This window comes from Alnus glutinosa, chromosome 11 (genome assembly GCF_958979055.1).
Source record: "Alnus glutinosa chromosome 11, dhAlnGlut1.1, whole genome shotgun sequence".
Classification (NCBI taxonomy): domain Eukaryota; kingdom Viridiplantae; phylum Streptophyta; class Magnoliopsida; order Fagales; family Betulaceae; genus Alnus; species Alnus glutinosa.
In genome coordinates, this window is record NC_084896.1 from 25,035,914 (window position 1) to 25,108,002 (window position 72,089).

The window sequence follows — 72,089 nt, forward strand, 5'->3', positions numbered from 1 at the left end:
TAAAATATTTCACATCTCTCTCATCTTTTTGCCGTGTTCATTGGAGACTGTGTTGAGATTTTGTAAAAAATGTAAGGATAGGTAAGAAAACTTGTATTTTGTAAAAAAAAAAAATATATATATATATATATATATATATATATATATATATATATATATATATATATATATATATATATATATTAATGTTTTAGGAAAAAATAATGGAAGCTATTGTAGAGTATGTTTGGATAGCGAAATAAAAGGTAGTTTTATTTTCTAAATTAAGAGAAAATGAAACAAAAGCTTACGTGAGTACTCCTAGAAATTTTTGACAAATCTAATGTGTTCAAGGTGTTGAATGGGTGAAGTTCAAACATGCTGAATTTGTTCTCAATTTCAATTAATGCATGTACTTATTATATTCTGTAATAAGATTCTTCATTAGAAATAAATTATGTTTATTAAAGTGTTTTTTATTTGAAAATATGTTTTTGATGCGATATAAATGTGAAAATATTTTTAAAAATTTTGTGTTTTGAGTTTATTGATAAAGTATTGTTTTGAAAATTGAAAAAAAAAAAGATAAAAAGAAAAATGGGTAATTACATTTTCTCCCGTGAATTACAAAAAAATGCGCGATGTCCTCATGAACTACCAACTCGACCAAAATAGAGCATTCAACTACCAAAGACAACATTTTTCCCCCCTTCCGTTAGTCAAAGGAGTTAAAACAAACGGTCAACGGGTTACGTGACCGTCACACGCCGTTTTACCCTCATTTTCTTTCCCTTTTCTCCTATGAACTACCACCATCTTCTTCTTTTCCCCCATGAACTACCACCATCTTCCAACATGCTCCAATGTAAAACGACACATGATTCGTTGACTGTTTCTTTTAACCCTTTTAATTGACGGAATGGAAAAAAATGGTTGTTTTTGATAGTTGAATGCTTTATTTTGATCGAGTTGGTAGTTCATGGGGGCATCGCGCATTTTTTGGTAGTTCATAAAGGGAAAATGTAATTACCCCAAAGAAAAAGGAAGAGAATAGTTTAACAAACAAAGCATTTTAACTTGAAATTCTGGCTATCAAGCCATCTTATTACCCTTTCTATCTTGTTGTTTACACTGTTAATTCATTTTTTTTGGTCAATATAAAGTATTTGGAAACAATAGTGTTGGTTTTACCTAACATTGTATTCACTTTTAAATTGGTATTAGGTAAAAATTTTATTGTTCCTAGACCCTAGTACTCGATCCCTCCCAAATCTGTAATAATGATATTGAGCAAATTTGAATATGGTAATATTCCAAAATGGCGGAAACCTTAAAAAAGGCCTGTGCATTTATGCAATTTGATCATCATCAACGTCAAGACCAACAACTCACATAGAATTCTTTAGGAAAAAAAAACTCACATAGAATTTGTCAATAATTGTCATGACATGTAACATTAAATACCTTTTAAATGGTTGATTGAAAGAAAAAAAAAATGGAGAAAAATAAAGGGGGTGTTTGGCAACAAATAACCCATACCTTTTCTTTCTTTCTTTCTTTCTTCTTCTTCTTTTTTTTTTTTTTTTTTTTTTTTTTTTTTTTTCACTTTTCCCAAAAACAATCAACTTCAAAACATTTTAACATTTTTCACTTTTTATATCACATCAATAATTTTTTATTACTATTCAAATAAATAAATTTACAACAATATAAATTTTTTTCACTTTGATACTTAAATTCTTTCTACTTTATATTACATTAATTACTTCTTACTACTACTAAAAAAAAAAAAAAAACTCAACAATTTTTACCAAACACATGTGAAATAATTTGGTTAATTCTCTTCACATTTTGGATCATGATCAATAAATCAACATCAAGACCAACAACTCACATAAAATATGTAAATAATTGTCATGACATGACATGTAACATTAAATACCTTTTAAATGGTTGATATTTTTTAAAAAGAAAAAAAATGGAGAAAAGGAAAATGTGAAATACTTTCGTTCATTCTCTTGTCAAATTCATATGGACTTACAAATTCAATAATAATTTTAAAAAGTAAGAGAATGGAAAAAGAACGAAGAAAAGATGTATATATAGCACATCTTGTTTCTATTGGGGACAAAACTTAGAATAATTAATTATGATTTTCAAACGTTGGCAATATGCTTCACACGCTTTGAAAGTCTTGTTTGGGAATAGAGAAGAATTTTGATTCTTCTCTATTTTTTTCAAAAATAAATCATATTTTATTCAATCTTTTCAAATTTTTTCAAATTTTATCTCACAAAGTCAAATCTTGAAATTCGCGCAATAAATTAAAATTAAATTCTAATTCTAAAAAATTCAATACCCAAATTCCAAACCATAAAAATTTGTCGACAAACTCTTGCCTTTTCACTTGCTCTTCGGTCTTTTATCATAGATTTAATCACGTACTATTTCATTATTTTTTTTCTTTGTTCTTCTAAATCCTTGTCACCATTGGTGCATTAGCAAAAGGTTAATCTAATCAAATCAAACTAATACCGATTATTCAGGAAGTATTACGCAACGTTTTTAAATTGAAAATTCTTGGTTTCCCTTTTAATTTACTTTAATTAGTAATATATATCAAAAGTGGGTAATACATATTTAGAAAAAAAAAATTATTATAATACATGATTACAAGCAGAGACGGAACTAGAGGGGCCGGAAGACCATGGCTCCCCTCAATTCCAAAAAAAAAAAAAAAAGGTAAAAAAAAATTATAAGATAAAGAAAAAAATTTAAGCTACTGATCCTACCAACAATTTTTTTTGGCACCTAACCCTTCCTATAAGAGCTTTTGGTTCTGTTTTACAAGCTTATAAGTGTCCATTTGATTTGGCGGTTTCAAAATGTGCGCATAGTTTGTAAAAAATATTTATTTCAAAATGTAATTAATAAAAATGTGATTTTTAAAAACGTTTTTAAACCTTCGATAAATTCAGGATTTAAACTTTAAAATGTTGCATTTTTTAAAACCAATTAATCTCCTTTTCTTACGGTTTGGAAAACGTGAATTTTCCCACGTTGCACCCCCAAAAGGAACAATTTCTGCCATTTTGTTTGGAAAATCGTGGGGCCATACAAATTCTAAGGATGTTAACCTCTTTTTGGTTTAATCATCCCTTCTTTTTTCCCAGTCTCTTTGTTAAGCAAAATTTCGAACATAAAACCAACTACTCGTATGCTGAAGCTGTGAGCTGTGAAGCCATGACTTCACACGAAACTAATCATGGAAGAATCTCTCTCAATCTAGCTAGGATTAATAGTCTTACCGAAGGTGGTACGTTTTTAGACAAAAACTCAAAAGTTGCTGCTACTGCATGCTAGTCTTCATGAAAACATCCCCATTGGTCGTTCTAAGATCATGACTTGATAATGAAGTGAAGTTTATTATTCATTCAGTATAAATAAGCTACATATAAGTATATCTATAAGAACACCAAATATTAATTTTCCATACAATGAAATATATATTCTGGCAATAAAAGACTCAAGAGTACTGTATTTCCATACAATGAAATCCAGCAATAAAAGAAAGTTGCTGACACAGGATCAAGCAACACAAACTTCGACTGAAACAAATAGAGTTCTAGATATATATGTAACGTCCATAGAAATTCAAACAGCAAAGTGATCCATTTGTCTGTTCCTGATCATAATTCAAGGGCTCTTGGTTGCAGGCGGTGGGGAGAGGAATGGGATGGAAGGAATTGTAGTTGGAATAGTTTGGAAGGAGGGAATGGTTGGAAGCGGTGGCAAGTTGAAATTTGGGATTGATGTTGGGATGGTGGGGAAGCTAGGAAATGAAGGCAGTGTCGGCTTAGGCAGCGATGGTTGAGTAGTGGGCAAAGTTGGCTGCGTTGGCTGTGGCAAGGTTGGTATTGCAGGCAAAGGCGGCAGCGTTGGCCTAGGCAAAGTTGGCACCACCGGCAAGGTTGGTGTGGAGGGTACGCTCGTTTGCAAAAGATGGCGAGCGGCTAAGCTGATGTTCATGCTGGAGAAGCTGAAGACAATGAAGAAAGCTAAGATGAAGCACTTGCGAGAGGGCGCCATCACTGAACGAAATTCACGATGAGGTAGAAAAGCTAGCAGAGAAGCTCTCTTGAGTTTTGATGGTGGAAATGAAGGCTATCATCATCGGGTTTATATAGGCAGATGGATGCCTGAGGGCTGAGGGGTCGTCCGCCATGCATGCATGGTTATGGTTGGGAAAAAAGCAGAAGACGGGCTTTTTGAGTTTTCCCATTGTTAGGTCACCTCCTCACCCATCTTTCATGGAAAAACTATATGAAAAAGTTGACGTACAAGTGTTGTTGTGGTTTATTAATTCAGTTAATTTAATGCAAGTAATCCACGTACAGTAGATTGGCTTTGGTTACCAAGTTTTTTTGTTTAAATGATTAATTTGTCATGAGTTTGGTTAGCTAATCTGATCAGTTCTAACGGCGGTTCTGAACCTAGCTACAACATGCATCTTAAACTCATCTACCGGAGTGCCAGAAAGAACTCCTTCTCCTGGTGATGAACAGTCCTCATAGATCCCATATGCTGGCCAGCGGAGACGAGAGAGAGAGAAAGAGAGAGAAGAAAGAAAAAAATGGAAGAAAGAAAAAAAGAAAGAAGGTAAAAATAAAAAAAAATATTATTTTAATGATATTGGGAAAGGTTTTAGGAAATTCATTATGGTGTGTATTTGGATAAAGAAAAAAAAGTAATTTGGTTCTCTAAATTTAAGAAAAATTGTTGGGTGTCTAGTGGAAATGCTCTGAAGCAATTTTTCTATTGCTTTTTTAAACATTGGTAATGTTATAGTGTGATTGGGTAGCACTTTGGCTTTCCTATCCATTATTTTAACATAAAATATTTTACATCTCTCTCATCTTTTTGCCTTTCATTGGAGACTATGTTGAGATTTTGTAGAAAATGTAAGGATAGATAAGAAACTTGTAGTTTGTAAAAAAAATAATATTTTAATGTTTTAGGAAAAGATAAGGGAAGTTATTGTGTAGTATACTTGGATAACGAAACAAAAAGTAATTTTATTTTCTAAATTTAGAGAAAATGAAAGAAAAGCTTATGAGTACTCTTAAAAATTTATGACAAACCTAATGTGTTCAAGGTTTTGAATGGGTGAAGTACTTCAAACATGCTGAATTTGTTCTCAACATCAATTAATGTATGTACTTATTATATTCTGTAATAACTCGTACATTAATTCTTTATTAAAAACAAATTATGTTTATTAATGTGTTTTTTATTTGAAAAAGTGTTTTGATATAATATAAATGTGAAAATATTTTTAAACATTTTGTGTTTTGAGTTTATTGATAAAAGTTTGTGTTTTGAAAATTGAAAACAAAAAGAAAAAAAAGGAGAATAGTTTAACAAACAAAGCATTTTAACTTAAAATTCTGGCTATCAAGCCATATATCTTGTTACCCTTTCTATCTTGTTGTTTACACTATGTTAATTCATTTTCTTTTTTGGTCAATATAAAGTATTTGGGAACAATAGTGTTGGTTTTACCTAACATTGTATTCAATTTTAAATTGGTATTAGGTAAAATTTTCATTGGTCCTAGTACTCCCTCCCAAATCTATAATGATGATATTGAGCAAATTTGAATATGGTAATCCAAAATGGCAGAAACCTTAAAAAAGGCCTGTGCATTTATGCAATTTGATCATCATCAACATCAAGACCAACAACTCACATAGAATTCTTTCGAAAAAACAAAAAAAACAAAAACAAAAACAAAACAACTCACATAGAATTTGTCAATAATTGTCATGACATGTAACATTAAATACCTTTTAAATGGTTGATTGAAAGAAAAAAAAAATGGAGAAAAATAAAGGGGGTGTTTGGCAACAAACAACCCATTCCTTTTTCTTTTCTTTTCTTTTTTTTAAACAATCAACTTCAAAACATTTTAACATTTTTCACTTTTTATATCATATCAATAATTTTTTATTACTATTCAAATAAATAAATTTACAACAATATAATTTTTTTTTTCACTTTTCTACTCAAATTCTTTCTACTTTATATCACATCAATCACTTCTTACTACTACTCAAAAAAAAAAAAAAAAAAAAAAACTCAACAATCTTTACCAAACACATGTGAAATAATTTCGTTCATTCTCTTGACATTTTGGATCATGATCAATAAATCAACATCAACATCAAGACCAACAACTCACATAGAATATGTAAATAATTGTCATGGCATGACATGTAACATTAAATACCTTTTAAATGGTTGATTTTTTTTTTTTTTAATTTTTAAAAATAAAGAAAAGGAAAATGTGAAATAGTTCCGTTCATCCTTTTGTCAGATTCATATGGACCCTACAGATTCGATAATAATTTTAAAAAGTGGGAGAATAGAAAAAGGATAAAGAAAAGATGTATATATAGCACAATTTGTTTCCATTGAGGACAAAACTTAGAATAATTAATTATGATTTTCAAACGTTGGCAATATGCTTCACACGCTTTGAAAGTCCCTAAAAGTTCCAAACCATAAAAATTTGTCGACAAACTCTTGCCTTTTCACTTGCTCTTTGGTCTTTTATCATAGATTTAATCACATATTATTTCATTTTTTTTTATTTGTTCTTCTAAATCCTTGTCACCATTGGTGCATTAGCAAAAGGTTAATCTAATCAAATCAAACTAATTCCGATTATTCAGTAAGTATTAAGCAAGTTTTTTAAATTGAAAATTCTTGGTTCCCCTTTTAATTTACTTTAATTAGTAATATATATCAAAAGTGGGTAATACATAATTAGAAAAAAAAAAAATTATATAATACATGACTACAAGCAGGGACGGAACTAGGGGCCAGTAGGGGCCATGGCTCCCTTCAATTCCAAAAAAAAAAAAAAAAAATTAGGTAAAAAAAATTATAAGGTCAAAAAAAAAAATTTAGCCTATTGACACTTACCAACAAATTTTTTTGGCTCCTGTTCATAAGAGCTTTTGGTTCCATTCTACAAGCTTTTAAGTGTCCCATTGGTTTGGCGGTTTCAAAATGTGTGCACAGTTTATAAAAAATATTTATTTTAAAATGTAGTTAATGAAAATGTGATTTTTAAAAACGATTTTAAGCCTTTGATAATTTCGCGATTCGGACTTTAAAATCATGCATTTTTAATAATGAATTAATCTCCTTATTTACGTTTTGGAAATGTGAATTTTCCCACGTTGCACCCCCAAAAGGAACAATTTTTGCCATTTTGTTTGGAAAATCGAGGGGCGAAACAAATTCTAAGGATGTTAACCTCTTTTTGGTTTAATCATCTCTTCTTCTTATTCTTCTTTTTTCCCCGTCTGTTTGTTAAGCAAAATTTCGACCATAAAACCAACCACTCATATGCTGAAGCTGTGAGCTGTGAAGCCATGACTTCACACGAAACTAGTCATGGAAGAACCTCTCTCAATCTAGGATTAACAGTCTTACCGAAGGTGGTACGTTTTTGGACAAAAACTCAAAAGTTGCTGCTACTGCATGCTAGTCTTCATGAAAACATCCCCATTGGTCGTTCTAAGATCATGCATGACTTGATAATGAAGTGAAGTTTATTATTCATTCAGTATAAATAAGCTACATATAAGTATATCTATAAGAACACCAGATATTAATTTTCCATACAATGAAATATATATTCTGGCAATAAAAGACTCGAGACTGTATTTCCATACAATGAAATCCAGCAATAAAAGAAAGTTGCTGACACAGGATCAAGCAACACAAACTTCGACTGAAACAAATAGAGTTCTAGATATATATGTAACGTCCATAGAAATTCAAACAGCAAAGTGGTCCATTTGTCTGTTCTTGATCATAATTCAAGGGCTTTTGGTTGCAGGCGGTGGGGAGAGGAGTGGGATGGAAGGAATTGTAGTTGGAATAGTTGGGAAGGAGGGAATGGTTAGAAGCGGTGGCAAGTTGAAATTTGGGATTGATGTTGGGATGGTGGGGAAGCTCGGAAATGGAGGCAGTGTCGGCTTAGGCAGCGATGGTTGAGTGGTGGGCAAAGTTGGCTGCGTTGGCTGTGGCAAGGTTGGTATTGCAGGCAAAGGCGGCAGCGTTGGCCTAGGCAAAGTTGGCACCACCGGCAAGGTTGGTATAGAGGGTACGGTCGTTTGCAAAAGATGGCGAGCGGCTAAGCTGATGTTCATGCTGGAGAAGCTGAAGACAATGAAGAAAGCTAAGATGAAGCACTTGCGAGAGGGCGCCATCACTGAACGAAATTCACGATGAGGTAGAAAAGCTAGCAGAGAAGCTCTCTTGAGTTTTGATGGTGGAAATGAAGGCTATCATCATCGGGTTTATATAGGCAGATGGATGCCTGAGGGCTGAGGGGTCGTCCGCCATGCATGGTTATGGTTGGGAAAAAAGCAGAAGACGGGCTTTTTGAGTTTTCCCGTTGTTAGGTCACCTCCTCACCCATCTTTCATGGAAAAACAATATGAAAAAGTTGACGTACAAGTGTTGTTGTGGTTTATTAATTCAGTTAATTTAATGCAAGTAATCCACGTACAGTAGATTGGCTTTGGTTACCAAGTTTTTTTGTTTAAATGATTAATTTGTCATGAGTTTGGTTAGCTAATCTGATCAGTTCTAACGGCGTTTCTAAACCTGCTAGCTACAACATGCATCTTAAGCTCGATCATCCCCATGAGGTATTTTTTTAAAGAATTGGATCGATATATGTCACCATATGATTTGCAGTTAATAATTAAGCGTTTATATTTATTTATTTTTTATAATGAAGCAAAATTGTCTAGACTGCTTGTAGACCTTGATATATTCCTCCCTTCAAAAAAGACCTTGATATATTCCTCCAAAATGTTATTGGGATTTATAAATTTATCAATAGATAAGCGGTTATTTGTGAATGTATGGTATTAAAAGAGATGACAACATGTTGAATAACTCGGAAGTTTAGCTCTATTTATTAATTTTTTTTTAGGTGATGCTAAAACATTTTTATGTGACATAAATATGAAAGTAACTTTGAGTATTTTGTGTTTTGAAAAGAAAAAAAAGAAAAAAAAAAAAGGTATTATCAAACAAAGCTTACAAACAAACTTCTAATAGTTAAGGATAATAAAAAATCACCTTTGTGTATTTCTAAACCGTCACCAAATCCCTTTGAGTCATCATATTTTTAGTCACCTTCTTCAGAGGCCCCAAAATATATATTTTTATGCCTATCATCCTACTTATATATATATATATATATATGAGAAATGGTAGAACATCTCCTAGTGTTCTCATGAAATGACATAGATGTAATTAAAAAAATTACATCTATGTCCTTTTGGATGGCACAAATGCAATTTTTTAATCAAAAAAATTACATCTATGTCATTTCAGGAGAACACAAGGAGATGCTCTAGCATTCCTCTTTATATATATATTGCACCAATTATATATCTCATGGGTGAGGGGTGACCGCACGCCACCCCCAGCCTATCTGGGGTGGCTTGCAGACCAACTTAAAGCAAAGGGTGGGCTTTGAGCCACCCCAATGGTGCGAGCCACCCTCCTCAAAGGGAGTGGCAGCCACCAGTAGCCACTCCTAAAAACCTTGTATTTTTTTTTTTTAAATAAAAATAAAATTGAAGTTTTTAAGTTTATAATATTTTTTTTTTATTAAACGTGACACTTGTCACATTTTTATTTTATTAGGACTGACGTGGCAACCTAACGATCTCTGTTAAGTTTGTGGGCAAAAACTGACTTCAGCGAGTAATTTGTAATTTTTACCTATCACAAGGATTTTAAAATTATTTTTTATACCACATGTAGTGATTTGTAATTTAGACCAACTACATAGACCAATGCTGCAATTTTTCGAAAAAAATAAATAAAAACTAAAATGTTGAGGGGAAAAAATGATGCTGAAAGAACCGGTCAGGCCGACGACGATGTAAACAAAAAATTGAGGTGGCCATCGCCGACCTCTTTAATCTTGAGGTCATTGAGGTTGTTGCCAACCTTAGAGGAGAGGGAAGGCACAACCTCTATGTACTCAATCAGGGACTTCTTGTCCAGCGGCCTAAACTCTGAGAAAGCCATTGTAAAAGGAAAGTGGGACTGGATAGGGACATTTGATCGCCACCATGCAGGAAAAGAAAAATCTCCGGCGGCAGTACATTGTACCTGGCATTGAGGACTCGACCAGATGGAGGAACATAAATTTGGTCTTTGGTTAAGGCGGGAAGAACCAGATTCTCCATTTAGAAAATGACTTCGGTTACCACCATTGCCTCGCAAAACTCAGAGTACACATCAAATTCGTTCGAAGGAGAATCAAACATAACAAAAGAAATAAGTGCCCAATAATAATAATGTTGCATGATTGCCTCGTCTTGAATATTTAAAAAGAACAATAAATCCTTGATTTAAAAAGAACTATAAACTTTAATTAATAGTTAACACCACTCAAGAAGGGCTTAAAAGCGCGGGCTCGCAATACGGTAGATTTGCAACTACACTTTTAAGACGAGTTGAGCCATAGTCTAACTTAAGCTCCACGGAAAGTTTTAGTTAAATCAAAGGCATTTTCTAGTGAGAGACGCTCCAACTTCTCTCTAGAAATTTCCCTTCTCGTTCGCTGCTGGTGCTCCCTCCATGGGAGGGAAGCTTTAAGCTTCCCTCTCCATCGTTTTCTGCCATCCTCTCCCCCTCCCCACAACCACCCCACAAGCCCACAACCCATACTCAAATAAGTTTGAGAGTTTTCTCTTAAACCCCCAAGCCGGCTTTGCCCCGATTCCTCCCCCGTAGAGCCGGCCTTGCATCGGATTTATCTTTCCCTTTTCCAGCTTTCGTCTTGCTTTCCTCCAACCAGCAGGCTTGTACTCGCCTCTTCATCCACCATGTTTATGGGTTCTTAAGGTTTGGAGTTTGGAATCGTTTTTTGGATTTTAGATCTACACACCTCCATCCTCTCTCTCAAGACATGCTCCTCAGCAATGGGTTCGCTGGAGTTCCTGGAGTCCGCCGGTGGTCTTCCCCTTCTCCTCTGTCGCCTGGAAGATGGCGCATGCTTTCCACGCGCTAGAAAGCTCATGGACTCAACCGGCGCGTGGAGCTTCCAACAGCACCCTCCTCCACTTTCCGCACCAATCCCGGGTGGTTCTGGCCTATTCCGCCGCTTCCCATTGCTGAGAGGCCTTCCCTAGGCGGCGCGTGGTTCTCACGCTCCTCCTGGGATGGCTCCCACACAGCCAGCTCCACCATCTTTGCTGCTGCTGTTTTTGTGTTTGTTTGTTTGTTTTTTTGGGCTTTTTTGTTGTACCCCTCTCCCCCTGTTTACCTCTGTTTTGGTGTTTGGGTCTTTGTGACTCAATGCACTTATGAAATCACCTTCAATGGTGACCCCGGCTTTGTGGCATCCGTGCCTCTAGCCAATGGGCCTGCATCTTCGGAAGCATTGCTCCCGGGTACTTTTATTCATAGTTTATATTTTGGGTTGCCCAAGCCCTTCTGTACTTGTGTTTGTTTATTTTTTGTTGTAATTGTTTCTGATGTATCTAAAAAAAGAAAAAGAAAAAAAAGAAAAAGAAAAAGAAACTTAAGCTCCACAAAAGAAGCCGCCGAACATGGATTAATGGGTATTGGGGGCTTTTTTGAGTTTGGGCCTGAGTTGTTTGATGGGTCAAGGGTCAAGCCTAACGGGATAACTATTCATTGATGTGTGGACGGTGCAGGAGTACAACATTTATAAGAAAATTGAAAATAATATAAACTCCTAAAATTAACCGCAACCAAATATGTAAAGCAATAAAGAGATAGACACAGATATTTGGTTACGAAGTAAAAACTCTTTGCACCAAAGAGAAAAACCACTCTGGGGCAGCCAAACCCAATAAATCAACTATTAGAAGAAATAGCTAGTTATAAGATATTCGTACTCACAATACCTTTGCAATAGTCATACTTTGAATTCTAACAAATACCTATACTTGAGCGTCTCTCTTCCAAACTCGTCTGGAGAGTTTCTTCAATTGATCTCTTAACTAGAGCTTATCTCTAGTTAGACTTCAAACGGTTGAACGGTTACTCTAAGAGAGATACATAAAACGTTTATGTTTAATAAACCTTCTCTTAACAAAATGGAATTCTACTCAGGAATTTTTAAAGAAATTAACAATGCCTAGAAGTCTTTTTAAATAGGCTTTAGAAATTCTAATTCTGCTTAAATTCGGATTTCTACTTGGCGGCGTCTAGACAGGACTTTGAGCGTCTGGACGAGTAACATTAAACCCAATGTTTTGCTGAAAGGCGTCCAGATGGCTTGACTTAACATCCGGACAATTGCAAGGAAAAGCTTCTCCGTTCGCAGTCTTCACTTTTGCATCCGGACATCCTTGCAAACGGGTGTTCTCGGTGGTTCGCGTCCGCTGGGCCGTCCTTACAGGTTGTGAACAGGAGCTCTCTGTGGTTCATGTCCGCTGGGCCGTCAGGACAGGTATCGAACATTGACTTTCTGTAACTTGCGTCCAGATGCTGCTTCTGGCCATCTAGATGGTCTATAAGGAAAACCAACTTATTTGAGATGTAAAATCTTCAGGATTTATTCTATCCTTCTTTGGAAGATGCATTGCCTTGTTCAACCATTTCCTTTCTTGATCAATTGCCTTGTTAATGCCCTTTTATTCTTGATTAAATATTCTGCAATATAATCTTCTGGAATTACGGTCTCCCTGATAAGACAGTATTTTTGTCGACAGAATGTAGCCAATAAAATAAACCAACAAAAATAAAGACCCTCCTAGCATTTAATCGATATCAGGAAGAATAATTAATACACTTTAATTGTTCATCAATGAGGAAAAGAATGAGAGGTTAAGGGAGAGAGGATGTGACCCACTAGTTGCAAAATATGAACAACTATTTCCCGGTGCAGAGGCCAGTGACTACCTCCCCTCTTTTTGGTATGGCAATCCTTTAGGTACTGCTTCAAATATTTTTGGTTAAACTATTCGAACAATTGTTTTATGTATTCTTTTTGAATGAGAATATTGGGCATGTGCTATTAATGAAGGTGATTCCTCATTTTGAAGAAAAAAGTCCATCTTCTATTGAAGTGGCCTTCCCTTATATACAAGGTTTCAGCCCGATGTTTCACAACAATTTTGTGGGATCGAATGATGTTACTTGCCAACCTAAGACATTGGCCTATGTAAGGGGTAGGTGGAGAAAAGACTCGGGCGCTGATCTTTCTTCCTAAAATGTATATCTTCGTCGACGGGTATTTGGACCCTATCCGAGCATTAATGGTTGAAAAAACTTGAGGGGGGAGATTAACCGTGTTTTAACTTGGGGATTAGTTTGATACTTAGTCATGCTCACTTTTGCCGTCAGTCATTGTATCAAGCCACACAGCATCACTCACCATGTACAATCCAGCAGTTGTCGATCACATCCTTACCTGCCTAAGCACAAGATCCATATTTCCTTTGTTGGGTAACACATGTGATATCATAAGAAACTGTCAATCTAATAATAGTTTAGCGAATCAGTGCCATGTTTTCCTTATTTTTATATCTATTTGAGTGTGAGGTTGTCACCCTGTCAATATTTTCATTGAAGCGCTTCTTATCTATTTAGGAAGGTAATCGTGTGATAACATTAAATGTTGAATGGGCTTTTGTAGCCTTTAGCTTTCGTGCTTCAACTTGCATGGACTTGCCCATTCTTGTCTTTCTACCTGCTAGGTCCTTTTTATGTGTCGGACCGGAATGGGTTTCCTTGATTTGTCAAGAGCTTGCCAAATTAGCCCATATTGTTGGGCTTCTTCCTTGTCAATTGGGAGGGGCATCCTTGGTCCCTTCATATTGGGTACGAACTCGATTCCTTTGTCTCCTTAAATTGACGTAGTTGTCTTTGGGCTCCCAAACTGGGCCACCTAACTTGCCCCTTGTTATGAGAAATCAAGGATCCGTTTTATCATTTGTCAAGTGACTACTCGCCCAGTGGTACATGTTTGTTTGCCCTGTTCCGGTTGTTTGCCATTTACTGTCGACTAGGGGTACATGGTTGTATACTGACCATTGCCCAATGCAGTCTAACCTATCTTGTGATACATGGTTCGTTTCTAATCTGGGGCACATAAGCAATTGCCCGGTGTGATTCAATCAGGTCAATTGATAAATATAATTTGGAGTTTATGGCCAATTACTCGATAAAGTTGGGTTACATAACAAGTTGCCCAATATAATTTGGGTTATATGACATGCAATTGTAATCTGGGGTGCATGACCGAATGCTAGTCAATTACTCAATCTAGCTAGAATGGGGCACGTGGCTGCATGCTTGATCAATTGACCGCTATAATTTTTTTTGGGGTACATGATCATACACTAATTAATTGCTTGATCAAAGTACAGTACCATATACTGATCAATTGTTTAGTCATTGTACATTTTTGGGGTATATGATCATGTACTGATCAATTGACCTATTGTCGTGAACTATCGCCGGTCTAGGCCCCCCGTGAACCCAATTCACGAGCTTCTAGTTACAATTTGACAGCTATGTTCATGGGTAATTGATGATTAATTGCACCTTAGTCAACTTCTCCGATTCAGTCCCTGTCTTTCATGGGACTACAACATTCAACGATTTTCTGGCTGTTCAACAATGTCCACATATATTGTGATTTGTTCAGCATTTACTGCGTAGCAATATCTTTTAATAATTCGCGTTATCGAGGGGTTGTTTTGATTTTTCCTTGGAGAAGATCGTATGCCATATATAGAAGGTTAACAGAGATCAGGCTAAATTTGACGTTAAGTGAGTTTTTGGCTGGGGAGATGACTGATCGAGGTGGTTGAATTAATGTAGCCTTCTAGATCTCATTTAATAGATTGGAATCCTGTGTATTAAATTGAAATAGGACAAAACACTAAAAACTAAATTTGATTTTTGCCTTGTTTTTAATACTTAATTAACATGTTTCTGCCCTAAGAAAAAAATTACAACTTGAATAATAAGAGAGAACGAAGTAAATTAAACTATATATATATAAAAGAACACCAAGTAACAATAAGAGATTGTATCTCCATACAATGAAATCCAGCAATAAAAGAAGTTGCTGACAGTACAGGTCAAGCAAACACTACTTCAACTAAAATAAATAAGGCTTAGATAAAATGTATAAAGTCCATAAGAAATTCAAACAGCAAAGTGATCCATTTATGCCATGCGTGCGGCAGACATAAATCAAGGGCTCTTGGTTGTGGGCGGTGGGGAGAGGAATGGGATGGAAGGAATTGTAGTTGGAATAGTTGCGAAGGAGGGAATGGTTGGAAGCGGTGGCAAGTTGAACTTTGGGATTGATGTTGGGATGGTGGGGAAGCTCAGAAATGGAGGCAGTGTCGGCCTAGGCAGCGATGGTTGAGTGGTCGGCAAAGTTGGTTGTGGCAACGTTGGTATTGAAGGCAAAGTTGGTTGCGTTGGCTGTGGCAACGTTGGCTTAGGGAAAGTTGGCACCATTGGCAAGGTTGGTGTGGAGGGCACAGTCGTTTGCAAAAGATGGCGAGCGGCTAAGCTGATGTCCATGCTGGAGAGGCTGAAGAAAATGAAGAAAGCTAAGATGAAGCACTTGCAAGAGGGCGCCATCACTGAACGAAATTCACGATGAGGTAGAAAGGCTAGCGGAGAAGTTCTCTTGGGTTTGGATGGTGGAAATGAAGGCTATCATCTTCGGGTTTATATAGGTAGATGGACGCCAAAGGGGCCGTCCGACGTCCACCATGCATGGTTGGTGATTGGTCCTGATCAGGTACATATTATGTTTAGGAAAAAATTGGAAGACCCTCGATGAGTTTTCCCGCCGTTAGGTCAACTCCTTACCCATCTTTCATTAAAAAATTATAGGATGAGAATCTCTTACAATTTGACAGAAATTTGAGATTTTTAATTTTTTTTGAAATCAAGCTATTTTTTATATTGAAATAACGGGAAAAATGCTACATATTAAAAATATAACATGTTAACAATGAAACAAAAAAAAAAAAAAAAAAAAAATCCAAAAAGGCTTTTTCTTCACTTTTGAAAAGACGCACAAAATCGAAAGACAGTTTTTTGCTCTAAACTTTTATACGACATAAAGTGTAAGAAAAAACCTTTTGAAATGATTTTTTTTTTTTTGGTTTCATTGTTAACATATCATATCTTTAATATGTAACATATTTTTATGTCATTTTGATGTAAAAAATGTTTTTATTTCAAAGAAATTAATTTGAGAATCTCAATTTTTTTTTGAAATTGTAGGAAATTCTGATACAAAATTATATGAAACGCTGACTAGTACTGTTGTAGGGGTTTCTTCATTGAGTTAATTAATTGAGTGCAAGTAATTGGTTATGGTTACCAAACATTTCTTATGATCTCTTTGTAGGTTACCAAACATTTCTTATGATCTCTTTGTATGGGGTTTCTTCATTGAGTTAATTAATCGAGTGCAAGTAATTGGTTTTGGTTACCAAACATTAATTTCTTATGATCTCTCTGTATGCATGTAGTTAATAATTCAATGGAGAAATTGCTCGGGACAACTTGGGTTAAAAAAAGGAGAAGGACACATTGTATTTAATACTTTAGCCTTTTCTTTTTTCTTTTTAAGATCACACAAATCGCTAGTGACATCTACATATGCTATCACTTCAAGAAGAATAATCAATTTGGAAGTCTCTAAAATTATTTTAGAAAGCTCAGTCTCACTTAGTTTTAAGAAATTAATGTAAAATTTAATATCCATAAATGCCTTTTGTTGAAACAGTTTTTGGTATGGTGTGAACACAGCTCGTCCTTCTAAGTTCTTGAAGCTTTTCCAAGAATCCTGCAAAACAATCAAAGTTAGGAGACCCTTATGGGGGTCTCACGCCAATGAAAAATTCAGTAGAATAAAGTAGAAAATAGCAGAATAGAAAATAACACAATCACACAAAATACAAAGATTTAAGTGGTTCGACTTAATAAGCCTACATCTACTGCCGAAGACAACCCAAAGAATATTCACTAACAAAAGGTGGAGTGCAAAGAGTAGTACAGAGAAAAATCACTCAAACTCAAAAGCTCAAATACACCTAAATCTCACTCTGACACACGAATAGAATTAATACACAAAAGAGAAAATCTTCTCTAATTCTCTAAGCCGTGAACGACACTACAAACTGTAAGAAACCAAGATGAGATCACAATAAAGTTACGTTCTCTCTTCGTTACAAAGTTACTGCCCCTACACACAAAGCTGCTAGCTAGCTTCCCTTTTTTTTTTTTCTTCTATTCCTTAAATATTGCCTCTCTTGCTCTTTTTTTATAAGTGACCGAAAGTGTCAAATCTTGTAAGTAAGTGAGTCGGTCAAAATACTTAACAATGAAATAAAATTTCAAAACTTAACTAAGAAGCAAACTTCATCGAGAAGTAAAATAATGAGAGACAAAATGTGTGGCTAAGAAAGCAATGGAGCTCACATTTGAGAAATGCAAGTCATAACACGACAATATGAATATTTTATTCTTCAATGTATTTTTAATAGAACACATAATTCATAAATTTTAAGCGCATATCAATTTAATACAATTTAATAAATTGTATAGGCAAGTAATACTGTCTGGCCATAGCCCATCTGATAGATTTTCTCTTTTACAAAACTCAAAAGCCCACAAAAGGCCACTGAGGTTGAAGTTTTCTAAGTTCCATAAATGTTGAGTGCATTTTGGGACCATTTTTCACTACAAGAATCTCAACTTTTTGAGAATTCAGTGGTCTTCACACAAATAAGAAAAGAATCTAATGATTGAAGCTCCAGTTTTAATTGCTAATAATTTAAAGAAAATTATATATATTAGCCGAGATAAAGAGTCTGCTTAATTCTCAAAAGTTCAGTTTGTCTTTATACTTGGGTATTGGTTTGTTTATAGGCTGAATGATAAGCACCCTTCCCGCTAGAGTTTCGTGTTCTTTGGCCTAGAGCGCCGTCAGAGTCTGACTAAGACTCGGAGTACTCCTCTATCCTTTGATCTTGTGATTCTTTCCTTATTGATCTCTAGGTGAGATCCTTAGCGGCAAATTCGAGATTTATCTTCAATCCCGAATTTTTCGGGGCTAAGTGCGATCCCACGAAATTCGGGTTGCGACTCCTTCCTTTATTGAGGCTGATGACTGAGTCTTCGGAACATGTTTGTCTCGAGCCTTGGCTGGCTGAGTTGACTTTGAGTCCCTGGTAGTCTGCATTCTCGAGACCCAATCAGAGCATATCTCCTGTCGCGTATTCTTAGAAATAGCTGTTTGGTGTCTATCTCCCAAAATAGGACTTTTCTAGGAGTCCTGTTGTTGATTCTTCTTGGACCGTACCATTATTGACCCGAAGGCTAGTTTGAGTGAGATTATTCCCAACGCCTTTTATAATATACCTAGTGTATATGGACAATACTTTATATGAGCTATTCATGAGGATTGTGGTGTTGCAATTTATAATTTGAGTCTTCCAAAATCCTATGACATGTAATCTAGGCTAGGGTTTGATAATCTTATGAATGAATAAACTGTTACTTGTGAATATATTTACAAAGGATGTCAATATATATCAAAAGTCCATGACGATTGTTTTAGCTTTGAAGACAAGTAATTAAGTTTTGAAAATTACTTCCCCATGGCAAGGATAATTAATTCTTTAGTATCTTATTTGAGATGTAAATATGACGATTATTTTAGCTTTGAAGACAAGTAATTCAGTTTTGAAAATCACTTCCCCATGGTAAGGATAATTAATTCTTTAGTATCTTATTTGAGATGAAAATTAACTATTGTACTAAATTATTCATCTATAAGTAAAGCTAGAAATCATATTTTTATTTAAAATTATTCCGCAATGATTTCACGACAATTCCAACAATTTCTTGAATAGTATTTTTTTTTTTTTTTTTTTTTTTTTTTTTTTTTTAAGGAAAGAAATCTAAAAATTAGTTAAGACTAACTGTATGACACGACATTGTGCGATAAAAATGCGATGATTTATAACAATACCTTACTCATTTTATTTATTGAAATAAAATAAAGTTATATAGTAAATTTTTTTATTTGTTGAAATAGAATAAAATTATATATTACATTTTTATAGCATAATGATGACGTGGCGTCTTTAACTAATTCTTGAATTTTGTATTAACCATAACTCATACAAAGTTGGTTGGTGTGGTTGATAAAAATGTGGTTGGAATGAGATTAGCGTGTTTCCGCCTAGTGGACTGTAGACCTCACTTCCCTTGCCTTTGCCCTCCCTTCCCGCCCACTCCGATCTCTGAGAATGGCGAGGTCAGCGCTGGCGGTGCTGGCCTTCCTCCTGTGTCTTTTCCCCTCCCAGATCCCCGCACAGTTAGCCGTTGGCCTCACCGGCAATACCAGTCTCCGCCTCCAACCGCCAAACGATACTTTGTGCGCGCACCGCATTCGGCCCGCTGGATACCATTGCTCCGAGCACACGGTACTCTCTCTCTCTCTCGTCAATTTGTATTTTAATTGAAAAGTAGAGTGGAATTCTTTGTTTCAGTCACTGTTCGTATGGTTTGTGAGAAACTGGAGGAAAATGAAAGAAAGGGGAAGCTCAGAGCTATTGATTCTCTTTACTGGAAAAAAAAAAAAGAAAAAGAAGAAGAAGAATTAACTCAAGTAGGACTTTCTGAGTTAAATTGATCTTTTGGATTTTGGAATCTTGTTTGGTAATTGTTGCTTTTCTTTTCCTCAATTTTCTTGGGAGTCAAATAGCCTTACCATCCCCCATTACGTGGTAAAATTTGTTAGCAATTCAAAAGTTGTACTTGAAATTTGTGGTGGAAGTGTGGAATAGGTGTTGGGATTTTACTTGCTTTGGTTTCTTTGAGTTTTCTAGTGACCTAGTCTTGTTTTGATTATTCAAATCGTTTTTAGCTTACACTTAAATTTGAAGATTTCTTGTATTCTTAGGTTCAAACGAAGGATGGTTATTTATTGGCCCTTCAGCGCGTGTCGTCTTGTACTGGGGATATAAAAGAACAGCGGGGTCCTCCGGTTCTGCTTCAGCATGGGCTTTTCATGGTGAGCTTGCTCAATCTTTTTTGTTACATCTATATCCTAATTGGCCCAAGATTTGAAAAAAAAAAAAAAACATATTGAAAATTTTGAAATGGCTTCATGGGTATAAAAATTGGATGAAGTTAGAATTGATATTGTTATGCAAGTTGGAGTGCTTGATTCAGTTCAAAACAAATATTTCATTCTCGCTATTACTTACTTAATATAGCTTACTAGGTCTCAAAAATGGAACTTCGTTTGAAATTTACTGGTGGTCATGAATCTATCTTTCTTTGCTCGGTCATCACTACTGGTGTTGTTTCTTTAAAGTTTATGTTCTGATTTTTTTTTTTTTTTGATAAGTAAAGTTTATGTTCTGATTATTTGAAGTTATTTAAAAGGGTTCTTCTGGTGTTGAAGCAACAATTCTTCAGAAAAAATGGTCCCGGCATTATATCTTGAGGCCTATAATGCTTCTCTTGAGGCAGTGTTCTCTTACTGTATGTGTGTTATCAAATTCAAATGTCTTTATTGCCATAAGTTTTTTACATTTACCACTTGTTACAACCATGAATCTGGACACTATTTAGTATTTTTAGATGAAAATCAACTGTATTTCATTGGGAAAGATTAAATTGTCCTACAGTTGATGATTGCAACAATTCTATACGGTAAGTTTGGAAAATGTGCCTTAATGGCTTGATAAAATGGTTCTTCCTTTAAGTTTTCAACGATGGGATTATGTACTTAAAAATCCATTGAGTTAAACTTGTTAACTGGCTTTACTACTTGTTAATTGGCTTTACTTGATCTCATTGTTTCCTAAATTTCAAATACAAACAGGCAGGTGATGTGTGGTTTCTGGATTCTTCAGAGCAATCATTGGGCTTCATCCTTGCAGATAATGGTTTTGATGTTTGGGTAGGAAATGTGCGTGGAACACGTTGGAGTTATGGGCATATATCTCTATCAGAGAAAGATAAGGTTACATAGCACATCTCTGTTATATTGTTAAGTTCTTTTCCAAGTTACTTGTGGTAGGTTGTGCTCCTAGTGGGGTGCCTGTAGATTGCATATGAAAAGTCTGGTTCTTCTGCTGATTAAGTCCTTGCATTTTGTGAATAAAATAGGTAGGAGCACAATATGAAACATTATGGAGCTACGAAGTATGATAACTGTGTGTAAATATTATGAATAATTTATGGAGAAATTGAAAAAGGTTGGGACGCCATTATTCCTGCATCACTCTGGCAGGGTTGAGCTTTGAATTATTAACCTGGAGAGAGGGAAAGGATGAAGGGGATCAAAAAAGGAATACAAATTGATACTCAACTTTGCAGTGAGATTATCAGTATCAATTTATCTTGAAAAGCTATTTGCTATATTAGGTTTTCTTAAGTCCTTTTTCTCAAGATTCTAATATGTTCATGCTGATTTATATCTGCACATAAGCTTGTCTTCGAATTGACTAGTATCCTGAGACTGTATTTATGTTGCATGACAGTTTAATGAGGAATGTACTTACAGTTTCTAAAATCATGTTCTGCTTCTGTAATGTGAATATGCTAAGCTTATGTTTTTCTTGCAGGATTTTTGGGATTGGAGTTGGCAGGAACTGGCTCTGTATGATCTTACAGATATGATATCCTGCATAAATTCGATAACTAACACCAAAATTTTTGTTGTTGGACACTCACAGGTCTTGCACCTCTTCTTTTACCTTATACTCCTCTTGCCTTTTGGCTGCTTGGTTTCCTACAAACTTAATTTATTTTCATTCTTCTCAGGGTACAATCATGTCTTTGGCTGCTTTCACTCAGCCAGATATAGTGGAAATGGTTGAAGCTGCTGCTCTTCTGTCTCCAATATCATACTTGGAGCATATCACTGCCCCGTTTGTACTTAGAATGGTTAATATGCATCTTGATCAGGTATTCATTATCTGCTTCATTGAATGACATTGTAGAAATGGTTTCTGGTGTTAAAAATGATTGTAGATGTATTTGTTTTGGACAGATGATTCTTGCCATGGGCATTCATCAACTGAACTTAAGAAGGTTGTAAACTACTTCTATCCTATTCTTTTTCTTCCTCTTTTGCTTAAAATTAAGGCTTTACTATTCAAATTTTTTGTGCTGTACATAATCTTCAGTGATTGGGGAGTCAACCTCTTGGATTCCATATGTGATGGCCATGTAGACTGCAATGACTTGCTAACTTCCATAACAGGTTCTTCTATTCTCTCTCTCTTCATGCATGTATACGTGTGCATATGCTTGTTAGGACATGGGCATCTGACTTTGTGTGTGCAATCTGCATATGGTTCTATGCACCATGCACACATTCAGTTTGACATGTTTGATGGAAATATTTTTCTCCGATCTATTCTTCAAGCAATAGTGCTGCATAATGTGCTCAGCTCCCAACATTCCTTTTACATTGAAATATCTATGTTGCTGGCTTTGGTCATGCAAGTCAACCAGCAGTGCATTTTTCAACCTAATAGTTTCTTCAATATGACTTGAATTCATTGATGAAAATATATTTTGAAATTTGATTACATTTGTTTTACTTTAGCATCCTGTTTCTATATTGATGTGGCCCCTAGATAGAGCTTAATGGCAACAAAATGTTCTGTGAAGCACACTCCAGTTGTTTGGAATAAAGGCTTTGTCAAATTCCCATTTTTCAAAACTTGTAATGTTCGCTTAACTTTTAAAGCTGAGTCCCATCCCAAGCAGACTAATTTGGGACAAGTAGATATAAAAATTTGAGAATTGGGGGTAGTTAGGGTAAAAAAGCTGATATATTCTATCTGGGAAAGAATAGGGGAGGGGGGAAGGGGTATGCTGGATGTCTGACTAGGTTTAATAAAATCTTTAGTAGTGTACTATTTTTAGATTAATATTGAATCTGATATTTGTATTTTACATGGTTGTTCCTCTAACTGGAATTTTCTATGCTTTGAAATGTGACACATGATGATCATGTTGGCTCATGAGTTGAGCCAATTTGATCTGAATAAAAAACTTCAGGCATCTCTAGTTAGAAGTATTTTCTTCTGGGTGATGTTATTTTGTATTCTAGTCTGGCATTTTTTTTGTTTTTTCTTTTTCTCCCTTTTTTGGATGTAAAGATCCAGTTAGGGTATGAAATATTTAGAACTGTGGGGAGGGAATTGTTCTGTCTCTTGATTTAGTGGTTGTTCTTGTGAGTTTGTTCTGCAATCTTGTGGGACAAAAGGCATATTCTGTGTGTCATCAGATTGATGATTGCAACCCCATCCGATCACTTTTCCTTGTTATGCTGGTTTCTTTCTCAGGACTTCTAGAGATTGAGTATTTGCAGAGTATTCACTTGTTTGGATCATTTGGTTGGTACAATTGTTAGACTAGCTGCATATATTGGATTTGAATTGATGGGATCCTTGATCAATATTCCACTCTCTGTACCTTTCACCTAATTCAGCAATGTTTATTGAAAGCAATTTATCAAAGCAAATAATAATGGCACATTATTCCATCAGTTAGACTTTTCTTTCTTATGGATTCTCTATTCCTAATATTTGTAGTATGGAAAGTACCGGAAAGAGTGAATAGGAAATGAGATCTCCCTACCGATCCTTGATAAATTTATGGAGAAACATCTGCATATCAAACTGCTTATTTTGGTAGGTCTATTTGTAAGGGGGAAAAGTTGTCCAAACCCTTGTTACTGTAGTTAGGTTTAAGTCAGTGTAATTTGAATGCTCCATACTAGTTTTGCATTCCTTCCGCAGAGCAAATGCGGTGGCTTTATCTGGAACATTTCCTGGTCAATTGTAATTGTTCAGATCATGGTAACAGTGGAGCCACAAGCAATTAAAATATATGAAAAAATATAAAAAAAGACCCTTGAACTAACAACCAATTTATTTATTTATTTTTTTATGGATAACTAACAACCATTTTTGAAATAGTCTCATAGAGTGACAAGTGTGCTAAATTGATACATCAAACTACCAAGGTGTGCCAAAAAAGCCCTTTTTTTATTTTTATTTTATTTTATTTTATTTATATTTCTATAATACCCTTATTCTCTTATAAACTAAGATAAAAAAAAAAAAACTAAAACAAAACTAAGCTAAACTATTTTTTTAAACAAACAAAAAAGAAAAAAAAACGATAAATGCAAAATTAGTCCATGTGGTTTGCTTAAATTACAAACTGCTCACTGCGGAATAAAAAATAATTCAGAGGTCTTTAGGGTAGGCCAAAATAATAATTTAGTCATTGCAGTCAAATTCCGTCAAATCATTTGGCGGATTCCGTTAATGTCAACGTTAGCACTAATAAAATAATGACATGTGCCAATTATAGACTGATTTTGCATTTATAAAAAGAAAATAGATAGCTTTTTTTTTTTTTTAAAAAAAATAAAATTATTGAGTTTAGTTTTTTTTTTTAAGAGAATAAGGGTATTATAAGAATATAATAAAAAAGTGCATTTTTAACACCTTGGTAGTTTGATGTATCACTTTTACACATCTGTCATTTTATGGGGCTATTTTAAAAACCGCTGTTAGTTCATGGGGCTTTTTAATATTTTTCCTAAATATACTTTCTGCAGATTCAAAGACTGATGCTAGTGGTAGTTGAAGGATCACTAAACATATTGTTGGGTCCCAAAATTAACTGAGGTAAACAAATTTTTATCCAATAGTAAAAGAGAAAAAAGTTGCCTTCTGAAGAGTGTCAAAGTGCCATCTGATTGAAGTATTTGTCGCATGTCAGATGAATCACAAAAAGCATATAGCCAACCTGTTTCAACACTGACAGCCCTATGAAAATAGGGTTAAATATACTTGAGCCCTATCAATTAACAACCATTTTTTATAAAGCCTCACGAACTGACAGGTGTAACACTTAGACCCATCAAACTACCAATTTGTTGCATTTAAGACACTCCATTAGAGGTTGCCGTATATTTGGATAGAAAATTGGTCACATGAGCACTTTTCTATCAACCTTCTTATAATACTGTTCATTTTTTGGAAACCAAAATAATAATAAAAAACGAAATTAAAAAAAAAAAAAAACATAAAACGCAGAGGGTGGAGCCACCCAAATTTTTTTAAGGTGGGGCTAGCTCGCACCACGAGGGTATTTTCGGAAAACTTTGGTCAAATATGACTTTTCCATCTAAACAAATGGTCAATACTAACGGAGGGGCTTAATTGCAACAAAATGGTGGTTTGATGTACCTAAGTGTCACACCTGTCATTGCTGGGGTTTTATAAAAAATGACTGTTAGCAGAATGGGTTAAAGTATATTTAACCCCTGAAAATAATATGTTCACTTGTTTTCCCTTAATTTTGATAGTATTTAATATGTCATTATATATTCTAATTTCCTGGTGCTGCATTATGGTAGTTTAAATCTTCCAGAACTATTTCCTGGATTCGTTGTTACCTGATGCAACTGATGCTCCAATGTCAAATGTTAGCGCTTTTTTGTTATTACTATTTCCTGGAAGGAAGGCCAAATAGTTTTTATTTATTTATTTATTTTTTAATCAAGTTTCATATGTAGTTAATATATTAAAGCTACAATATAGTAACTTATGCAAACCGAAAGTTGGAAGGCACTCTTGCGCTATATTAAAATGCTTGATATTTAGGTGTGTTTATTAACTTCTTATGAAGTTGTTTCAATACTATTGCAGGGAAGAATTGTTGCTTCAATAACTCGCGGGTGGATTTCTATCTTGAATATGAACCTCACCCGTCATCTTCAAAGAACTTGCGTCATCTATTCCAAAGTATGCTCCAGATGTTTTCTTTTAGCAGCCTTCTTTATTAGTCAATTTTTATAACCTTATTGATACTCTGAATTCCAGTAGTCTTCATGCATTACGTTTTAATTTTTAGAAGCTTGTTTTACACTTACTAGTTGCAAATATGTTGAGGCTGATGTATTAGAATGCTTCAAGGATTTTTTTTTTTTTTTTTTATATATATATATATATATATATATATAATGTCATGGCGTTGCTATTTAGACTGCTATAATTAATACTTTAATTTAGATGTTAAGGACCACATCGATTTAGCAATACTCCAGAAGAAGTCTGAAGACTATGAATGGCCATGTTTGGTAGGTTTAGAAAGGCTCTCTACAATATGTGAATTAACTTCTTAACGGAGATTTTATATCTCCAGATGAAGTCTGAAGATTTTATATCTCTCCCTTCAAATTTCCCATACTAAAAAAAGGGGGACGACATTCTAAATGTGAAGGCTCCCATGCTTTCCAAACCAACCTTTCCACCAAAAGAACACATCAATCACCTTCTTGGACATCATCCATTGCACTCCAAAGAGAAGACAAATGAGCACAGTTGGCTCACTACTACATAATGAATTAATAGCCCATAATTTCGCCATTAGCTACACTTGTACATACAACACCAATCCATTAGAATAATATATCTCGCAACAAGATTATCTATTGTTAGAATCTTCTCAAAGCTGTTGTCTATTACAATAACTCGTTATGTTTTGCAGTGATTCGGAAGGGTACTTTTTCCAAGTATGATTATGGACTATTCAAAAACCTAAAGCTATATGGTCAGTCAAAACCCCCTGTATTTGATCTTGGCCGCATACCCAAGTCATTGCCACTATGGATGGCTTACGGAGGCAATGATGATTTAGCTGATCTGATGGATCTGCAGCGCACTCTCAAGGAATTGCAGTCCAAACCAGAGTTACTTTATCTCGAGAACTATGGTCATGTAGATTTCATGTTGAGTGTAAATGCAAAGAAAGATCTTTATGATAATATTATTCTGTTTTTAAGGTCATGGGGAAGGCCTAGTAGTTTCTGAAATGATTGCTTGCAATATGTAAATTGTATGGTCCGTGGAGGTACTTTCCTTCTTTTTTTAATATATATATATATATATATATTTTAAATTATTGGTGATGCATGTATGTATTTGACTAACTATATTGTGCATATATTGTAAAGGTCATGCTTAGAAAAAAAAATAAAATAAAATAAAATTGTAAAGGTCATGATATTCCCCTTCTCTGTCTAAAGGTGATATTATGAGCCAAAATTAAAGTGGTATTAGTTTTTATTACTTTTCTGTATTTTATAAATTAGTTCTTTTGATTGGTATATACAACTCAATCACCTTTACGGAGTTGAACTAGTGACTCCACCCTCTATGCCTTGTTAATGGTGGAAGGATATGCCATTTTAGTCCAAGGATGATTGTCCAGTATTTTATTACATTTAATCTGAATTTTCTGTTTGGCTTGAAGAAAGGCAGGAGAAGAAAGGTATCTTTAATTTTTGAAACAATGTGAAGTTGGAATGGTCACTGTAAGCTTCCGTATCCTTACCTACGACTTCTTAATCTTTTTATTTGTGCAGAAACGACAATGATGACTGTCTCTTAAATTGATAAATGCCTTAAACCATTTTTGCAGGAAAGGAGGATGAAGCAAGTAATTTTTGACTGGTGTGATTACCTCGCTTGAAGAACTTGTGGAGACTGCATTGCAAAGGAGCCACCTGGATAGCTCCGTTTGCATAAAGGAAATTGGAACTTCATCAGAGGATAAATGAGTGTTCTTAAATGTGTCTCCAAATGCATCAGGCTACTCATCAAAGATGCCAGGTTCCACCTAGGTCTGTTGCTGCTAGATAGTTTCAGTTTTTCATATCTAGTGATGTGTTTCTGAGGCAACTCTACCAAACAAATGATTCCTTAAATCATACGCAAGACTTATTCATAATATCCTATTTAAACATGCATGAGTATCTTTTAACGTGCTTTTATTTAGCTTTGACAAGCTGATCAAGTGATCTCCTGAGAAAGCCAATCTCACCTACTTTAGATGAATTAAAGTAAAGCTATTTTAGAAGTCGGGAGAAATTGGAAAACAACTTACCATTTTTTTATTACAATACATGTTACACCCACTCTAATTTCCCTTTGTGGACAAATAGGCTACTGGAAAGTACAAATAATTAGTTGCCCATCGTAAGTCATTATTCCCAGAACACTAGCTGTAACTTTATTCATATGCTTACAAAAACAAATCTTTTGCATATCTCCTTAACACTCCAAAATCCAAACAAGACCTATGCTGTATCCATGAACCATGTTGGATTGATATTGGTCTCCTGTTATTGAGTGGTAGACGTGGAAGTCACAGCAGCACATCTCTTCCTAATCTCATCCACTAATGCTTTAACATTCTGGTCGGATGAGCCACCTTCTGCCACCGCCTCCTTTGCTGCCCTCTTCCATTTCAATGCATTATGCTTCATCTCCACTGCCTTAGGGCCCACCATTGCGTCCAGCATGCACTTCTCAACCTCATCTCTCAAGATCAATCTGTTTTCAGCCAGGCCGCGGGATAATCTCAACCCCACTCCAAACACATCCACCAAGAACTTTGCATTAGTAACCTGATCACCCCAATGTGGAAATGCCACTACCGGCACTCCTAAGGTGAGGGCTTCCATAGAGGAGTTCCAGCCACAGTGGGTTATGAAACATGCAACTGAAGGGTGAGCCAATACCTGTTCTTGTGGACTCCATTGTATCACCTTGCCTCTATTCCCAACTTTTTCCATGAAACCATCGGGTAGAACATGCAACTTGAAAGGGGCATCTTTTTGAGGTGGTTTCATTACCCACAAAAAGGAGGTCCCAGAATTGAAGAGCCCGTAAGCAAGCTCATCCGCTTGTGCTTGTCCTATGTTGGCAGAACTGCCAAAGGAGATGTATACTACCGATGCTGGGGGCTTTGAGTTGAGCCACTCAATGCAATCATCAGCTTTCAAGAAGTCGCCGCGGATACTTGTGGTTGGTGCTTTTGGGTTTATGAATAAGGGGCCGACAGGTTTGATCATGCAGAGCTTTGACATGTAATTGATGATCTCGGGCTCGAGCTGTTGGAACGTGTCCATCAATATGAAGAATGGTTTCGATAAGTTCTTGAACTGGCCTAGGATGAGCCTCCCTAAAACCTGAAATGGACTAGAAGGGTGCAAGAAGTCAGGGACTTCATCATATTTTAAAAGAGGCATGCAGGGCAGTTGAACATCAATCTTGGGCTCGGTTTCAGATGGGAAAGACGCTAGGTTATGGTAATAGTGATAATAAGCCGAAAAGACTGCACATGACTGAACCCAGAGGATGGCATTAGGGATGCCAAGTTCGGTGGCAACATCACAAACCCATGGGTCAAAGGGGTTGTTTATAAGACATGAAACTGGACGATCCTCATGGGCATGTTTCTTGATTATTTGATGAAGTGCATCCTTTCCAGCAAGCTCAAGCTGAGGCAAGTACTCATCTAGGTCTTTTCGTCTAGGATCGTCCTCTTCCCAACCATCATCAAAAAAATCAAACCTTATAAAACCATCTCCCACCGGAGTCGCTTGGTCAGTGATGTCATTGGCTTTTCGCATATCTTTTCCAATGGTTTCGGTTGTAGAGAAAGTGACAAGCATACCCTTGGCAGCGAGTCTCTTGCCTAGTCTGAGCAAGGGGTTAATGTTCCCTTGGGCTGGGAAGGACACCAGAAGCACATGAGTGGGAGCTGCAGTCGCCATTGTGTATCTTAGTGTGGCTGAATTACAGGAAAGCAACTGCAAGGAAAGGAATACCCTTTATCACCTGCGTCTTGGCACAATGCTCATTTTTCTTAGCAAACCAACCCATTGGCATATATTGTTTGGTGCCTTCATATCGTCGCGTGTCCTTCTTCAAACCACAAATGGTTTGTTCCTTTTCTACAAAAAGTATTGGCATGCATGTCTCTGGATACCATAAAAGGACTACACGTTTTGTGACCATTATTGGGTATAGATATTGGATCATTGATCTTTTATGGCCTACATGAGCATGACAATTATTAGGACTCGATGGATCACCTAATTGCTCACGACCCCCCCCACAATTCTTGCTTTCCTCATAGTGCTAACTAATCCCATCTGATTTCTGGCTAAACTCGTCTTCTTTTTGTTTCCCCCAACATAATGGGGCACAATTAGTGAAGCGGATCGAAATAAGAAACAGCAAGTAGGGACCATTTATATAGTCACGATGATTTGATCTTTCTCACAAGCACATGCCAGGCCGAAGGCCTCATGGATTGGAGGTTCTTAGCTCCTATCACAAGAGTGCTGGACAATTAAAGAGTCTTTCCCAACTACTGGGACTTCAGCCATAGAAATCTTAGAGCTTGCTGAATTCCTCCCATTACTGACCTAGTTAAAAGTATCTTGGCTGAATGAATGCCTGTCGACACTTTGTGTTGACAACTTTCTGTTTTTCGAGCTTCACGTAGGGTTCTTTTGATTCTGCAGCAACGTCTGTTTCTAGACATTTTGCGTAACTTGGCATTTTATTAAGCATTATGCATTTGGGTGGCATTTTCATTAACTGTTATTTAAGATGGCTACTTCCATGAAAATTGCTGAATTCCTCCAATTAGTGACCTAGTTAAAGATGAGTGGGTATTTTTTTTTTTTTTTTTTTTTTGGTGATGTAACATAAAAGTGAAAATAGCTCTTAGTGTTTTATATTTTGATAATAGAATACAAAATATGAGAATCTTTTTTTTTTTTAAATACACGAACCCAATGTTTCTGAGTGGGGGGAGAGGGGGCCTCCAGCTCACAACTATCCTATTTCTTGTCAAAAGCATTTTCTCGAGAACCACGTTTCCTTCCCCACCACTTCATCATTTTCCCAATCAAACTCCTTAATCTAAGGCCATCTCCAGTAGTTGGAGTTAAAATAGCTACTCAAAAAGTATCAATCTCTACTTTAATTACTGTTTTTCCTATATTCTCTCCAACAGATTTACTATTTAACTTTCTACTTACATTTAAATATTATTTTCTATTCTTTTTTTATTATATATTTTTTTATTTTTTTATTCTTCTCATTTTCCCTTTCCGATCTCTCTTTCTTGTTCTTCCTTTCTCTTTTCGTCTGAATTCTGAAACACATTGAGAGAGAGATCGAGGGATTTAGGGAGAGACCCATGAGAGGAGAGCCGGAGATGGAGAGACCCGAGAGGCCAAGACTGATCTGAGAGAGAACCGCTGAACTCAACGAACCCAGACGAAACCCATCAACCCGATCCTCCATAAGTCGAGCTCCGGTGGCCTGAGATGAGTTCCGGTTGAGCTAGGCGCAGATCCGGCAGAGTCAGAGGTGATTTCCGGGAGAGAACCCCTGAACTCGACGAACCCAGACGAAACCCATCAACCCGATCCTTCATGAATCGAGCTCCGGTGGTCTAAGACGAGTTCCGGTTGAGCTAGGCTCGGATCTGGCCGAGTCAGAAGTGATTTTCGGCGACTGGTAAATAGGTTGATGATTTTTAGTTGAACCCATCTGATTTTGAAGCTTGAATGTGTCTCCCCTGTTTCGGTTATATGTATCACGGCTAAAACTATATTTATGGTTGATTTTGATGATTTTGGTTGGTTGTTCATGGTCGATTTTGGTTGGTTGCTCCTGATTTTGTTGGTTGTTCATGGCTGGCAGAGAAGGACGGAGAGGGAAAGAGAAAAAAAATATTAATAAAAAAAGTGTAAACAGATGAATAGTGAATAGTGAATAGTCAGTGTTAGCTATTCACTGTTCACTGTTAAGGAAAAAAGTTTAAAGAAACTATTCTGCTGGATTGAAAAAAATAGCAAAAAAAGTCAAATTTAACCATTCTGGTTAAAATAGCACATCTGTTGGAGATGCTCTAAAGACAGATGGATTTGCCATAGTTGCTGCAGCTCACTTCAATCCCAGTCAAAGGTGGACGTACGGATTAGCTTTTCCTGCGATTTCTTCATCGGGTTCGGTTTTTGGATGGTATTAAGAAATATACATGGGATGGGAAATTTGATTAGACAAAAAGAAAGCAAGATTTGAAGGATTGAAACTTTTCCAATCCCATCTCCGGGCCGGCGGGCCCCCTCCCCTCCAAATTCTGGCTAATTGAAATTCTGAATTTATATATATATATATATATATTTCATTTGAAAAAGAGAAATGCCACATTTTGATCCCAAATTTTTCTTTAAAAGTGGGTCCTTAAGTGAATGATGTATCATCATCCCATGATATGGTAACACATTTTCCAAAACAATAGATCTCATGGGATAATGACACATCATTTGGGAACAAACCTTTTAATTTTAATTTTTTTTTTGTGGAAAATGTAGCATTTCTTAAACTAGAAATCATATTTTTATTCAACTTTTCTGATGTGACACTGTCAAACAACCATTGAATCATGATCTTTTCATTTAACTCGTTTTCTCCCAATTTCTTGCTATTCCCTCTCATGTAGCTGACCAATTTTATTTTATTTTATTATTATTATTTTTTTTTTCAGCTTGATGTACTATGAAAACGGTTGTGTTGAAAAAGAAATGCTACACATTCTTACTTCCTCGCGTGGCAATGAAAATTATCATTAGATAAAAAATTCAATAGTAGGCAATGAAAATCATCATTGGATAAAAACTTTAATGGTAATTCATTTAAAATTTAATAGTGATTTTTACAGTCACGTCAAAAAGTATAAAAATGAGAGTGTTTGTAGTATTCATCGTGTCGAAAAGTTCATCCCTACGGGATGAAGCTAGCCTCACTGTTAAAAAAAATAGACAATCCAAGGCGGAGGGAAAGGGGGTCGAGAGGGGTCAAATCCTCAACTCCAAATTTTTTTCTAACCCATTAGATTGAATTCATCCGGATGCCCTAGTTGCTCACCATTGTCTACTCGTTTAAATAACACAAAACGACCCGTTTGAATAAAGATGAGAGTGAGACCAACCAGATATATATTTATATATATATTTTATGTACAACCTTCAATTGTTTGCTTTGTTGGTGTTCTATACATCACAACTTTGATTCTCATTTCACAAGTACATGTGATTGTGAGTCTAACAATTCTTTCTTAAAGCATTTGCAGCCATAAGATCTAAAATATTTAATTAAATTTTTATTTTCTTTTATATATATATATATATATATATTATTTTCTTGCCAATATGACCTTTTGGAGAGGGAAAGAGAAGAGATAATATATTAAAGAAATGATCTACTATGCTGTAATGAACAACAATCTTTTGCTATTCATTATTTACTGTATCACCAAATGTATTTTAGCTGGCCTTTAGCTAATTTGTTTAAGGTGAAAAATAGATAATATTAACTTAATTTAGCTAACATGTGTATTTTACCTAAACTGCTGAAGATGCTGTAAAATAAATTATCGTTAGGCACTTAGGCTTGAGCTAATATTAGCTACATGCACTCGGTGTTTTAGACAGCTAGGACAACTAAATAAATTATCGTTAGGTGTGATAAAATAATTTTGAATTTATATTTATATATTTTAAATAATAATTAAATTTTGTTGATCGGTTTATTTATTTATTTAATTATATTCTTTAATAGTTTGAATTATTTTTATTCAACTTTATTTTTTAATCTTGATTCAGTTGAACTAAAATTATGCTCCATGCACCACTTGGACAATCTCAATGCAGGCGGCTTGGCTAAACAAAGCTTGCTTAGTGCATATGCGTCGGTAGATTTAATTTCGTAATATGAACACAATATTTACATTAAAGCGACTCGGCTGTGGGTCATCCAATCAGTGGTGTACCATTAATCTTAATGGCGACGAAAGAAAGATGAAGGCAAGAAAAGATTGATTCAAAAAGAATAAAAATGAGAGTGTTTGTAGTATTCATCGTGTTGAAGAGTTCATCCTTATGGGATGGAGTTGGCCTCACTGTTAAAAAGGCTGAACAATCTAGGGCGGAGGGAAAGGAGGTCGAGAGGGGTCAGATCCTCAACTCCAAAAATTCTCCTCATCCATTAGATCGAATTCATCTGGATGCCCTAGTTGCTCACTCTCGTCTACTCATTTAAATAACACAAAATGGTCCGTTTAAATAAAGATGAGAGTGAGACCAATCAAATATATATATATATATATATATATATATATATATAATTTTTAATTCATTTTTTATGTACAACCTTCAATTGTTTGCTTTGTTGCTGTTCTATATATACATCACAACTTTGATTCTCATTTCACAAGTACTTGTGATTGTGAGTCTATAACTATTCTTTCTCCAAGCATTTGCAGCCATAAGATCTAAAATATCTAATTAAATTTTTATTTTCTTATATATATATATTTATTATGTTTTGGCCAATATGACCTTTTGGAGAGGGAAAGAGAAGAGATAATATATTAAAGAAATGATCTACTATGCTATAATGAACAACAATCTTTTGCTATTCATTATTCACTGTATCACCAAATGTAGTTTAGCTAGCCCTTAACTAATCTGTTTGAGATGAAAAAATAGGCAATATTAACTAAATTTAGCTAATAAGGGAATTTTGCCTAATCTGTTGAAGATGCTGTAAAAGAAATTATTGTTAGGCTTGACCTAATATTAGCTGCACTTGGTGTTTTAGACGGCTAGGACAACTAAATAAATTATCGCTAGGTGTGATAAAATAAATTTGTATTTAATAGAAGGCAATGAAAATCATCATTGGATAAAAGATTTTAATGGTAATTCATTTAAAATTCAATAGTGATTTGTACAGTCACGTCAAAAAGTATAAAAATGAGAGTGTTTGTAGTATTCATCGTGTCGAAGAGTTCATCTCTATGGGATGGAGCTAGCCACACTGTTAAAAAGACTGGACAATCCAGGGTAGAGGGAGAGGGGGTCGAGAGGGGTTAAATCCTCAACTCCAAAAACTTTCCTTACCCATTAGATCGAATTCATCTGGATGCCCTAGTTGCTCACCCTCGTCTACTCGTTTAAATAACACAAAACGGTTCGTTTAAATAAAGATGAGATTGAGACCAACCAAATATTTTATTTTATTTTATTTTTATGTACAAGCTTCAATTGTTTGCTTTGTTGGCATTCTATACATCACAACTTTGATTCTCACTTCAGAAGTACCTGTGATTGTGAGTTTATAACAATTCTTTCTTGAAGCATTGGCAGTCGTAAGATTTAAAGTATCTAATTAAATTTTTTTTTTCATATATATATATATATATATATATATATATTATTTTCTTGCCAATATATATGACCTTTTGGAGAGGGAAAGAGAAGAAAGTATATTAAAGAAATGATTTGCAGTGCTATAATGAATAAAAATATTTTGCTATTCATTATTCACAATATCACCAAATGTATTTTAGCTAGCATTTAGCTAATTTGTATGAGGTGAAAAATAGGGTAATATTAACTAAATTTAGCTAACATGGGCATTTTACCCAATCTGCTAAAGATGCTGTAAACTAAATTACCGTTAGGCTTGATCTAATATTAGCTTCACTTGGTGTTTTAGACGGCTAGGACAACTAAATATATTATCGTTAGGTGTGATAAAATAAATTTAAATTTAATAGTAGGCAATGAAAATCATCATTGGATAAAAAAATTAATGGTAATTCATTTAAAATTCAATGGTGATTCTTATAGTCACGTCAAAAAGTATAAAAATAAGAATGTTTGTAGTATTCAACGTGTCGAAGAGTTCATCCCTAAGGGATGGAGCTGGCCTCACTGTTAAAAAGATTGGACAATCCAAGGCAAAGGGAAAGGAAGTCGAGACGGGTCAAATCCTCAACTCCAAAAATTTTCCTTACCCATTAGATCGAATTCATCTGGATGCCTTAGATGCTCACCCTCGCCTACTCGTTTAAATAAAGCAAAACGGTATGTTTAAATAAAGATGACATTGAGACCAACTAGATATTTTATTATTATTATTATTATTTAATGTACAACCTTCAATTGTTTGCTTTGTGGGCGTTCTATACATCGCAACTTTATTTCTCATTTCACAAGTACTTATAATTGTGAGTCTATAACAATTCTTTCTTAAAACATTTGCAGCCATAAGATCTAAAATATCTAAGTAAATTTTTATTTTCTTATATATATATATATATATATATATATATTTATTATTTTCTTGCCAATATGACCTTTTGGAGAGGGAAAGAGAGGATAGAATATATTAAAGAAATGATCTATTGTGCTATAATGAACAACAATCTTTTGCTATTCATTGTTCACTGTATTACCAAATGTATTTTAACTAGCCTTTAGCTATTCTGTTTGAGGTGAAAAATAGGTAATATTAACTAAATTTAGCAAACATGGACATTTTACCTAATTTGCTGAAGATGCTGTAAAATAAATTATCGTTAGGCTTGATCTAATATTAGCTACACTTGGTGTTTAGACGGCTAGGACAACTAAATAAATTATCGTTAGGTGTGATAAAATAAATTTGAATTTAAAAGTAGGCAATGAAAATCATCATTGGATAAAAAAATTTAATGGTAATTCATTTAAAATTTAATGGTGATTTTTACAATCACGACAAAAAGTATAAAAATGAGAGTGTTTGTAATATTCTGTTATGGGTTTTTCTTATTTGGATATGGATTCAGGGATATTATAGCCAAACAAAAGTAGAATTGGTAAAGATTCAAGGAAGAATATAAAGATTATAGATGGATAATGCATTAATAGCTAAGAGCACTTTGAGAGGCTCAATCTCTCCTCTGCACTCTGAGAGGCCTAGACTCTTCCAGGCACTTCTAGAGGCCTAATCTCTCTAAGAAATAACCAGTTACAGTATTCTTCTTCTTTCTTCTTCTCTACCTCCTACCCGTTGCCTCCCCCTTAAATAATCTATTCTGTTAGAGAATATGTTAACATAATTGTACACCTTAATATCTTCTAAAATACCCCCATTTCCTCTTATGGGCCCAGAAGCCCATTAAAGGCCATATCCCTTACATTTTCTCCCCCTTAAGCACACCTTGCCCGCAAGGTGTGTTGGCAAAGTAGATGACCCTTAAAACACAATATTACAAAAACCCAAATAAATTGCAGCCCAATTAAAGCTATCCGACAATCTTACAAAAGGTCCACTGCTCCAGCTAGTCTCCCAACGTATAACTTTTTTTTTTTTTTTCAACTTCCATGTTTGCCTCGGGATTCTCAACGTCAGATGGCTCCGCATGATTCATACATGGACACTGGACAACTTGCAACACTTCGCCTTCCTCATGTTTCTTCACGTCATTCACACTTGGCCTTCCTCACATTTCTACACTTCATCAGCACCGTTCCTTTGGTGATATAGGCATCTTGCTTCATACCCAGAACAATGGAAACATCTCACCCTCCCTCCATTAATGCATCAGGACTCGTCACGTAATTTAATTTTTTATTTTATTTTATTATTATTATTTTTTTACAGTTCTTTTCACCCAAAGTGAAAATTATTGGACTTCTAATTAACAGTGTGTGTGAACAGTGTGCAATAAAAATATTAAATGTGGAATTAAAGGAGACAAATATTTTGTTGACGAAGTCGAAACTCAATTAAGAAAAAAACCACTCCGGGGCAGTCAAACCCAGGATATCCACTCTTCAGAAGACAACACTAAATACAAAGTAGTAATGCTCACATACCCCTAATGCAGTGGTCATACCTTGCTCTCTAACGTGTAATCCAATGCGAACGCCTCCCAACCAGGTCTTCTACCTGAAGGGGTCTTCAATCGAATCATTTACCTTAGAGTCAACCCCTAAGATAGACTTTACAGTTGACCAAATCACACAATGACAAAGTTAGAAAGCTAACAGATCTTCAATATCTCCCTAAACACCCTCTCTAAGCTGTAAGGAATTCACCATGGAATTCTGTGTCGAATGCATGCCTAGAACCCCTTATTTATAGGTTTTAGAAGGCCTAAATCGAGTCAAAAACGGAGTCTATGGCACGCGCATCCGGACGGGAGCCATGGCCTTTCGGACAGGCAACTTTTTCCTTGTCCGAAAAGTAATTCTGGAATTTTCGCAGGGCCATCCGGACGCCAGATGTTTCCATCCGGACGGCGGCAGTCTGGACGGTTAATTTACAACATTTTTCGTTAGCTTTCCAACGATGCCGATTTCGTCCCAATCCGATATTTGAGTAAAACGTAATGATCAAAATACCGGAGGGTGTCCGAACGTCCGGACGGTCAACTGCAACCGCCTTTCCAAAATAGCATTGAAAGCTTTCATAACAAGGCCACGTCCGGATGGTGTTGCCCTAGCGTCCGGACGGTTGCACTTCGGCTGCACGTAATTACCATAACAAGGCTTTGGAGCGTTCGGACCACAAAGGCTGACGTTCGGACGGTTGAACTGGTGCACGCAATTTCCATATATGAAGCTTGATCGTCCGGACCATGAAGACTGTCGTTCGGACGATTGAGCTTTGTATGCACGTCTTGCCTTATAGAGAACATCGTCCGGACGGTTGCAGCCGTCTTCCCATAATTGTGTCTTGATGCAGAAACCCTAATGCTTGTCAAACACTGAATGGCGTCCGGACGGTATAACCACGTCGTCCGGACGGATGCACTGGAACACTGAGATCTTCTCAAACTCTGACGAGCGTCCGGACAATTTGCCATTACGTCCGGACGGATCCAACCTTGAACTGTTCGAAGCTTCTAGACACTGATGGGCATCCGGACGGAAAGATCTCGTTGTCCGGATGGATGTTGCTAACTGATGAGCGTCCGAACGGTATTGCCACATCGTCCGGACGGCTGACAGGGAACCGAAATAGACTTCCTTGAAAACTTCACAGAATCTTCTTGAAGAACATAGCTGAAGAGTAGACTCTGGATAAAGCAGCATCCCTGTGAACACTGAGATCTTCTCGAACTCTGACGAGCGTCTAGACAATTTGCCATTACGTCCGAACGGATCCAACCTTGAACTGTTCGAAGCTTCTAGACACTGATGGGCATCCGGACAGAAAGATCTCGTCGTCCGGACGGATGTTGCTAACTGATGAGCGTCCGAACGGTATTGCCACATCGTCCGGACGGCTGACAGGGAACCGAAATAGACTTCCTTGAAAACTTCACAGAATCTTCTTGAAAAACATAGCTGAAGAGTAGACTCTGGATAAAGCAGCATCCCTGTGAAAGCAACAACATTACATAGAAGTGATTTTGTCCAACAGAATTCAGCCAACACAAAAACTAACAAACTCTCCCTTTGGCCATTCTGGGACAAAAATCACTTGACCGGTTAAAAATACAATCCCGGTCCAAATCAAAAATTTCTCCCCCTTTTTGTCACAAAGGGATAAAGGGTAAAACAGAGTAATGAGAAAAACCACACAACAATTACTCCCTCTAAGTGTCTCAGAAGAACAAGGGTAAACAGAGTATCCACAGACAAAAAAGTTCTAAAATCTAAAACAATAGGAAAATATAAAAGAGTCTGCAAGTGGCCCAAAAGAGAGGAACAAAATCCCCAAGTACCAAATCTTGCCGATCCATTAAAATCAAGTAACGGAGAGAAATCCGTATAAAATGCGGGATTTGAACTACTTCGGCTTCTAGCTCAGAAGGCCGGGAACCATGGACTGAAAAATCTTCAATTTCTTGATTTTGCAAAGCCTGAAACTGGTTATCCGCAGATTGACATCCTCTAAGCAACTGGTCTGCAAGATAATTGAAGAGATTTACCACTGAACCTCTGACTGATGCAGATTTGAGGGAATGCTACAGAAGGCTCTGCATGAGCTAGGGGAAAAAGCTCATCTTAAATCCTAAGACCTTTGGAAATTGAACATCCGACTTCAACAGTCAGTTTTCCAAAGGATCCATCTGTCAGATATTGTGCTGGGAGCTGTTGGATGACATATTCCTGAAAGAAGTTTAAATAGAAATATTTCTAAAAATAACACCACAAAGAAATATTAGATCCTGTTAGTCCAAAAAAGAAAGTGGTATTATGACAGCTGTCAATTGGATGCCCAAGAATTACAAAAACAAATATCGCAATCCAAATGACCCAGATATACCAATATCAACCCAACACACAGACAGAATAAGATTTTCATGCACACTATCTCAAGAAAATATCCCAGCAAATATTCAAATATTCTAAAAGTACAAAAACTTAATAACGGAAGACACAATGAAGATCATGAGATGAGAAGAAATGTGCAAAGAATGCCAAAATGTCGGGAGAAATCCACGAGAAAAACACACAACATGCCATGATAAATCAATAAAAAAAAATGCAAAGATGTGTGTATGGCAGAGAAAGAGAAGCAAGTCTTAAACTTATAGAGATCCTATTCGGATGTGTCACTTAACCGTCCGGATGATAACTGCTAGGTCAGCATATGGCAAGACTGCTCTTGGCTGGACGTAAGGATAGGTCCGTCCGGATGCTTCACATTGAAAATTTGAAATACGAGAAAAATTTGCGGAAAAATATTTTTCCCTAAAGTTAGCTTCAGAACACGCATGTATAATCAACTGTTAAAACAGTCAAATAGCATTGCAAGAATATGCAAAGATATAAATGAGAGTTAAGTATTCAATAAGCACAAATTTTCCTGCAGATAGAAATTTTAAATAGATTACTCAACTCATGCAATGTGTGTGTGTGTGAAGACTTTTCCCATAAGGTATGACTTTCACTGATATGACAAAAAGCAACCAGATTTTCTAGACAAGAGAGAAAATCAGTGAAAGATTAGTCAAAAGTCAAACCTTATTCAGTACTAGGGCCTAGCCACTCTCATCTGATACACTCCCTCTAAGATGCAGCATCCAATTGTTTTACTTGTTCCATGAAGGACAAGGTAAATATTTTACTTGTACCATGAAGGACAAGGCATATTTTAGCACATAAGCAGAAAATATACATATATCGCGCAAAATTCATAAAGGTAACTGCTTGATTCTTTTGATATTGCAACCTAGAGAGAATGTCAGAATTTTTAAGTTCTAGGTTCAACTAGCATTTCGTCAATTTGGCCATCTTATCAAAAACCTCTTCTCTTATCTAGAATTTCTAGAAGCAAAAAGTCAGAGAAGGAAAAGATGTACCTTAGGGGAGCCTTGAATAGTGCACATTTTCATCGCATGAGGAAATTAACTATCTATCATTAAGATGCCACAGGAAAACTTAGCAGATATCATGCATAAACTCTCAATCATATATAAGCATATTTAATCAATGCATAATGAACTGAGATATCAGGCAAAAACATATGCAATATCTGAAAAGCTATCAAAAGAAAAAAAATAAAATTCTGCATCTTCTCCCCATTTTTTTTTTTTGTTGAAAAATGAGACAGAGAACAAAAACAACAAAGACATGCTTATGGAAAAGGAAATGACATCTATTCCCTAGCATGTAAGGTAAAGCTAAACCTGTCCTCATGGAGAGAGGTTTAGAAATACCAAGACAGAAAAGCAGCTGCCCGACATACTTTAATTGTCATCCTAAAAAAAAATATCTGTAGATGTTTCTCAAGATAACAAGAGAAAATATGGGAATAGAATAAAAGGTTCCTCAAACAGAATGCAAGACATGAATAAGATATGGCATGATAAACGATGCAATGCAAACATACCTGACATGCACTAGGATTTAGGAACCAAAATCCTAGGCATGGGAAGACTTCACCTTTACTAGGTGAGTCCACTCCCCTTCAAGGGGTGAATGGTCCCATCCTTCTTGACCCATACCTTTTTAACTCGTGGAGATGATTTGTGGGTCATGTCCATGTTGGCCATACTCCTTAGCATACCCTGCATCAGGCTTAGCAACCCTTCATAGCCATGGTTGTTAGTGAGCTTCTGCGGGTTTCTCTTGTAGTGCCTTGATTTGTTCTTCTTTGATTTGCCACTTTGATTGACAGGACAAACTGCTGCTGAGGCCGTGGAGCCTGATGTGCTGTCGAAGGTAGAATGCCTGATGTAGCTCTTGCTGGAAGCTCCCTTTGAACCTTCGACTTCTGAGCCTGAAGCTGTGGACATTTGGGTCGGATGTAACCAGTGATGCCGCAGTGATGACAGGTGGGCAAGCTTCTTTTGTTTGAATGCTTCTTAACATTCTCTGCATAATTATGGTTAGCATTCTTACAAATAACATTTCTCTTACATTTTATATGTCTCCTATGCGGAGGAACATATTTTGATGATGAAGAATCTTTAACTTCACTTTTTCTCGGAGCATCCTGCTTAATCAAAGGCCTGTCGGATTTCAACAAATAACAATTTGGTCTAATATGACCAATTTTCCCACAATTATGACAAGTAGGAAAAAACTTACCTCATGTTCCTGATTCCTTGGACTTTGGCATCACATGATTAATTAAGCAAGAATTATCTAAACAAGCTGTATCTTCTATCACATGCTTAATATCTAATTCAGAATCAAAAGTATGTGAAGTAGAAGTACTTAAATCATCAACAGTTAAATCAGGCTTGTTAGAAACATCTGAATGAATACAAAGCATGCTTTTCAAATTATCATTTGAGATTTTTTTCAAGAGATCCTCAGATTCTTTTAATTTATTCTCAAGTGTATCAATAATGTTAAATAGCATGGTATTCTCAGATTTCAAAGATTCAATCAAAGCATGTGATTCAGATAACTGAATAATCAAAGATTCTTTTTCTTGCTTCACCTTTTTGAGCTCTTTTGGAGAAACAATTTTATCTATTTTAGCAAAAAAAATTAGAGAGCTCAATATCATGATTTTCTTCAGATAACTGAGGAAAATCCATGATAAATGTGTAATAAAAAAAATAGAAGTCACAAGAGATGAGGATCACACTCAGGAAATAATCCTTAACAGAGTGTACCCGCTCTGATACCAATTGAAAATTATTGGACTTCTAATTAACAGTGTGTGTGAACAGTGTGCAACAAAATATTAAATGCGGAATTAAGGGAGACAAATATTTTGTTGACGAAGTGGAAACTCAATTAAGAGAAAAACTACTCCAGGGCAGCCAAATCTAGGATATCTACTATTCAGAAGACAAGACTAGATACAAAGTAGTAACACTCACATACCCCTAATGCAGTGGTCGTACCTTGCTCTCTAATGTGTAACCCAACACGAACGCCTCCCAACCAGGTCTCCTACCTGAAGGGGTCTTCAATGGAATTCTTTACCTTAGGGTTAACCCCTAAGATAGACTTCACAGCTGATCAAAACACACACTGGCAAAGCTAGAGAGCTAGTAGATCTTCAATATCTCCCTAAACACCCTCTCTAAGCTGTAAGGAATTCACCATGGAATTCCTTGTCGAATGCATGCCTAGAACCCCTTATTTATAGGTTTTAGAAGGCCTAAATCGAGTAAAAAATGGAGTTTGTGGCATGCGCATCTAGACGGGAGCCTTGGCCGTCCGGACGGGCAGCTTTTTCCTTGTCCGAAAAGTAATTTTGGAATTTTCGCAGGGCCGTCCGGACGCCAGATGTTTCCGACCGGAAGGGGGCCGTCTGGATGCTTCTATTGGCCGTCCAGATGATCAATTTACATCATTTTTCGTTAGCTTTCCAACGACGCCAATTACTTCCCAATCCGATATTTGAGTAAAAAGTTATGATCAAAATACTGGACGGTGTCCGGACGGCTTGACCGAGCGTCTGGACGGTTGCACTTCGGCTGCACGTAATTACCATAATAAGGCTTTGGAGCGTCTAGACCCTAAAGGCTGACGTCCGGACGGTTGAACTGGTGCACACAATTTTTATATATGAAGCTTGATCGTCTGGACCATGAAGACTGTCGTTCGGACGGTTGAACTTTGTATGTACGTCTTGCCTTATAGAGAACATCATCCAGATGGGATCACACATCGTCTGGACGGTTGTAACCGTCTTCCTATAACTGTGTCTTGATGCAGAAACCCTAATGCTTGTTAAACATTGAATGGCGTCCGGACGGTATAACCACATCGTCTGGACGGATGCACTGGAACACTGGGATCTTCTCGAACTCTGAAGAGCATCCGGACGATTTGCCATTACGTCCGGACGGATGCAACCTTGAACTGTATGAAGCTTCTAGACACTGATGGGCGTCCGAACAGAAAGATCTCATCGTTCGAACGAATGTTGCTGACTGATGAGCGTCCGAACGGTATTGCCACGTCGTCCGGACGGCTGACCGGGAACCGAAATAGACTTCCTTGAAAACTTCACAGAATCTTCTTGAAAAACATAGCTAAAGAGTAGACGTTGGATAAAGCAGCATCCCTGTGAAAGCAGCAACATTACATAGAAGTGATTTTGTCCAACAGAATGCAGCCAACACAAAAACTAACGCAAAGGTGCAAGAGAACCACAGATTGGGTCCCAAAATGTATTTCGACTTGACGTCGATTTTGAACGAAAGGGTCCTGGCCATCTCGTCTGTCGGGGTCAAGGTGGTCCTGGCTGAGGCGACACTCTGGGTCGAAGCGAATATGCTCAAGCTGGTCATCGCGCTCTTCGCGCTGGGATTGTCGGAAAGGTACCGATCAGGTGGATATCCCTGTCGAGAGCACCAGGCGGTCGATCCGGATGAATCTGATGTGGGTGAAGGACGATTTGGACTAGCTCTGTAAGTGTGTTCATCTTCTGGTCGAGCTCTGAAAGGGTGGACAGCTTCTGATCAACATGATTATTGAAGATTTGCCGCTGGACCCAAGCCTCCTGACATTCCTTGACTAATTCCTGCAACTGAAAGAGACGAGTGCTGTCGGCCAAGGAAGATAACAGCAGAAACAAAGTCTTTTGGATTCGGAGGACGCTCCAAAACGTGGAAAAAAAAAATTTTGGACAATTTGGAAGCATATTCACAGGATTTTGGGTATTGATAAAGGACAGGGAAGGAAAATATCGAAGGGAAAATTTCTGAGTGAAATAGAGACAGTGGAAGCCGTGTGTTAAAGACATATCTAGCCCTCAAGATAATGATAAGCCTAAAGATAAGATTAGTTAGTCTAGTGATAAGATTAGTTGTTCAAATTCAAATACTAGATAACTCAGTTTAATACTAGATAACTTATAGTTCAGATTTACTTCACAAGTGTAACACTTAGATTAGAACTCTTAGTCTCTTCTCTTATCACATTGTAATCTCCTAGTTCAATGTAACTACTTCTTTATAAATACAAGAGCCTTAAACCAGTATTTGGTAAGGTAGCACAAAGCATAAATTATAGTCTTTAGATTTTATATGGTATTAGAGCCACAACCGTGACTTACATCTTTTTTTTTTTTTGTTTTTTTTCTCTCTCTCTCTCTCTCTCTCTCTCTCTCTCTCTCTCTCTCTCTCAATTTTCTTCCATCTTTCGATCATGTCTACTTCCAACCCACCACAGCAATCACCACCCGAGACCCCTGTCATGATCTCCACTCACAATCAAACCCCTCCGTTAGTTACCTTCACCAACTTCAACCCTACCAAACTCACAAACACCAATTATCCAGTCTGGCTGCCTCAAATTGTGTTGCACCTCAAAGGCGGCAACATCTATGGATACGTTGATTGTTCAACCCACTGCCCGTCTCCCACTGTGACGTCCACCAAAGATGGCGTATCAACCACGTCTCCAAATCCGGCTTTCCTCCACTAGAGTATGCAAGATCAACTGCTGCTCGAGGCTATCAACTCAGCTCTTTCTGAAAAGATGCTGACTCATGTCACCTGTTGAGCCACTTCTCGGGACATGTCGACTACATTGGAGACCCTCTTCACCTCTCAGACGAAGGCACGCACAAAAAGGTGCACTATCAACTGGAGACTCTCAAGAAGGGATCCTCCTCTATTGCCGACTATTATCACACCTTCCAAACACTGTGTGATGCCCTTGCTGTTGTTGGTCAGCCTCTTAATGTCTTTGAGATGGTGTCCTTTCTCCTGGCAGGCCTTGGATCTGATTTTGATCCTTTCGTCACCTTTGTTACAACTAGAGCTGAACCTCTTTTTGTGGATGAGATTTATGGCCATCTTCTCTCTCATGAGATGCGGCTAGAACAACATCAAGCCTCTCTTGATCTCTTGGTTGCTAGTGCTAACTTTGCCAACCGAGGCTACTATTCTCACCACCCATCCCGGGGCATGCGTGGTTCTCATGGTCACAACTCTGGCCGTAGCTTCTTCTCTGGTCCATCCAGACCCTTTCAAGGAAGGGGTTGAGGCTCTTCTAGCCGTGGTTTTCCATCCAGCAATTCCCGCTCCAACCGACCTTTGTGTCAAGTGTGCAACCACTATGGTCATGTAGAGCTGGACTGCTACAATCGCTTTAATGAGGCCTACGCTTGTGAACAGCCTCCTCAAGCACATGCCTATCTCTCGGCACCCTCCAGCAGTTTAGATCAGAATTGGTACCCTAACTCGGGAGCCACTCATCATCTGACTTCTGACTTGGCCAACCTCAACATCAAGGCTGAAGACTACATTGGCTCGGATAAAATTAGCATTGGTAATGGTAAGGGGCTCTCAATTGATCATATTGGTACCACTTGTCTATTCACTCCTACTTCTCAATTTGACCTCCTTGATACTCTGCATGTCCCTCTCATTTCAAAAAATCTCATCTTTGTTCATAAATTCACAAAATATTCTAACACCTTCTTTGAATTTCATCCTTCATATTTTCTCTTGAAGGATCGCCGCACGGGGAAACTCCTCCTCCACGGGCTGAATAAACATGGCCTTTACCACTTTTTCCCTTCTGCAAATAAGCATCCTCACTCTGCCATGGTGGGTGAGCGCGCCTCTTTTTTTCAGTGGCACTCACAATTGGGCCATCCAATCTTAAAGATTGTTCGCCGTGTCCTATCCCGTTTGAAACTTCCAATTACTACTCCTAAAGAGTCTCCTGCCTGCACTACATGTCTCGATGCCAATAGCAAGCAACTCCATTTTTCGTATTCTTCTGGAACTGCCTTGTGTCCACTTGCTTTAATCTATACTGATGTATCATTAAAAAGTGATGTTTCTTCCGTTTTCTTAACCTTCAAATCTTATGTGGAATGTTTCTTTAACACCAACATAAAAGCAATTCAATCTAATTGGGGTGGTGAATATCGCCCTGTTAACAAACTCCTCCAACAGCTCGGTATTCTACATCGTGTGTCATGCCCTCATACACACCAACAAAATGGTGCAATTAAGCGGAAACATCGACACATTGTAGAAACTGGTCTAGCACTACTCTCTCATGTTCATTTACCCTTACCCTTTTGGGATGATGCATTCTCCACTACATGCTACCTCATCAATCGCATGCCTACTACAATTCTTCAAAATCAATCCCCATTTGAAGTTCTCTTCAAATGCCGTCCTGATTACTCATTTTAAAGAACCTTTGGTTACCTCTGTTGGCCTAACCTCCGGCCCTATAATACCAACAAATTCCAACCCAGATCTGTTCCTTGTTTGTTCTCAGGATATAACATTCTGCACAAAGGGTACAAATGCCTTCACTTACCTACAAATCGTCTATGTATTTCCCGAGATGTTGTCTTCACCAAGTCTACCTTTCCATATACTTCTGCATTCTCAAAAGAAACTTCATCTCCAAATTCCAGGCAGCCATTCTCCCTGCTTCTTCTTTCTTATTGATAAGTCTTAAATTATTCGATTCAAGATCCCTTAATTTGCATTTGTTAGACCTAGTTCTTATTGTATATATAACATGTTGTTGTAGTTTTTATGTTTTGTCTTATTTTCAGGTCTTAATTGAAATCTAATTCAAAACACTTGAATTAGACTTAGAAATACATCAAGGGTATTTTAGTCATTTCCAGAGTTCGAGATTGTTCCTAGGAGCTGAAGAATTGGCTAAAGCAATTAGATCGATCGAATTTAAATGAGATCGATCAAAATTTAGATCGATCGACTTTATAATCGATCGATCGAATATTCCGTCTTCCAGAAGATCAGATATTTCAAGATCTTTTGAATTCTTTATGCAATTCAAATCATAAGTTGGATTTTGTGGACAGAAATGGACGCCGACCAGCTCTGAATACTTGGCTAGAATTAATTTTTGATGGTCTTTTGTAAATCCAATTCTCTATATATATGAGATGAGGGATTTAGGTTTAGACATGCATCTTTTGGGGATTTCGGATTTGCTCAGGTGTATCACTCAATTTTTAGTGTTTTTGTAATTCATTTAATGCACGTTTTTTGGGCTTAGTCCCAGAGAGCAATTTATTCTTCCTTTTCCTCTTTGTTCTTTATGTTCTAGCTTAAGTTTTATTTCTTTGCTTGTAATCCGAATTTCTTAAGTTTTAATCTACTATTTTAGTTTAATTTTAGCTTGTTCTTTTACTGTTTTCCTTTAATTTCATGCTTAGATTAGTTTACTTCATGTCTAGCTAACTTAGTTCTTAGGATTTGATCCAAATCCTCTCCAAAAACCATGAAGTGTTCTTGATGGTCTTGAGTTTTTCTTGATATGTTTGATGATTGTGTAAGGCTAGAGGATTTCAAAACCCATGCTAAAAGGTTTTGTCTTCAAGATTCCAATCTAATTATTCATGAAAAAGAGTTAGGCTTGTCTATGAGTTTTCTTAGATTCATGAATAAAATCAACATTTTTGAAAGAGAATGATGTCTTGTGCAATGATGTTATTTGACATGATGTGTGATTTCTCATTAGAGTCACCTTATAGGGTATGCTAGGGAACACCAATCATTTCACACCTTTGGTAGAGTAAACGTTTTTCAATTGTAGTTTAAATCTTTATGTGGAGTTGTTTAATGTAAAACTAGGTGCTTTATGATTACGTCTTAACGAAAGTGTTTTCACGTTGAGGTCGTCGTAATGGTTGACGCCCATTATGTGCTCATATCATGCATGTTAGGGAGATCTATATAGACTTTAAGCATTTCATTGGTTGATGATTGGACAAGATCAATACCCTAAGTTTCTTTTAAGTTTGTTTTCATTTTCCGCTTTCATTTCTTCACTTTATTGTTGTAGCTTCAATTCTACAGCCTTTACTTTGTGTTTATTTTTAAAGTTAAGTTAAATACGTTCTTTAGATATCTTGTTACACAAAACAACCCATAATCTCTGTGGTTCGATCACCCTTACTATAGTACAATTGATTCGTACTATTGCGAGTGGTAAACTTATAAATTTAAAATCCACGTAGCCGGTTAGTCCGCTACCACCTATCCATTGGCTGCTTCAATTCCACAACCAAACACCGCATCTATACCTTATGCTACTCCTTTACTGTCCACTCCTTTGCAATCCCCTTAATCTGAACAGTCACATCTGCCGAGTCTTCCTTTGTTCCTATTATTCCTGAAGTGCCATCTCCACCTTTAGCTCCTCTAGAATCAATTCACCCCATGGTCACTCATGCAAAAAATAACATTCTCAAAACCTCATGAATTCACAAATGGCAGAGTTCAGTATCTAATTCCGAGAGCCCTCCTTGCCGAGTCCTCTTCTCTTATCATTGAACCTACTTGTCACTCTTTAGCAATAAATATAAAAAATTGGAGAGCTGCCATGAACATAGAGTTCGATGCCCTACTACAGAACCAAACTTGGACACTTATTCCACTTACCTCAACTACAAACGTCATCGGCTGCAATTGGGTTTTTTGGTTGAAAAGGAAAGTTGATGGGTCAATTGATCCGTACAAGGCAAGACTAGTTGTTAAGGGTTTTCACCAACAACCTGGAATAGACTATGGTGAAACCTATAGTCCAGTGATCAAACTTACTACGATACGTATTGTTCTCTCTCTTGCTCTTTCAAATGGATGGCCTATCCATCAAATTGATATACAAAATGCATTTCTACACGGCGACATTTTAGAGGTGGTCTGCATGTTTCAGCCCCCTGGTTTTGCTCACCCTCAGTATCCCAATCATCTTTGTCAACTAAAAAAGGCTCTCTATGGCCTAAAACAAGCACCAAGGGCCTGGTTTTCCAGACTTAGTGGCAAGCTACTGACACTCGGGTTCAAGGCCTCACAATTGGACACCTATCTATTTCTCTACAAATCGGCCTCATGCACTATCCTAGTGTTAATCTATGTAGATGACATCTTGATCACTTCATCTAGCTCCTCTGCAGTCCGTGATCTCTTGTCCACATTAAAACAAGAGTTTGCTGTGAAAGACGTCGGCCACCTCAATTATTTTCTAGGCATTGAAGTTCTTAATTCCCAGTTTCGGTGGCTTCTTGGTGTCTCAGCATAGATATATCCTTGATATTCTCAGCCGGACAAAGATGACAGAAGCCAAACCGATCAATTGTCCTATGGCATCCTCTACACATTTGTCAGCACATGAAGGTGACTTATTTTCTGATCATACTCTCTTCCACAACATAATAGGTGCGCTGCAGTACCTATGCATCACCAGACCGGACATTTCATTTTGTGTCAACAAGCTGGCTCAATTCATGCACAACCCCACTAATCTTCACTGGCAGGCCGTGAAAAGACTTCTACGATATCTCAAGCAAAAAGTTCACTTTGGACTTCAATTTTATTGCACAGACTTTGCTTCTATCCAAGCATACTCCGGTGCTGACTGGGCCGGAGACCGAGATGATCGTCGCTCAACATATCTTTCAAGATAATGATAAGTCTAAAGATAAGATTAGTTAGTCTAGTGATAAGATTAGTTGTTCAAATTTAAATACTAGATAACTCAGTTCAATACTAGACAACTTATAGTTCAGATTTACTTCACAAGTGTAACAAGATTAGAACTCTTAGTCTCTTCTCTTATCACATTGTAATCTCCTAGTTCTTTGTAACTACTTCTCTATAAATAAAAGAGCCTTAAACTAGTATTTGGTAAGGTAGCACAAAGCAAAAAATTATAGTCTCTAGATTTTATACCATGGGTGAGGAAGGAACGACTCTGATACCAAATGTTATGGGTTTTTCTTATTTGGATATAGATTCAGGGATATTATAGTCAAACAAAGGTAGAATTGGTAAAGATTCAAGGCACTCTGAGAGGAGCCCTGATACACAGGGGAAGGGAAACCGTCCCTCACCCCCCCCCCCCTCTCGTTTTATTAAACGAACACTTTTTAATGAGAAAGTGTCATTTGATATCACATTAAATGACACTTTTTCATTAATGATATCAAATGACACTTTCTCATTAAAAAGTGTTCGTTTAATAAAAAGAGGGGGGGGGGGGACGATTTCCTGTCCCCCACAAATCATTTCCCCTCTAAGAGGCCTAGACTCTCCCAGACACTTATAGAAGCCTAATCTCTCTAAAAAATAACCAGCTACAATATTCTTCTTCTTCTTTCTTCTTTTCTACCATCTACCCGTTGCCTCCTCCTTAAATAACCTATTATGTTAGAGAATATGCTAACATAATTGTAAACCTCAACACCTTCTAGAATACCCCATTCCCTCTTATGAGCCCAAAAGCCCATTAAAGGCCATATTCCTTACATATTCATCGTGTCGAAGAGTTCATCCCTACGGGATGGAGCTGGCCTCATTGTTAAAAAGACTGGACAATCCAAGGCGGAGGGAAAGCGGGTCAAGAGGGGTCAAATCCTCAACTCCAAAAATTTTCCTAACCCATTAGATCGAATTCATCTGGATGCCCTAGTTGCTCACCCTCGTCTACTCGTTTAAATAACACAAAACGGTTTGTTTAAATAAAGATGAGATTGAGACCAACTGAATATTTTATTTATTTATTATTTTATGTACAACCTTCAATTGTTTGCTTTGTTGGTGTTCTATACATCACAGCTTTGATTCTCATTTCACAAGTACATGTGATTATGAGTCTTAACAATTCTTTCTTAAGGCATTTGCAGCCATAAGATATATATATATATATATATATATATATATATATATATATATTATTTTCTTGCCAATATGACCTTTTGGAGAGGAAAAGAGAAGAGAGAATATATTAAAGAAATGATCTACTCTTCTATAATGAACAACAATCTTTTGTTATTCATTATTCACTGTATCACCAAATGTATTTTAGCTAGTCTTTAGCTAATTTGTTTGAGGTGAAAAATAGGTAATATTAACTAAATTTAGCTAACGTGTGCATTTTTTCGATTCTGCTGAAGATGCTGTAAAATAAATTATCATTATGCTTGATCTAATATTAGCTACACTTGGTGTTTTAGACGGCTAGGACAACTAAATAAATTATCGTCAGGTGTGATAAGATAAATTTGAATTTAATAGTAGGCAATGAAAATCATCATTGGATAAAAAATTTAATGATAATTCATTTAAAATTCAATGGTGATTTGTACATTCACGTCAAAAAGTATAAAAATGAAAGTGTTTGTAATATTCATTGTGTCGAAGAGTTCATCCCTACGGGATGGAGCTGGCCTCATTGTTAAAAAGACTGGACAATCCAGGGAGGAGGGAAAGGGGGTTGAGAGGGGTCAAATCCTCAACTCCATAAATTTTCCTTACCCATTAGATCGAATTCATCTGGATGCCCTAGTTGCTCACCCCCGTCTACTCGTTTAAATAACACAAAACGGTCTGTTTAAATAAAGATAAGAGCGAGACCAATGGGATATATTTTATATTTTTTTTATGTACAACCTTCATGAATTGGTTGCTTTGTTGGCGTGATGTCATGTCAAAGTACCTGTGATTGTGAGTCTATAACAATTCTTTCTTAAAGCATTTGCAACCATAAGATCTAAATATCTAATTAAATATTTATTTTGTTTTATATTTATATAAATTTATTATTTTATTGCCAATATGACCTTTTGGAGAGGGAAAGAGAAGAGAGAATATAGTAAATAAATGATCTATAATGAACAACAATCTTTTGCTATTCATTATTCACTATATCACCAAATGTATTTTAGCTAGCCTTTAGCTAATTTGTTTGAGCTGAAAAATAGGTAATATTAACTAAATTTAGCTAACATGGGTATTTTACCTAATCTGCTGAAGATGCTGTAAAATAAATTACCGTTAGGCTTGATCTAATATTAGCTGCACTTGGTGTTTTAGATGGCTAGGACAACTAAATAAATTATCGTTAGGTGTGATAAAATAAATTTGAATTTATATTTATATATTTTAAATAATAATTAAATTTTGTTGATCGGTTTATTTATTTCTTTAATTATATTCTTTAATAGTTTGAATTATTTTTATTCAACTTTATTTTTTAATCTTGATCCATTTGAACTAAAATTATGTTCCACCACTTGGACAATCTCAATGCAGGCGGCTTGGTTAAACAAAGCTTGCTTAGTGCATATGCGTCTGTAGATTAATTTTATAATAAGAACACAAAATTTACATTAAAGCGACTTGGCTGTGGGTCAGCCAATCAGTGGTCTACCATTAATCTTAATGGCGACGAAAGAAAGATGAAAGCAATAAAAGATTGATTCTGAGTTGGTAGATTTTTTTTTCCTTCTTTTATTTTATTTTATTTTATTTTTTGGTCTTTTTTAGTTGGTTGATTCTATTTGTTATTTATAAATTTTTAATGTATGTCGCATATTAAAATTGTGGCATTATAATGATAATTCCTCAAAATCTCTTTATTTATAGTTGAGCATTTGATCGTGGAGATTTTAGTCCTAACAAAAATAATGCTGGATCTTCTTGAGGAATTATCATTCTTTTAAGTTTCATTTCAGTTTTCCAGAATATATATGAATGGTACTACTATTAAATTCTAGCTGTCATTAGAGCATTATGCTCCCAAGCCAGTTTGGCCTTTCATAAAAGTATATATGTATGGCACATCATATTAATTACTCATCCAATGTATATGAAAATTCAAATGGATGCCGAAATTCGCTATTACTATAACTATAACTATATATGTAACGCCCCGCCTTTTTTAAAAAGACGTAAGTGAAAAATTTTCGATTTTCACGTGACATTACTAAAACATCAGAGTTATAAATTGGTAGCGGAATATAATTTATCCAACAGACTTGGATTAAATAACACATCAGAGCTTTTAAATTAAATACCTCTAGACATTCATTAGAAAATACTTAGAACAAATACATGGAAACAAGTGTCAATAGTAACACCAGAGAATACATGGAAATTATTAGCAATCTTGTCAACATAAAATGTTATAAACACAGAAGACTACAAACAAAATACAAACTATATATCTTTAACTTGAAGACCACTCGAGCTCTAATCTTTGTCTATAAACCTGCACCAATGTATATATATATATATATAGAAATAAAAACACAAAACAACCTAAGTGAGTCCACTGTTTCCCATAATAATATGAATGCTGATTTACTAATAAATGCCACATAATGCAAATATGGTTTTATAGTCACGTATATATGCAATATATAATCCGTGGTAGCTAATCACAGTCATATATTAAATGTATACCTAACCATAAAACAGTAATATGACAGTTTTAAATGCAAGGCTTAATTATCAATTTTATGCACTCCTCTCGTGAAGGAACCAACGGTCCGGATTAGCGTGTCACGGGAGCCAACGATCCCAGTTAGTAATACCATCAACACCCCAGCTGTATTAGCCAACTCTCACATTTATTAGTTTGTTACTGGAATCCAAAGGTCCCAGCAGACTATGAGCCAAAGGTCATAACCCGTTTATTTATTAAGTGTCACGGAAGCCAAAGGTTCCACTGGCAGCCATCACCCCCCCGCTGCATACCAGCTTTGTTATTAACCATTTTAGTTAAAAATAGAAAACATGTAAGATCACATGCGCAAACAAATAAATAAAGCAGTAAACACAATATCATGGAAAAATCCACCAGCTTCGTCCTCAGTAAGTATAGAAATACTTACAGCCTTTTGGTGCAGTTCTCATAATGGCTCATTTTTCTGCAATAAATATATATTTATATATATAGGATATTAGTATCAGTTCTCTTTTCCAAACATCTCATTTGCCACTTTTATATCCATATTAAAAATCCTTATAAAGTTTAGTTAACAAAACCTCATTCAAAAACTAACCATCAAATAATGAAACATTCCAACCTACATACCAACACTACTCGGCCAGCATGACCACTACCTACTCACAAAAATCCCATTTCAAAAATCATCCTCAACTGGTCCAAATCACAAAACAGGGGATACATCTAGACTTCCAAAACCTCAAAAGAAAATTACCCACATGAAATACCCAGTAATAATCCCCAAATCCAGAATTGGCTAAAAGGCTACAAAACCGAAACACACCAAAACACAGTGGCCGGGACCGGGGAAAAATACCACACACACACACACGGCTTCTACTCAAAAATACACTCAATCAGTTCAACACAATGTGGAAATTGGCTGACAGGGAACACAGGGCTAGAGCACACTCCCACTGGCTGGACTCCAATAACCAGAACAGAGGAGAGAACCAACAAAACATCTACAATCCTGGCTCGACCGTAACACCCACACAACCAAAATCGTGAATCTACCCCTCTGAAAAACACCCAAAGCCTTCACACCAAACCTTAATCGACTAGTCAAAACAAGGGAAAGAGGCTACACGAAATACCCATAACCAACCAAACACCACACAACCGGGAAATCAACTAATATCAGAGAAAACCCCAACAAATCAACAATAACCCGTAAATCAAAATAAACCCATAACAATTTCGAAATAGAATTACGATAATTCATCATAAATTACCTTGAGGATTTTCTGTGAAAATCCATTAGAAATTCAACGAAGGATCGTCGGAAATCATGCTTCAGGCCACCGGAATTGCGTCCTCTGGCCCATTGGCGACGACCCAAACAAGGACCGGGTCTGGGTCTCATCTCCGGCGGTACACTCTCCCCCTCTCTGCTCTCCCGATCTCTCTTCTCTCTGTTTCGACCAGACAAGGAGGAAAGAAGAAGAAGCAGAAAAAGAAGAGGTTCGGGTCATGGGTTTGTTGGGTCATAGGTCGTTGGAGGGTCGGGTTTTTGCTGGGTTCTGGGTTTCGGATCCTTCTGGGTCCGTTGGGTCCTCTGGCTCCACCGGAAGTTCGGCCTCCGGTCGGGTCTCCTCGTGGGTTTTTGGGGCACACGGGTTCTCTCTCTCTCGGTGATCTCCCTCTCTGTTTCTCTCTCTGGCTCTCCCACGGTCTCTCTCTCCCTCAGTCGACTTCCCTCTCTCTCGGGCTCTCGGTCTTAGAAGAAAGAAGAACGGAAGAGAAGGAGAAGAAAGTAGAGAAAATAAACAAGGAGAGTGATCTCTCTCTCAGTTTTACTCGGACCCAGTCCAAAATAAACAGAGAGGAAAAAGAAAGAACAAATAGAAAAGAAAGAAAAGCTTCAGTTATGAGATGTGCGAGTTTCTGATGAAGAAGGGAGTTCGGATTTATAGAAGAGAAACAGTGGGCAGCAAGGGTAATTCACAGGAGATGACGCACAGGGATTACGCAGTAGATTCCTTCACTCAGATTCAATTAATCCGCAGATTCAATTAATCTGTATATAAAATATTTTCTGAATATTTTTATATCGGGTCTTTACCATTTAATAATTCATTAGAATATAATTTTAAACCTGTTTTGAGTTCAGTGTGTTTCATAAATAATGTTAATTTTTGAATAACATTATTACACTGATAATATTATTATACAAAATAATATTAGATCAAAATAATATCTTGTACAATAAATATTTCAAAATAATATTATATATTAATAATATTATTCTACAAAATATTCTCGTATAATAATATTAGAGATATTATTATTCCAATCAATTTAAATATTTAGGTTTTGGAACAGATAGCACATAAAGATGCAATTTATTAGAATAATGTCGATCGAGTAATTAAAAGCGTGAATTGATCGCCATAGATTTTAAATTCTATTTAAAACACCTTGTCTTAAAATCTGGGGTATTACAATATATATATATATATATATTGATGAATAATTAAACTATATTGATATCAAAACAACTGTACAAACTCCAAAACCACAAACAGAAACACGAGCAAACAAGCTCTAAAACTTCTCAAACAGACCCAACAAAACAAGCTGGAAACCAGACTACAACCAAAACAAACAGTCAACAAGACAGGAAAACATGAGAAAACAAACAAGCAGCTGAAACTTAAGACAGAAAAGACTCATCAATATTCCAGCTCTTACAGAGACTAATGTTTTCCTTGGTCTTTTGAAACTTTCATTTCCCTGCAATCTGAGTTCTCACCTCCCAGATGATCAACTTCAAAATTTGCTCTTCTGTATGAGGATGGCCTGCATGTTTAATCTCATTTCTAGCTCTCTAAACCCATAGACAATAGAACTAATAGCCAATCTACAGATAACACTAAACATAGATTTGGTTTTCCAGCTTCGACAACCTTCCATAATCAAATCGTGCCAATCAAAACAAGGACTTGGAACATTACAGCGCTTCATACAGTCCTTCCATATTCTAGCATTGAAATTGCATAGGATGGGAATTGAATTTTTAGAAATTAGAATTGAATTCTAATTCACTGCACGAATTTCAAAGTTTGACTTAGTGAGATAAAATTTAAAAAAATTTGAAAAAGTTAAGAATAAAATATGTTATGTTTTTTAAAAAAGTAGAGAAGAATAGAGAAGAATCTTGATTCTTCTCTATTCCCAAACACACCATTAAATGATTCCGGCTTTCAGTACAATTTCTACAAAACACACACTGTGTATCTCCTTTAAAACCCCAAGATAACAACCTATCTCTAGTTGTTAGTCTATTGTGAAGAGTAAGTCAAAGAAGAAAGGCCTGCTTTGGGATGGCATAAGGAAACCAAACAAGAGACCACCACTCCCAACATTCTTCTTCTTACGCATGAAATACCATGAAGAAAGGCATTAATCTTAATGGCTACGAAAGAAAGATGTCTATTTTAGTCAATTGATTCTATTTGTTATTTTTAAAATTTTAATTTATGTTGCATATTAAAAATGTGGCATTATAATGATAATTCATCAAAATCTCTTTATTTATAGTTGAGCATCTGAGGAGATTTTAGTCCCAATAAAAATAATGCTCTTTTAGAGGAATTATTCATTCTTTTAGAGTTTCATTTGAGTTTTCGAGAATATATATGGATGGTACTAGCTAGTACCATAGTATTAAATTCTAGCTGTGATTAGAGCATTATAATCCTTGGGAAGGCACACATATGCATGCACCCAAGCAGCCAGTTTGGCCTTTCATACGAGTATATATGGCACATCATATTAATTACTCATCCAATATATATGAAAGTTCAAATGGATGCCGAAATTCGCTATAAATGATTTTCTTGTTGCAATTTGTCAGTAACACCAAGAACAAGAATAACTATATATATATATATATATATATATATATATATATATATATATATGAAAACACATGGCAATAACCCAACAAACTACATAAGAGCAGAATATGTTATCCCCAAATGGTCCAATTACAACCCAACACTTTATTTAGCAGAGACTTGGTTTTAATCTCCCACCAGATGACTTGAATCAAGTCCATATTATCTGTACGTACCATGCTTCTGAAAGAAATCCAAACAACATCTGGCCGACCGTGCATGTTGGGTCATTGAGTGGTTCACGCGGAAGTCGCAGCGACACATCTCTTCCTAATCTCGTCAACAAATGATTGAATATTCTGGTCGGAGGAGCCACCCTCTGCCACCGCCTCCCCGGCCGCTGTCTTCCATTTCAATGCATGTTGCTTGACTTCCACTGCCTTCGGGCCCACCGTCGCCTCCAGTAAGCATTTCTCAACCTCATCTCTCAAGATCAATCTGTTTTCAGCCAGGCCGCGGGATAATCTCACCCCAACTCCAAACACATCCACCAAGAACTTTGCATTAGTAACCTAATCACCCCACTGAGGAAATGTCACTACCGGCACGCCTAAGGTGAGTGCTTCCATGGAGGAGTTCCAGCCACAGTGGGTTACGAAACGCGCAACTGAAGGGTGAGCTAATACCTCTTCTTGTGGACTCCATTGTATCAACTTGCCTCTATTCCCAACCTTTTCCAAGAAACCATAGGGTAGAACATGCAACTTGAAATCGGAATCTTTACCAGGTGGTTTTATTACCCATAGAAACGAGATCCCAGAATTTAAGAGACCGTAAGCGATCTCATCCACTTATTCTTGTTCGACATAGGCAACACTGCCAAAGGAGATGTATGCGACGGATGCTAGGGGCTTCGAGTTGAGCCACTCAATGCAATCATCGGCTTTCAAGATGTCGCCGCGAACACTTGTGTTTGGTGCTTTTGGGTTTATAAATAAGGGGCCGACGGGCTTGATAACGCAGAGCTTTGCCATGTAGTCAATGATCTCGTGCTCGAGCTCCTGGAACGAGTCCATCAATATGCAAAATGGTTTTGAAATGCTCTTGAACTGGCCTAGGACGATCCTCCCTAAAAACCAAAATGGACTAGAAGGGTGCAAGAAGTCAGGGACTTCATCGTACCTTAAAAGAGGCACGGAGGGCAGTTGACCATCAATCATGGGCTGCGATTCAGATGGGAAAGGCACCAGGTTATGGTGATAGTGATAATAAGCCGAAAAGGCTGCACAAGACTGAACCCAGAGGACGGCATTAGGGATGCCAAGTTCGATGGCTACATCACAAACCCATGGGATAAAGCCGTTGTTTATAAGACATGAAACTGGTGTTACAAATATTCAACATATTGCTTAAACTAACATGCGCAGCGGAAAACAAATAAGACAGGATTCAGGTTTACCTCTAGCCACATTTGCTCAAGCGTCTCCACGATCCATCTGAAGAACAAGAAAGATTATTTGAAGGATCTTCTAACCTATGCTTATGACTGTATTGCCGTACTGATGGTGTACACATGCACTCTATTTATAGGCTAGGTTAGGGACCCTCAAATGGTAAACACCGTATTGTTTCCTTCCATCAAGGAAACAATATTGTTAATTGATTTTTAAAATCAATTAACCAATTCCATATTTACGGTAATCTAAATTAATAGAAATAACCATAATACCGATCCCATATTTACAGTAATCTAAATTAATAAAAATAATCATAATACCGTATATGTTTATTAAAAAATAATAAACATAGCAAACACCGTAAATGTGATATAAATGCCACATAAGGGAATAATATCTTACATTCTCCCACTTGGCCTTTATGACACATGACCTTATGGTATTAGGTTCTTTAGTTTGGCCAATCACTTATGGAATCCTCCCACTCAGATAAGAAATGTTTCATACGAATCATGGCGGTAAAACCATTATAAAATTAGGTCATCCCTTCCATGTATCACAATGTAAAACACTCATTATATGAGTACCTTATGGATAATTAAGCTTTATGAATGAACTTCCTATAAGTCATTCGTGTCCAACTTTATTTATCCTCATGGATAAAATAACAAATGTGCACAAAATCTTTATTATCATAACTTTATGTCTATAGACCAAAAAGAGACAAACCAAGCGAAAATGAATTAATGAGTCTCATATATTCCGCATGACTTTATTCTTTCTTTATTTACCGGTAAACTTTAAGTCATGGGATCCGCAATCATTAATTCAGTACTTATATGCTCAATAGACCCTTTATGTCTCTTAATGTTATCTCTCATACTAAGTACTTGATGTTGATTTACTTCTGCTTCTATTCTTTATTCTTATAAAAGAAGATTATAGTAGAATTACCGCAGAGTATCTTTATGGTCTAACTATAAAAATCGACAATATTGAGACTTTCAACAAAATGTCTCAACCATCATGCATGTGTACTAAATTCATAGCACGCTAGAATTTTATCTTTCTTGGTAGACGTAGCAATCATAGTCTGCATACTGCATCTTTAAGATATATCTCTCAATAAAATGATATATACCCTAAAGTAGACTTTCTACTATCTACACAATCAGCAAAACTCAAATCTGAACAACAAACTACCTTCAAATGGAAAGTGTATCATTAAGTTAAGTTGTACTTCTTGGTTCCTTGCATATACCGTAAGACTTTATTTGCAGCACTTTATTGACTCAATATACTTATTGTCAGTCATATGGTTATGTATAATGCAGACACTTAAAACTTTTCATCTGCCCTTATTCCAATACCTTTTGGGACATTAATCTATATTTAATTGGTCCCTCTTAATTGCAACTGAAGATACATAATCCTTCATTCTAAATCTTCCCAAAACTTTTTTCAATGTAGGCCTTCCGAGACAATGTTAATATTCTTTATGTCTCTGTGAATCTCTATGTCAAAAGACATAAAAGGTTTCACCCAAATCCTTCATTTCAAAGTTTTGTGAAATGAACCTTATGTAGCAAACCTAAATCACCACTTGCAAAAACAATATCTACATATAGGACTAGAAAAATTACTATACTCCCACTGACCTTAAGGTATATATACTAATTAACAAGGTTTTCAGTAAACAATAAAACAATTACCTTGTAAAAAGTATATCACCGGTGAGAGATCTATCACAGCCCATAAATAGAATTCTTTAATTTGCAAGTATTATGACTGTTATTTTATAAAACGTTTAGGTTGTGTCATGTAAACCTCATCTTTAAGATCCTCATTCATAAATGTTGTTTTTGCATCAATTTGATGTAGCTCTAGATAAAAAATGAGCTACTAATGCTATGATTATCTTGATGAACCATTCTTAGACACTGGAGAGAATGTTTCACAATAATCAATGCCTTCCTTATGAGTAAAACCATTGGCTACGAGTCTAACTTGACCTTTTAGCCATGGACTTATCTCTTACTTTATGGCTTGAACCACAATGTGGAGTTTTCTCCACTCATAGCATGTGAAAACAATTTTGGATCTTCTTTATGTCCAATGTCAACATCAGACTCTGGGAGATATACAACATGATAACTAAGAATTGTTGATCTTCTTATTCTATAGGATTTTCTTAATTCACTTCCTCTGCATTTTGCAATGGGAGAATAAATTTTGAACATGTTCTGTATGAGTTGGTTGTTCTAGAAGTGATTGTGGCTCAAGATAATCACTCTGATTTTCCCTGAATACAATCAATTATCCTCTATGAGGAGGAGATTTGGCCAACTTTAGTGCTTCCTCAAATTCCAATTTGTGTGAATGAGCACTCCCACTAGGTTTCGCATCCTCTAGAAATTTTACAATCAACAACTCTAAGCTTATATGAAGGATAATAAAACATTAAAACCCCTTAAAATTTACTAGATAGCTTATAAAAGATCCGCTGGTTGTCCTTGAATCTAATTTTCTTAGCTGAGGATTATAAATCCCCTCTTTAATAAGGCAACCCTATATGTGTAAATAATTTAAACTTGGCTTCCATTTATTTCATAAAAGGTGTCTTAAGGACAACCTTAAATGGAATCCTGTTTAACATATACACAACGGTCTTCAAAGCTTTACTCTATAAGGGTAATAGCAGATTAGTATTACTAATCATTTCCCTTTGTGTGTACCTACCTTAATACTCTATGCCTATATTAGATCTTATGATCTTCAAATTGTTTCTCCTCTTCTTCCTTATAGGTATTAAAAACATTCAATACCCCAACTTTAATATTTAGAAGATAGAGATACATAAACTTTATATGGTCATCACTAAAAGAGATAAAAATATCTCTGACCATTTAGGCAATGAGTATGGAAAGGTTAACACCTTTCAATGTACATGATCTCAAGAATTTTAAAAGGCTCTCTTTGGCACCTCTAATGGTCTTGTTGGTATGCTTTCCCTTATGCAGTCCACACAAGTACCAAAGTCAGTAAATTACCGACTTTTATTTTCTGTATAGAGATATATTTCAATCTCCAAAGCCATAACAAGAGCATTTTTAAATTCTCAAAGACTCTACTTTACGTCAACATCAGTATGCAGAAATAAACAAATAATTTTTTTTGTTTCAAAAATTGGGATGTAGGTTAATTTTAAATAGACTTTAATTAAACCCCAACCAATATTCCACCAAAAAATAAGAAAAAATTTCAAGTTTAAAATAAAATTGAAATTTTTAACAAGCCAAACTAGAAAATAAATATCTAAAAGATTATGGAATATAAATCATTTTTTAGGTGAAAAATATAACTGAATTTCAAAATTAACCTATAGATCCCAACAACCTCAAATTATAAACACGTGTTATTCATTTTAAAAAGACTCTGCATTTGTGTTGACAATGTGGATTGTTAAACTATAATCAATCCACAACATATTTGAATGAGTCAGTAAAAGAGATTCACGACATACTAGATATATGAGATTTTCTTTATTTTAAGTCATTTCTTATACTTCATGTAATCTTTCTTTATATGCCCTTAATTTTTCTTATTGCATGAGAAATAAGTATCTTGATTGCCATAATACTTTATTGACACCTTATTCTCATGCTATAAGTGTTGGACATGATTGCATTTATTGGTCCTTCCCTTGACATGAGTAATCATGTGAACACTTTATGGATTCTCTCATATTCTTGAACACACACAGTTAGAAGTTCACTTACTAACCATTTATCCTTATGTGTGTTAAAAGATAAAATTCTACTCTTAGAAGAGAGAATTCAAAAATGAAATAGACCAACAATGACTCAAAAAATCTCAATATTTAGGGACTTAAGCTAAGCTATAATATCATTCATTCCCATAATGAGATTATAAACACTTTAGAAACTATAAAAGGTTTGTCCTTAAAGTTTTTTTTTTTTTTTTTTTTTTTTTTTTTTTTTTTTTTTCTATTAGGGTGCTGACTAAGTTTTGTTTGAACCTACTAAATGTTCATAAACAACCTTTATAAAACTTTGGCTCTAAAACATTCAGGAATAAATCCCTGATGACTTTAGTCACATGAGATTTCATGAACATCTAACTTAAGTGATTAAATCACTCCCACCGTTCATGCTTAATAATCTCACGTGGCGTACTTAATTCCGCGGGAGTAGGTGGTTTGTCCACACGGAGTACCAAATTTTTAACACCCCAAATGAAAAGGCATATTAATATTTTTCAGTCAGAAAAAATATTACCTTAAAGTATTAGAATATAAAACTACCAAAAGTAGAGTAATATGAATAGCTGCAATGACCAAGAATATAAAAAATAAAAATACTTTAATGCTATGAAGTAACTTTATTTCAAATTGGCGAATGCCAATTTAAATAGTAAATAGTAAATTTCAACCTACCTGTGGGCAAAGGTTGTATCACGCATGAAATTTATTCTTTATTAATAAGACTAAAGCAAATTTAAATATTAATAAATAAAATTCTCCGTACCTGTGGGCAACCGAGAGAAATTTTACTTTTAATACTAAATTTGTTATCTTATTCTAATTAAGTCATAAAAATAAAAACTTCCCTGTGGGGATAAGTAATTAAATTTATGAATTAATTACAAGACGATGTTAACTTTATTTTAAATTAGTCAATGCCGATTTAAATAGTAAATTTCAACCTACCTGTGGGTAAAGGTTGCATCATGCATGAAATTTACTCTTTATCAATAAGACTAATAAATTTAAATATTGAAAAATAAAATTCTCCGTACCTATGGGCAACCGAGAGAAAATTTTACTTCCAATACTAAATTTGTTATCTTATTCTAATTAAGTCATAAAAATAAAAACTTCCCTGTGGGGATAAGTGATTAAATTTATGAATTAATTACAAGACGATGTTAATTTTTCTATATGAAGTTCATGTGTATGATCTTTATGCAATTATTATAAAATCGAGATGCTGTGGCTCTACTAAAATCATAATAATCACTCTGCAGTTTATGAACATCTAACAAAATTCTTTATGATGTTGTTATGTGTAATCCTGATGTAATTATCATTAAAAAATCGGGATGCTGTGGCTCCCCAAAATCATAATGATAATTACGTGTGTAATCCTGATGCAATTGTCATTCAAAATTGGGATGCTGTGGCTCTCCCAAAATTATCATGATAATTGCTACTTCATTAACATCTAACAACTTTATAGATGCCCCCTTAATAGCCATAGGAATATAACAAACCAATACTTAAATGGGATAAACAGCATTTTCCAAGGTGCAAGCAGATGAGCTCCCAAGAAAGTGAGGGGGGTCACACCGGACACACTTAAATCCCAAGACTTTCCTTGCTAGAACTTTCCCCGACATTGCATTCTTAGATATTACTGTAAACACACCAGTATATATGGTATTGTTAATTATTCTTAGATCTAGGCATCAAACAATTTATATTTAAACAATATAAATTCAACAATTAAAAATATATTCCTCAATTCATGTATTAAATAAACAATTATTTTAATACACAGTACTGTAAATAATAAAGGGAATAAAACCTTAATGTGAAAGCATAAAACTAGGCTTAGCTCAATGGTTTGAAACTTGTCACTTTATGGACATGAAGGTCCCAAGTTCGAATCCCATATGAGCCAAATCTTTTATTTTATTTAAATGCTACTGTAATGGGCTACTAAATTGGGTTGGGCTTCTGGATCACAAGATTCCAAATGGGCTACTGTATTGGGCAATTAAGTCAACCCACTTAATCGGGTCAGGCCTCTAGGTCTATGTATAGTGCTGGCCCAAACTAGGTCAGCCTACTTAAATGGCCCTAAACTGCATGGGTTTTAAAAAACCCCACCCGAAAATATATCCAACCCAGAAACTTTAATGGATCGAAACCCTACCCAGTCACCAACCAACCCGACCCGTAATGTTTCAGATGAGTTGAAAACCCTAAAAATAGAACCCTAGCCGCCACCCCTTTATGAAAATACCCATAACAAGATTACAACAACTTAAAATTAGGCAGTATATCACAATACACAGAATAGTGATAAAACAAAAAATAGTTATATCAAATTTATGGGTTTTCACAAACAGTACGTGAACAACAAATATTCACAAAATAATCGCTAATGCGTTTCTATCATGTCACAAAAGACGAAATATTGTTCAAACAATATTGACAAACAGAAGTGAACAATACCAAATAGAATATACTTGATTCAATATTGATAACAAATAAAAATACTTGATTCAATATTGATAAAGCATAGTAAAATTATACGCTAAGCAAAATAGCACAGAGGATGGCTCTGATACCACATGTTAGAAATATTCAACATATTGCTTAAACTAACATGTGCAGCGGAAAACAAATAAGACAGGATTCAAGCTTACCTCTAGCCACATTTGCTCAAGCGTCTCCACGATCCATCTGAAGAACAAGAAAGATTATTTGAGGGATCTTCTAACCTATACTTATGACTGTATTGCCGTACTGATGGTGTACACATGCACTCTATTTATAGGCTAGGTTAGGGACCCTCAAATGGTAAAAACCGTATTGTTTCCTTCCATCAAGAAAACAATAAAATCAATTAACCGATTCCATATTTACGGTAATTTAAATTAATAGAAATAACCATAATACCGATCCCATATTTACGGTAATCTAAATTAATAAAAATAATCATAATACCGTATATGTTTATTAAAAAATAATAAACATAGCAAACACCGCCACGTAAGGGAATAATATCTTACAACTGGATGATCCTTGTGGGCGTGTTTCTTGATTATTTGGTGAAGTGCGTCCTTTCCAGCAAGCTCAAGCTGACGCAAGTAGCCTTCCAGGTCTTTTCGTTTAGGGTCATCCATTTCCCAACCATCTTTGAAAAATTCAAACCTTATAAAACCCTCTCCCACTGGAATGGCTTGGTCATCAGTGGTGTTGTTGGCTTTTCGTATATCTTTGCCAATGCTTTCGGTTGTAGAGAAGGTGACAAGCAGGCCCTTAGCAGCAAGCCTCTTTCCTAGTCTAAGCAAAGGGTTAATGTGCCCTTGGGCCGGAAAGGATACAAGGAGCACATGAGTCGGAGCTCCAGATTTTTTATTTTTTTTTGGTGGTAGAAAGAGGGAGATAAAAGCTTGTGCTCAAGATGAACCAAGTGTGGCCAAATCGTAGATAAGGCAAATGCAAGGAAAGGAGGAGAGTTTTAATAACGTGCGTCTGGAAATTTTTGCGATGGGTCACGTTTGAAACACCATGCATGGCCCACGGGTCGTATCATCTTTTTGTTTTTTTTGTTTTAATCATTTAATTCAGGTATTCTTGTAATTTTATAAATTTTACATGGGTATATATAAGAGACACTTTATTAATCAACCATGCGATGTAAAAGCATCTTTAGCCTGCCGTTAGTCAAATGCTTCAAAATAGTTAAATTTGACTGTTATAAGTTTTTTTTTCAAATCCAACAGATGAGGCAAAGTGGCTATTTTCCTTATAGAATGAACAATAAATGGGCTGTAAAGCTTATTCATTATTCATTCAATAACTAATAAAATATTGACAAAAATTTCCTACAAACCGGTTTGTAGGAAAGTTCTTACAACTCACATATAAGATTGACATGTGTCTGTTGACATGTGAGAAGCACATGTTATTTTAATAGAATATATTTCTCACATGTTTTTTTAATAGCATTAATAAAAAAATATGTGTTTCTCACATGTTTAAAGAACACGTGTTATTTTTATATGTGGGTTATAGGAACTACAAATTGGTTTGTAGGAAATTTATGTCCATAAAATATTGAGAAAAATTAAAACAAAAACAATATGATATTCATGAATCCCATTCTCTTCCACGGTGCCACCCGCTTTTTGTTATAAAAGTATACATAATAATGCATAACCTGATTATTGAAGACGAACAAAATATTGACGATGTTAGTGACATTGAATATAAACAAATCGATGAAACTCTCTATGTATAAATTTCTTATAAGCATACCCTTGGATTTTTGGAGTTTATTGAAAGTCACATAAAAATTATAGACGGTCAAACTCATTCTCAATTGCAACCTGACCTTATCAAGCACATATGGTAATTGCATGGTCAATCTTAAGAATTATTAATCTTATTGTATATTTCCAGTTGCTTTGTTTTCCTTTTTGTATTGTTGTTTTCTGTTGCCTTTTTTTTTTAAAAAAAAAAATGATCAATTTCTTTGTTTTTGGTTGCTTTGCTTTCATAAATTGTATAATTTTGCTAGAATCTTCGTACAGTGTATCTCAAAGAATGTGTAAAAATTCAATATTTTTTCTTTTATTGAGTGTTGGCAAAATTATAATGAAAAATAATATTTAAATGCAAGTAAAGAGTAAAATAGAGAATCTGTTGGAGAAGTATAAAAAAAATAGTATCTAAAACATAAAATTGTATTTTTTTAATAACTACTTTGTCTATTATTACTGAAAATACTCTTAAATGGTATATATTTCACTGATTAACAGTTTGATTTAATGCTTAATTTTAACGTGAGGATATGACAAACTTTTGAAAAGACTGTAACTTAAAATTGACCATTTTTATAATTTGAAGGTATAATTGTAAAAATAATGAAAGAGAAAGAGGGTGTAAGTAATCTTTCTTGTCAACCCAAATTCAAAACAAGCATTATTGTACATCTTTTGTTGTACTTGTCTTCATATATAATATCTTTGCGTATCTTTCTTCCAGACAAATAAATGGTTTGTCGGGCTTGTTTGATAAGCAACATTAAATGACATAATCGTGCATCTGGGTCCCACTTCTGGCAATTTTTGCTGCAGCCTTCCACTATTCGGCTGACTTGATTTGGCCACATCGTCTAGCTGGCCAACACTCAAAACAAATTAAGCTTGAACAGCAATTAAAAAAAAAAAGTTAACGTACACATTTTGACGTTGACTATTCAACGGGGCTTGTTTGATAAGCAGCATTACATGACAGAATCGTGCGTCCGGGTCCCACTTCTGGCAATTCCTGCTGCAGCCTTCCACTATTCGGCCATCTCTTTGCTGTGTCTTCTGAATTGAGGGAGAAAAAGAGAGGAATTGTCAACGTGAATTGTCCGTTGAATAGTCAACGTGATTATGTCATGTAATGTTGCTTATCAAACAAGCCCGACAAACCATTTATTTGTCTGGAAGAAAGATACGCAAAGATATTATATATGAAGACAACAAAAGATGTACAATAATGCTTGTATTTTATAAGGGTGTTGACGTGAATTTTGTCTATTTTTATACGAAAGGCTGAAGTTGGACAAAAAAAAAAAAAAAGAACAAAAAAGAACTTTAACCCTTTTCTTAGAAATAAACATTTTCAAAAGTAGTTGACAAAAACACCTTTCAATTGCACAATGCTAAATAAATAAACAACTTTTTTTCTTTTTTTTTTTTAAAAAAAAAGTGTAAATATATTTACTCTAGGAGTAATCGGGTCATTTCAAACTACTTCGAGTTTTTAAATTAAATTTGACTTTAACTTCTTAAGATTTTCAAATTTTTTATTTCAGTTTTTTCATTCAAAGTCGTCTAAAATTGTTGATTCTGATAGTAACACAGTTAGTGTCACATTCTTATAAATAAAAAAAAAAAAAAATTGTCGGTCACCCCTACACCTAGGACTGGCAATTTTTAACACATCTCGAGAACTCGACATTAAGTTAAAGGGTAAGGGGTCATAAAAAGGTTGACCTGTTAGTCCCGTTTAATAAACGGGTCATTATCGGGTCAACTCATTTGATCTGTGGGTCGCCCGTATAATTAAATCTTTTTTTTTTTTTAACATTAAAGTGTAAACCTAAACAATCATATTACATCTATCTTTCTCTTACTCTCAAAAGAGTAAAGGTTAAACTAAAAAGATCTTACAAAAACCAAAACCAGTATTTTTCTTTTATTGAATTAGAATTTGAACAAAAAAGACAGACTAAAAAAAATTAGCGGATTTTTTTTTTTTAAGTTTTCAAACTTGAAGTTGAACTAAAACAAGAAAACAACTCAATGTTTCATAAAGATGATCGATTCTGTAACGGGGATAATCAATGATTGAGGGCTATGCATCTCCTAAAGAGTGGGCCACTTATACGAACCATATTTTACCAAGAAACAAAACTGCATGGATAATTTTTTTTCCTGAACACAATCATTCAACAAAGCTGAAATGAATTGCCCAAAAAAAGAAATCCACAATATCTGCAAAACACATGGCAATAACCCAACAAACTACATAAGAGCAGAATATGTTACACCCAAATGGTCCTATTACAACCCAACACTTTATTTAGCAGAGACTTGGTTTTAATCTCCCAGATGACTTTAATCTCTGTACGTACTCTTCTGACAGAAATCCAAACAACATCTGCCCGACCATGCATGTTGGGTCATTGAGTGGTTCACGTGGAAGTCGCAGCGACACATCTCTTCCTAATCTCGTCAATAAATGATTGAATATTCTGGTCGGAGGGGCCACCCTCTGCCACTGCCTCCCCGGCCACCGTCTTCCATTTCAATGCATGTTGCTTGACTTCTACTGCCTTCGGGCCCACCGTCGCCTCCAGTAAGCATTTCTCAACCTCATCTCTCAAGATCAATCTGTTTTCAGCCTGGCCGCGGGATAACCTCACCCCAACTCCGAACACATCCACCAAGAACTTTGCATTAGTAACCTGATCACCCCACTGAGGAAATGTCACTACCGGCACGCCTAAGGTGAGTGCTTCCATGGAGGAGTTCCAGCCACAGTGGGTTACGAAACACGCAACTGAAGGGTGAGCTAATACCTCTTCTTGTGGACTCCATTGTATCAACTTGCCTCTATTCCCAACCTTTTCCAGGAAACCATCGGGTAGAACATGCAACTTGAAATCAGTATCTTTACCAGGTGGTTTTATTACCCATAGAAACGAGATCCCAGAATTTAAGAGCCCGTAAGCGATCTCATCCACTTGTTCTTGTTCGACATAGGCAACACTGCCAAAGGAGATGTATGCGACGGATGCTAGGGGCTTCGAGTTGAGCCACTCAATGCAATCATCGGGTTTCAAGACGTCGCCGCGAACACTTGTGTTTGGTGCTTTTGGGTTTATAAATAAGGGGCCGACGGGCTTGATAACGCAGAGCTTTGCCATGTAGTCAATGATCTCGTGCTCGAGCTCCTGGAACGTGTCCATCAATATGCAAAATGGCTTTGAAATGCTCTTGAACTGGCCTAGGATGATTCTCCCTAAAAACCAAAATGGACTAGAAGGCTGCAAGAAGTCAGGGACTTCATCGTACCTTAAAAGAGGCACGGAGGGCAGTTGAACATCAATCATGGGCTGCGATTCAGATGGGAAAGGCACCAGGTTATGGTGATAGTGATAATAAGCCGAAAAGGCTGCACAAGACTGAACCCAGAGGACGGCATTAGGGATGCCAAGTTCGATGGCTACATCACAAACCCATGGGATAAAGGCGTTGTTTATAAGACATGAAACTGGATGATCCTTGTGGGCGTGTTTCTTGATTATTTGGTGAAGTGCGTCCTTTCCAGCAAGCTCAAGCTGACGCAAGTAGCCTTCCAGGTCTTTTCGTCTAGGGTCATCCATTTCCCAACCATCTTGGAAAAATTCAAACCTTAAAAAACCCTCTCCCACTGGAATGGCTTGGTCATCAGTGGTGTTGTTGGCTTTTCGCATATCTTTGCCAATGCTTTCGGTTGTAGAGAAGGTGACAAGCAGGCCCTTAGCAGCAAGTCTCTTTCCTAGTCTGAGCAAAGGGTTAATGTGCCCTTGGGCTGGAAAGGATACAAGGAGCACATGAGTCGGAGCTACAGAATCCATGTTTTTTTTTTTGGTGGTAGAAAGAGGGAGATAAAAGCTTGTGCTCAAGATGAACCAAGTGTGGCCAAATTGTAGATAAGGCAAATGCAAGGAAAGGAGGAGAGTTTTAATAACATGCGTCTGGAAATTTTTGCGGTGGGTCACGTTTGAAACACCATGGCCCATGGGTCGTATCATCTTTTTGTTTTTTTTGAATCATTTAATTAAGGTATTCTTGTAATTTTATAAATTTTACATGGTATATGTAAGAGACACTTTATTAATCAACCATTTGATTGAAGAGCATCTCCGGCCGCCAGTCAAATACCTTAAAATAATTAAATTTGATTATTATTAGGTTTTTTTTCTAAACCAACAGATGAGGTGAAGCGGATATTTTCCTTATAAAATGAACAATGAA

At 36.0% G+C, this 72,089-nt stretch overlaps 6 protein-coding genes and 2 long non-coding RNA genes across 8 annotated transcripts; 4 read left to right on the top strand and 4 right to left on the bottom strand.

The window, feature by feature from the left end:
* Positions 1-3,655: 3,655 nt before the first annotated feature.
* On the top strand, positions 3,656-8,049 carry LOC133881277 (uncharacterized; the record flags this gene model as incomplete). The annotated part of the gene is made up of 3 exons (XM_062320205.1): positions 3,656-3,848; positions 3,903-3,962; positions 7,658-8,049. Coding segments are annotated over 3 exons (645 nt in total), but the record flags the coding sequence as incomplete, so codon positions are not given.
* Positions 8,050-15,244: 7,195 nt separating this feature from the next.
* Positions 15,245-15,685, top strand: LOC133881278 (uncharacterized). Its single transcript, XM_062320206.1, has 2 exons — positions 15,245-15,437; positions 15,522-15,685. Exons 1-2 carry the CDS (start codon positions 15,245-15,247, stop codon positions 15,683-15,685), a joined length of 357 nt encoding a protein of 118 aa, XP_062176190.1.
* Positions 15,686-19,266: 3,581 nt separating this feature from the next.
* LOC133882845 (triacylglycerol lipase 1) lies at positions 19,267-27,057 on the top strand. Its single transcript, XM_062322064.1, has 9 exons — positions 19,267-19,532; positions 20,012-20,122; positions 20,942-21,082; positions 21,687-21,797; positions 21,886-22,029; positions 22,115-22,155; positions 22,251-22,327; positions 25,803-25,898; positions 26,644-27,057. Exons 1-9 carry the CDS (start codon positions 19,356-19,358, stop codon positions 26,964-26,966), a joined length of 1,221 nt encoding a protein of 406 aa, XP_062178048.1. The 5' UTR covers positions 19,267-19,355; the 3' UTR covers positions 26,967-27,057.
* A 51-nt stretch (positions 27,058-27,108) lies between these two features.
* LOC133882463 (uncharacterized) lies at positions 27,109-27,912 on the top strand. The gene is made up of 2 exons (XR_009902671.1): positions 27,109-27,469; positions 27,577-27,912. It is a non-coding gene; the product is annotated as an uncharacterized LOC133882463 (long non-coding RNA).
* Positions 27,913-28,252: 340 nt separating this feature from the next.
* LOC133882462 (gallate 1-beta-glucosyltransferase-like) lies at positions 28,253-29,810 on the bottom strand. The gene has a single exon (XM_062321647.1). The coding sequence runs from the start codon at positions 29,714-29,716 to the stop codon at positions 28,280-28,282; it is 1,437 nt and encodes a 478-aa protein (XP_062177631.1). The 5' UTR covers positions 29,717-29,810; the 3' UTR covers positions 28,253-28,279.
* A 24,283-nt stretch (positions 29,811-54,093) lies between these two features.
* LOC133882810 (uncharacterized) lies at positions 54,094-56,014 on the bottom strand. The gene is made up of 3 exons (XR_009902729.1): positions 55,696-56,014; positions 54,846-54,881; positions 54,094-54,220 (listed from the first exon to the last, which is right to left on the bottom strand). It is a non-coding gene; the product is annotated as an uncharacterized LOC133882810 (long non-coding RNA).
* Positions 56,015-58,601: 2,587 nt separating this feature from the next.
* On the bottom strand, positions 58,602-59,522 carry LOC133881279 (gallate 1-beta-glucosyltransferase 84A24-like). The gene is made up of 3 exons (XM_062320208.1): positions 59,180-59,522; positions 58,989-59,080; positions 58,602-58,874 (listed from the first exon to the last, which is right to left on the bottom strand). The coding sequence occupies exons 1-3, from the start codon at positions 59,520-59,522 to the stop codon at positions 58,602-58,604; spliced, it is 708 nt and encodes a 235-aa protein (XP_062176192.1).
* A 10,669-nt stretch (positions 59,523-70,191) lies between these two features.
* On the bottom strand, positions 70,192-71,759 carry LOC133882520 (gallate 1-beta-glucosyltransferase-like). The gene has a single exon (XM_062321709.1). It carries the CDS (start codon positions 71,687-71,689, stop codon positions 70,262-70,264), a length of 1,428 nt encoding a protein of 475 aa, XP_062177693.1. The 5' UTR covers positions 71,690-71,759; the 3' UTR covers positions 70,192-70,261.
* Between the last annotated feature and the right edge of the window lie 330 nt (positions 71,760-72,089).

Bases quoted from the DNA above. Each gene is read 5' to 3' on its own strand.
- LOC133882520 (XM_062321709.1), bottom strand. From the start codon at position 71,689: ATGGATTCTGTAGCTCCGACTCATGTGCTCCTTGTATCCTTTCCAGCC.
- LOC133882845 (XM_062322064.1), top strand. From the start codon at position 19,356: ATGGCGAGGTCAGCGCTGGCGGTGCTGGCCTTCCTCCTGTGTCTTTTC. The intron at 19,533-20,011 runs GTACTCTCTCTC...TTGTATTCTTAG, and splicing joins ACCATTGCTCCGAGCACACG to GTTCAAACGAAGGATGGTTA. The intron at 25,899-26,643 runs GTATGCTCCAGA...TATGTTTTGCAG, and splicing joins CTTGCGTCATCTATTCCAAA to TGATTCGGAAGGGTACTTTT.
- LOC133881278 (XM_062320206.1), top strand. From the start codon at position 15,245: ATGCGTGCGGCAGACATAAATCAAGGGCTCTTGGTTGTGGGCGGTGGG. The intron at 15,438-15,521 runs GTTGAGTGGTCG...ACGTTGGCTTAG, and splicing joins TGTCGGCCTAGGCAGCGATG to GGAAAGTTGGCACCATTGGC.
- LOC133882462 (XM_062321647.1), bottom strand. From the start codon at position 29,716: ATGGCGACTGCAGCTCCCACTCATGTGCTTCTGGTGTCCTTCCCAGCC.
- LOC133881279 (XM_062320208.1), bottom strand. From the start codon at position 59,522: ATGATTGATGGTCAACTGCCCTCCGTGCCTCTTTTAAGGTACGATGAA. The intron at 59,081-59,179 runs GTGTTGCCTATG...CACCTGGTAAAG, and splicing joins CGCATACATCTCCTTTGGCA to ATTCCGATTTCAAGTTGCAT. The intron at 58,875-58,988 runs GTATTAGCTCAC...TGGGGTGATTAG, and splicing joins AATGGAGTCCACAAGAAGAG to GTTACTAATGCAAAGTTCTT.